The sequence below is a fragment of the Erythranthe guttata genome, chromosome 6 (genome assembly GCF_056151865.1).
Source record: "Erythranthe guttata isolate IM_541 chromosome 6, IM_541, whole genome shotgun sequence".
Lineage (NCBI taxonomy): Eukaryota > Viridiplantae > Streptophyta > Magnoliopsida > Lamiales > Phrymaceae > Erythranthe > Erythranthe guttata.
Window position 1 is genome coordinate 11979576 of NC_142538.1, and position 65425 is coordinate 12045000.

Sequence of the window (65425 nt, forward strand, 5' to 3'; positions counted from 1 at the left end):
CCCGGATCTCTAAGCTTCGGTGGAATTTTATTTGAAATGATAGCACTACTTTGCTCATTGAGGTCTACTATTGTTGCACACTCCGGAAGCCTCATCTTCTTCCATACAAGTTCCTCTATAAACTTAACCCAATTTGGCATATGCTTAAGTGCCTCAACAAAATGAATATTAAAATGCAACTTTTTAAGATCATCCAAAAATAACGGAAATTGCATATCAAACTTAGAATTTTGAAAACATTGAGGGAAGGGTACCTTGGGAGTAGATTCACTTACTGTGATCTTTGTGTTGCTTGGCCCGACCTCGGTCTTTTCTTTGGGCTCCTCTACAATAGGCGGTGGTGCAACGGACTTTTTAGGACCTTCCTCTAATTTCCTCCCATTTCGCAAAGTTACTGCATAGCACTGCTTGATGTTGCTCTTTCGAGAATCTTCCGTATTCGACTGCAGTGCTCCGGACGGCCTCGCGTTTAGCTGGGTTGAAAGTTGACCCATCTATGTTTCCAAATTTCGAATGGAAGCTTGCGTTGATGTCATAAATTGAGCTAAGATGTTTGCGAGATCTCCACCTTGAGGTGGAGCTTGAGGAAGATTTTGGAATCCGAGAGCTGGCCTTTGTCCTTACTGATTTCCTCCCCATCCAAAGTTGGGGTGATCTTTCTATCCCGGATTATAAGTGTTGGAGTACGGGTTCCTCTGTTGTCGTTTGGTGTCATTCACGTAATTTAGAGACTCCGTTTCTTCTAAGCACTGGTCGGGACCTTGGACTGCATGGACTTGTTGAGTCTGCAAAGCTGCTACTTGCTTTGATAGCTTTTCTAACTCGGCAGTAATTGCGGTGACCCCGTCTAACTCCAAAATTCCTCCCATCTTATTGGCTCCCCTATTTGACCGGTCTGATGCCCGCATGTATTTGTTCCTTGCAATCCGCTCCAAAAGTTCGTAAGCTTCGTCATATGTCAAGATCATGTACATACCGCCAACTGCTGAATCGAGCACTGTTCTCGAATTATCTTGCAATCCATCATAAAATATTTGAAGTTGCCGCCACTCTTGAAGACCGTGATTCGGGCATCTCCAAATAAGTTGTTTGAACCGCTCCCACGTCTCGAATAATGCTTCAACGGCTTCTTGTATGAAGTTTTGTATTTCTCTCCGGATTCTCTCAGTTTTGGTTGGGGAGTTGTACGTATTCATGAAGAGCTGCGCTAGCTGAGGCCAAGAAGATATGGAGTGTGGTGCACGAGTTTGTAGCCATTCTCTTGCGGCTCCTTGGAGAGAGTGCTTGAAGAGGCGGAGCTGCAGTGTTTCCGGTCACACTCTGTTCATCTTATGCGAATCAAACGTTTCGAGGAAGTTGACCAAGTGGAGATGCGGATCTACATGAGCTAATCCGCTGAATAACTGTTGAGTATGTCTATGCAAACAAATTATGAATAAAGCATTAACTAATAAGTCTCGTAAATGGCTACCTAAGGTGATATATGTATGTCTACGACACCACATGCAATTGACACACTCATCCAGTGAAAACTACTCGAAGGGTCTTCTACTTACCGTCTAATCATCAAAATAGCTCTGTCGAGTCAATCCCAATAATCACAGATAAGGCACATAAATTGATCAGGTTCATGCACTAACAATCATAACAAGTAGGAGAAATAATCATAAAATCATAATTGCATAATCTCAAGAAAACGGGTTCACAATCCCCACATAGGGTTCTAACAAAATCCTAAATAAAAAACTTAGCTACTCATGTTCTCTACGAAAAACGTAATAAAAATATAAAAAGACAGATTAAGAAAAGATAGATAAAAGAAGAATTGTGATGAAGATTTGTCAATTCTCCTTCTTCGATTCTTCATTCTCTCGTTCTTCTCGCTCCAAGGTTGTTTTCAAAAGTCCTCTAATTCGTGCTTGGTTTGGGCTTAAATAGATGTCCCAACTTGGTAGAAAAGTTTAGGTTTCGTTGTGTGATTAAAAGTCCAAAATTGTCTCATGCGTGTTTTGGCACGGCCGCGCGAAAATCAGTGTAATTCTCACACGGCCGCACGAGAATCGCCGAAACCTTCTGCCCTCATTCTGCAGTTGGCGCGGCCGCGCAAAAAATGGGCTAAATTTGGCACGGCCGCGCCGTCCAATTTTCAACATATTTTTGTTTTCTTCCGTTTTTTGCTCTTTTTGACCTTTTTTGGCTCGTTTCGTCCTTGGAATCCCAAATCGTCAAGTTGTACCTAAAATACAATAAACCACTCATTAAGTATCATTAAATCAATAAATGTATACAAAAACCTCGTAAGAAAATATACATTGAGTGTAAAATATACACTCAACAATAGCCCATGTCGTCGCGCCTCCACCACTGTTGCTGGTGGTTCCTCTCCTGCCACCGCAGGCGACGGCCTTCGATTCGTGCTTCTACAGGAGAAAAAGAGAGATATGGAGAGATGAGAGAAAGGGAGATAAAGAGAAAAAGCGATAGAGAGAGAGGGAGAACGTGAGAGAAGATGGAGAGGGAGAGAGAACGTGAGAGAGGAGATGAAGAGGGAGAGAGAACGTGACAGGAAAAAAATAAAAAGAAGAAAAATAAATGTGAATTGAAGAAGTGTGAATGTATAAGTTATAGGATTTAGGGTATAAGAGCAAGATAGGGATGATAAAAAAATTAGGGATGTGGCTCATATTTTATTTCAAATTAAGGATTTAATTAAAAGATTTGATTTGAACATGTCATTTAGTTTAAATTAAGTTTCGTTTGAGGGACTCCTGACATATAAACCCTTTTTAATATTATGTAAATATATTTTTTCTTCTATTTTAGCCTTAATAATTTAAATTTAAATATCAACAATTTTTTATCACATTATTAAATGATGAAGGTTATTTTAGTTTTTGTAGTGTATTTTTTTCAAAAATCAGGATACATTTATTGACATTCTCTAGATATATCATGCTCTAAAAATGGCAGCATAGAAAATTATAATTAAATAGTTTTAATTTAGAAAGAAAAATATTTGATAAACTTATACGATTTATCTTTTAATTCCCATTTCATTACTTTATTATTAATGTTTTGAATAAAATCGAACAAAACAACTTTTGTATTATTTTGCACCATCCCACAACATAATGTTGCCGCTGTTAGAGCACTAGCGGAGACATGATTTCAAATTCGGAAAAGCTGAATGCATTAAAAAAAATTAAAGGAACCGTAATTAATATAAGGGTAAATTACATCAACACCCCTGAGATATACTTAAATAATTGTAAGGTCCCTATGATATCGATAATTACAATCACCCCCTGAAACGTAGTTAGAAACTCAACGGGATAATGTATTAGATAGATTATTCCGATATGGTTCTAATGGACTATTACTTTTAGCTAGTGGTGGAGATAACATAGAGTTATGGGGAATAATGAGGTGACATGCCTCCCGAAATATTACTTAAATCACCCATAACTCTTTGTCGTCTCCACCACTTCCTGAAATCAATAGTCCGTTAGAACTCTATCGTAATAACGTATCCAATGCATTATCCCATTAGAGTTTATAACTATGTTTCAGGGGGCTGAGTGTAATTATCGATACCATAGAGACCTTACTGTTATTTAAGCATACATCAAGGGTGTGGGTGTAATTTACCCTTAATATAATGCCAATGGCTCTGTATATGTTGGCTCCGTTGTTGATTAGGGGTAAAATTGGAATTTTGCAATTGAACATTTGAACTGCTAGTGTCCCTGAATTCAACATGGTCAATAAATTAACAATTATAGGAAGAAAAGAGGAAAGAGTCGAGCAACAAACCGTCGATTCCAGAGTGGCTCGACCGGTTTTCGTTGACAACTCAGGATAAAGTGACTAGATTTGGTAGCAATCTTGATGTGGTTGCACCTTGTGATCCAGAGGTAGGAATGCTGATTCCATGCCACGGCGGCAATAAGTAATGAATTGAAGAATGAGCTGATTCCAATGCATATGGATTAGGTAATCCCGAATTGATCATCCGAATTCCTATTCCCATATCCAATTCCAGGAATATCATTAGTTGGTTGGGATTGAGCAAGCTAGGGGTAGGAATCTGCTGCATTGCAGCTGGTAGATGCATCATCGCCATTAATGGAGAAACCTGATGATGCTGACATCATCATCTCCTACGCTAAAAATTACAATTTATTGCAATGTAAGGTCTTTATATACTTCATAGCTTTGTTTCTATAATATATCCTTTCTTTCTCTCTCTTCAAATGGATTATACATCACATGAGAGAGAGAGAGAATTCTTAATCAATTCTACTTAGTTGGACGGGTAACATCGGCCAACCAATATATTTAGATTTCAGCAACTAATACTTGACTCATCTATATGTGGGTTGATTGAAATTCAACTCGACTTTAATTAGTTGGTTGATAATAAATTAATAATTGATTATGTAGGATCTTAGGCGCTACCAGTTGTCCTAAAACTAATTGGTGTTAGGAAAGGCGCAAACCCTAGCCTTATAGTGCATTCAACACACACAAGCGCCCACGGCATTCGATTGTGGGCCGCCCATTCCCAGGCCTCCACCACGTGGACAATTGCTGCCAAACCTAGGCTAACGATCTCCCCCTCAGCAATTTCTCCAGCTGGGAATCGAACACGTGAACTCTAATACAACTTGTAGGAACTCAGGCGCTACCAGTTGTCCTAAAACTAATTGGTGTTAGGAAAGGCGCAAACCCTAGCCTTATAGTGCATTCAACACACACAAGCGCCCACGGCATTCGATTGTGGGCCACCCATACCCGGCCCTTCACCACGTGGATAATTGCTGCCAAACCCAGGCTAACAGATTATATATCGTCCATGATATATGAGTCGGAAATGAATAGAATGATGGATAAAACCTACCAATGCTACGTGTGTTAGCCTGGTCAGCAGCATCTTCTACTTCATCTAATTAATTCCGATTCTGCAAGCATGCAACCGAAAATATTAATGTCGTTAACTATAGAATGAAATTTCGTACGTGCACATTAAAAAAATGGAAGCTTATTTTTTTCATTTTAGATCTGTGTAACATACATGCATGTTTCTCTTTATAGGAGATGCTTGCAACGCCAAAATTTTATTTTTCACGGGATAAATAATCACTGAAAAATAAAAGTTCGAAAACAAAACTAACGACGACGACGACCGAAAACGTCATGTGGTTGTTTTATTTGCTTAGTCAAAATCTGTGTGTATAAATATATTGGTAAATGGCAAATAGGCCATGACAAGGGAAGTTAATTAAAAGAGGGATATCCAACTTTTTTATCTTTCAAATAAATCCAGCTCATTCAAACTTATTAGTTAATAAGGAAAACCCTTTTATATATACCAAAATTGCCCCCAATTCATTGAAACCCAATTCAATTCTAATTTCATGATTTACACCCCAATTTAGCTCAATTCTAATTCCGGTGTTGACTTTTTTTTTTGTTTGAAATTTGTTTCCGGTAGGTCAACCGCCGTTGACCGTCGGGTCTCCAACGTTGACTTTTTTTTTTTAATTTTTTTTTCTTAAAAAAGTATTTTAATTAATATTACTGCCTTGGCTACTAAATTACGGTCTCCAACAGTTATTTAACTGTCGGAGACGGTAATTTAACTGTTAATTGACTTTTTTTATCTTCAAAAATATTTTAATTAATATTACTGGATTGGCTGCTAAATTACTATCTCTAGCAGTTATTTAACTGTCGGAGACAGTAATATAACTGTTAATTGACTGTTTTTTTTAATATTTTAATTAATATTACTGTATTCGTTGTTAAATTATTGTCTCCAACAGTTAAATAACTGTCGGAGACAGTAATTTAACAGTTAATTGACTTTTTTTTTCCTTAAAAAAATTATATTAATTAATATTACTGTTTTGGCTGCTAAATTACTGTCTCCAACGGTAATTTAACTGTCTTAGACAGTAATATTAATAATATTACTGTTCGGGAAAATAATATTCATAATATTACTGTCACAAACAATAATATTACTACTGTCTGAGACAATAATTTAGTAGCCAAGACAGGAATATAATTAAAATATTTTTGTCTAAGAAAAAAATATTCGAAAAAAAAGTCAACGTTGGAGACCGGCGATCAACGGTGGTTGACCAGCCGGAAAAAAATTTCAGAAAAAAAAAAGTTTTCAAAAAAAAAAAAGTCAATGCCGGAATCTAGCTAGAAAAAAAAATTTCATAAAAAAATTATTTTCTGAAAAAAAAATATTTTTTCAAAAAAATTATTGGATTTGGGATTAATGTGATATATTTGTTTAAATCTGGGGTCAATGTGTAATATTAAGGAAGTTAGAGCATAATTGATGGAATTAATAAAAATTATATTATGAAAGGTATTTTAGACTAAAGATATGGGGATGGATTTATTTGAAATACTGTTTTTTTTTTGGACTAATATACATTTAAGTCCCTTGTGATGGACTTTTTGCCATTCGCCCTAAATATATATGTTAAACTTATGCAATATTGCACAATGATAAAGCAGTTTTTAGTTATTGGGTTATATATAGCAGTGTTCTAAAAATCGGTCGAGGCGGTCCAAAACCTTTACGATTTTAGTGTAAAGGTTTGAAAAATCGGTTTTTTGCTTGTGAGGCGGTTTTAGGCGGTCTGAGTCGGTTCAAGGCGGTCTGAGGCGGTCAAACCTTTAAGGCGGGTCAAACTCGGTGGCAAAAAATCGGTCAAAAATCGGTTAAAATCAGTTTTTTATTTTTTTATTTTTTTATTTTTTTATTTTATAATTCAATATAAAAGTTGGATTTTAATAAAAGAAAATATGAATTTATGCCTTATTTTGTTTATGTTAATTGTTATTGTTAAAGAACTAATGATGTATGCCACGAATGTTCATGAATAAATGTAAATTCAAAAAAAATGTTTTTTTATTTATATTTTATAAGGATACTTATGTATTATGATCTTACGATTATTAAACTTTTATTGTGTTATTAGGATATATACATGATGGAGATATAACTATGTTTAAATATCTTTTTACCTATGTTTGGAGTATTTATAAATAATATTTAGAAATATATTATATTAAATTTTAAAAACCGATTTATCACCGCCGCACCGATTAATCGTGAGTCGGTGCCTGACCGACTCGGACCCGATTACCGATTTTTACAACCTTGATATATAGTGATTATAAGTTTTTTATGTTTATATGTTCGTCATGCAATATATAAATAGGGATAATTTGACAAAACCCCCTCATTACACAAAGGTCATTCATTACATTAGGTCCAAATTTATTTTTCATTTTTAAGATAAATCTAAAAGAGCTTTTATTAATTAAAAATCCTTAATTATTACTATTATGCCCCTAACTAATTAATACACGTGTTTTTAATATATGTTATTAAAGAAGATACATAATATCTTCTACATAAATATTTTAATGAACACTTTCTCAATTAATTCCACCATTAACGCTTATTGATTGCACATTTTCGTTATGTGGAATCGAAATTGTAACTCACATAAATAATAATCTGTTTGTGTCATTTGGATAAATGGCGGCGGTGCCGATTCACATGGTGGTTTTCGGCTCACATGAGAATTTAAGATGAGTTATATGTGAGGTTTTGTATTGATTTACGTTGGACAGTAATTTGTATGTGTATGTAAACGTTTTGTTGATATATATAAGATTTGTATGTGTCTAGTGCACTGTACACGTTGTGTTGATGCTTAAACAAATGTAAGAGTGGTTTATGCACGCAGAGTGGTTTTTGTATACACAGTGGTTTTCGTGCACAGAGTGGTTTTCACGTACATAGTGGTTTTCGCGCGCAGAGTGGTTTCTACCATTCCCTTATTAAATCCATGAATTTTGAGTTTTGACCTTCCCATTTTATTGAATCCACTATTGTGCAAAGTGAATTTTGCCATTTCCACTGTCATATACGTCATTTTTTTTATCGAAAAAGCTTGTGTGATGTTGAACCATGCAATATATGTATGTTGTTTGCCCTAAAGAGAAGAAGTTTTTGTTCAAAAATAATAGTAGATTTTCTTACGGTAAACGTGAAGCCATTGATGCAATATTTGGAGATCAAGAGAAAAAAGATGAAATGAATTTTCGAGATACTGGAAAAGTTGGGGGCGACATTTGTGGAGAGATGGAGAAATATTGGTAGCATTTTGGGAAGAGAAATATTAGGAGGATTTTTAGGTAACGCGATTTTGGAAGGGATTCTGCATTTAATTCACCGTATTTTTTATTTAAAATAATTATACTAATTAGTGGGGGCATATAAGGTTTTTTAGGCTCAATGAGTTTATGTTAAATATCAATTACAAATTAAGGATGTATAAAGAAGTAAAATCTCTTCCTCAAAAAAAAAATGAAGTAAAATCTCAATGGAGGGTGTTTAACAAATAGCCCATATAAATATTGGGAAAATTACAGTTTTAATCCCTCAAGTTTGCACTGATGTCACATTTGGTCCCTCATGTTCACAAGAAACACATTTGGTCCCTCATATTTCAAAAATAAACAATGTGTTAAATTATTGAAACATAAGGGAGCAAAAAATGTAAAATCAGTGCAAAGTTGAGCGATCAAAACTGTAGTTTTCCCAATATTTATTTATTAACTATTTATGTGTGTAATTATTAGTCAGGGTAATAATAGATTACATATATACAATAATACAAAATCAGAATTATAGAGATTGAAACTAGAAAAAAAAAATTAAAATAAGATTTTCCTGGTGTAAAGGAGTTCACGAGGGTCTGCATGTTTTGTCCATGCATGCATGTTCTTAATTATTACAGGCTTAAGCCTTTTACCTACTATTTAATTATTAGGGTTTGTACACGATATATATTAATTAATTTTGTAGGCGATCAGAAAGAATAGAAAAACATTATACTTCACAATACTGAATACGTTACAGGATGTTTATTTAAATAGGAGTCATACAAAAACTAAACTAGGAAATAAAAATTTGTGCAGTGAATAATTCCTAATAATCCTGATACTGAGATATTGACTTGCCTATTTACACACCTATCAAATCCCTTAAAGGTCTGTATCTATTAAAGAATATTCTCTAATTCAACACTCTCCCTCAAGCTGGCTTGTGGATATCCTCCATAGCTAGCTTGCTTCTTAAAACTTCAAATTGTTTTTTCTGTAATCCTTTAGTGAGGATATCCACAATTTGTTCAGTAGAAGGCACATAAGGAATGCAAATCATGCCACATTCGAGTTTCTCCTGTATAAAACGTCTATCAATTTCAACATGTTTGGTTCTATCATGTAGAACTGGATTGTGCGCAATTGATATGGCTGCCTTGTTGTCACAATAGATTCTCACGGGAGAAGAACTTGTGACCTTCAAATCCTCTAGAAGTTTCTTTATTCACATAACTTCACAAATTCCATGGGCAAGTGCTCTATACTCAGGTTCGGCACTACTCCTTGCTACAACATTTTGTTTCTTGTTGCGCCAAGTAACAATGTTTCCTCCAATAAAAGTACAATAACCTGATGTAGACCGTCTATCTATTATACTTCCTGCCCGGTCCGCATCTGTATAGGCTTCTATTTGAAAATGATCTCGTTTCTTGAACAATAATCCTCTACCAGGAGAGCCTTTTAAATACCTAAGAATTCGATATACTGCCTCAAAGTGTTCATGTCCAGGAGAATGCATAAATTGACTTACCATACTGACTGCAAATGCTATATCGGGGCGTGTGTGAGATAGATAAATCAAAATTCCTACTAATATCTGATATCTTTCTCGATTTACTATGTTCTAGGGTTTGGCCGCTTCCAACTTCATACGGACTTCAATTGGGGTGTCCACAACTTTACACCCAAGTAGCCATGTCTCATTAAGTAGACCAAGTACATATTTTCGTTGATTTACGGAAATTCCTTCTCTTGACCTGGCAAATTCCACCCCGAGGAAATATTTGAGAACTCCAAGGTCTTTAACTTCGAAGTCGCCAGCTAGCCTCTTCTTTAATCTGACCAATTCTTCTAAATCATTACCTATCAAAATGATGTCATCCACATACACGATCAGCACTGCAATCTTTCCGTTCTCATTGTGTTTGAAGAACATAGTATGATCTGCCTGGCCTTGACAATATCCATATCCCTTCACAACTTTTCCAAATCGTTCAAACCATGCTCTAGGGGATTGTTTTAAGCCGTATAACGACTTTTTTAGTTTGCACACTTTGCTGGCTTGGGCATGGTTTCCTTCAAATCCCGGTGGCAAGCTCATAAACACTTCATCTTCTAAGTCTCTGTTCAAAAAGGCATTTTTAATGTCTAATTGGTATAATGGCCAATTAGAGTTGACTGCCAGAGATAATAGTACTCGGATGGAATTAATTTTTGCTACAGGGGAAAATGTTTCATGATAATCAATACCATGTGTTTGCGTAAATCCTTTAGCCACAAGTCTCGTCTTATATCTTTCCACACTACCGTCAGCCTTACACTTAATAGTGAAGACCCATTTACACCCAACAACTTTCTTTCCTCAGGGCAAATCAACCACCTCCCAAGTTCCCTTTTTTTAAGAGCATTCATCTCTTCTTGTACTGCTAATTTCCAATTTGAATCACCCAGTGCTTCCTAAATATTCCTTGGAACAAACAACCGTGAAATCTTTGAGGTAAAGGCCCTATGTCTATGAGAAAGTTTTTTATATGACAAATATTTGGCAATAGGATGTTGAGTACAGGTTCTGGTTCCTTTTCTAATGGCTATTGGGATGTCAAGGTCAGTAGGAATTTCACTTGAAGGCTCTGCATGTTCAGACATAATAGGAGTAATTGTAGGTAAGTTATGATTGTGTGTACCTTGAACATTCAGAGAATCATTGCTCGGGAATTTTGACTGTCTTTGCTGAAAAACAATAGCAGGCTCTCCACTTTTTTTACGATTCTTTCTTCTAGAATAAACTTGAAGTTCAAGATTTGGTTCTTGTGTAGCCACTGGTAGCATTTCTTCCTCTAATAGAGATACAATTTTGTTCGGCATATTAGTGCTAGGAGATTCCAGGTTCTCCAATACTTGTGTATCATTTCCTTGTTTAAGGAAATCAGTATTTGGAGATACCAAAGGAATCGTTTTTGGTAAGGAACTTACATCCCAAAAATTTGATTCACTATTTTGTTTCTCCCCCTGAAGAATTTTTTTCTCAAAATAAGGACGATTTTCCACAAAAGAGACGTCCATTCTAACAAAATATTTTTTTGTTGCTGGATTAAAGCATTTGTACCCTTTTTTATTTGGGGCATAACCAACAAAAACACATTTTTCAGCCAGAGGGTCCAATTTTGACCGAAGTCGGTTAGGTAGATGAACGAAAACAGTGCAACCGAACACTTTTACAGGAAGATTAGAAGAAATCTAGGCTTGAGGAAATAGATTTTTGAACAAATCGAAAGGTTTATTGTATTTAAGAACACGAGTTGGCAACATATTAATCAAATATGATGCTGTCAAAACTGCCTCTCCCCACAAATATTTTGGAACATTCATTGAAAACATGAAAGCACGAGAAACCTCGAGTAAATATTTATTTTTTCTTTCAGCAATGCCATTTTGTTGTGGAGAATCGATGCAAGAGGATTGATGAAAAATTCCCTTTTCTTTCAAAAAAATTCCTAAAACCTCATTGAAGTATTCCGTGCCATTATCAGTGTGAAAAATGCTTATTTTAGTTTCAAATTGGTTTTCAATCATCATATAAAAATCCTTAAATAATTTTTTAACCTCAGATTTATCATGCATCAAATACACCCAACACAAACGAGTATGATCATCAATAAAGGTCACAAACCATCTTTTCCCAGAAATAGTGGTGACCTTAGAGGGACCCCAAACATCACTGTGGATTAAGTAAAATGGTTTCGATGATCGATAAGAATTTGGAGGATAAGAAGCCCGATGACTTTTAGATAGAAAACAACTTTCACAATAAAAAGATGAACAATCCAATCCTTTAAACAAAAGAGGAAATAAGTTCTTAAGGTAAGGGAAACTAGGATGCCCTAGTCTAAGATGCCATAACATTATTTGTTCTCTATTAGAAGTAGAATTGTTACGACTCAAGCCTTGAATATTTTTATTATTGAAGATATCATCATAAAAATAGTAGAGACCATCTATCACCTTAGCACTGCCAATCATCTTCCCCGAGCTCCGTTCCTGAAATTCACAATGTGATTCATCAAAGATAACACGACCATTAAGGTCTTTGCATAGCTTACTGACAGATAAAAGATTGCAAGCAAGTTTAGGAACATGAAGAACGGACTTAAGATTAATAATATTTGAAAGTTTGGTTAAACCTTTTTTCCAGCAATAGGGGAATATGAACCATCGGCTATTCTAATTTTTTCAGAGCCTGAACATGGTATATATGTTTGGAATAAGTGGGGAATACTTGTCATATGGTCAGAGGCCCCTGAATCAATTATCCATTGGGCAGGAATGGGATTTAAATGACAAGATAAGGCTTTTGAGTTGTTACCTGTTTGAGCAAGGGAAACATTAGGAATACCAGGAGAAGAATTGGATTTCAGCAACTTTAGTAGGTGATTCATATGCTCTTTACTAAAGTAAAATGCTTCGACTTCATGAGATGATGCTATACGACCAGATTTGCCTTCTTGTTTGTTTTTCCAATTAACGGGTTTTCCATGAATTTTCCAGCATGTATCACGAGTATGGTGAGGCTTTCCACAATGATCACACCACACACGAGGCTTATCATCAAATTTTTTGTTGATATTTGCTTCAGTAGTAACTAGGGCTGAAGTTTCAACGGTATCGTTTGATAACTTCTTTCCCAACATCACCATCCTACGACTTTCTTCCCTACGAACCTCTGAAAAAACTTCTCCAAGTGAAGGAAGAGGTTGTCTTCCAATAATTCTTCCTCGAACTTCATCGAATTCGACATTCAGCCCGATGAGAAATTTGAAGATGCGGTTATCCTCGACCGTCTTTTTATAATGGTTGCAATCTTCAGATGATTTCCATTCGTAAACACTGAATAAATCAAGATCTTGCCACAAACACTTCAAGGAGTTGAAGTATTTTGTAACACTTTGATCTCCTTGACGAATCTCTCCGAGTTTCAACGTTAACTCAAAGACTTGGGACTGATTACCCAGGTCAGAATACATTTGGTTGACATTTTCCCAGAGTTCTTTTGCAGTGTGGTAACACATATAATTAGAGCTGATGTCCTCCTCCATGGAATTCACCAACCAAGTCATTACCATCGAGTTTTCCGCATCCCATACCGGGTAAGACGGATCTTTGGTCTCTGGTTCTTTCTTTTTTCCAGTTAAATAACCCATTTTTCCCCTACCTCTGATATACATCCGCACGGATTGGGACCAGCGCAGAAAGTTTTCACCATTTAAACGAATGGTGGTGATTTGGATAGAGTGAGTGTTTAGGGTAATTAGTAATTTTGGTTTGAGTAACAGCGGTAGTAGATTCTGATGTATCCTCAGACATGGCGGCTAGGGTTTATAGAAATAGGTTTATAGAAATATCGCCAATAGCTCTGGTACCATGTAGGCGATCAGAAAGAATAGAAAAACATTCTACTTCACAAAACTGAATACGTTACAGGATGTTTATTTAAATAGGAGTCATACGAAAACTAAACTAGGAAATAAAAATATGTGCAGTGACTAATTCCTAATAATCCTGATACTGAGATATTGACTTGCCTATTTACACACTTATCAAATACCTTAAAGGTCTGTATCTATTAAAGAATAGGGTAAATTACACACACCCCCCTGAGGTATGCTTAAATAACTGTAAGGTCCCTGTGGTATCGATAATTACACTCAGCCCCCTGAAACGTAGTCAGAAACTCTAATGGGATAATGAATTGGATACGTTATTCCGATAGGGTTCTAACGGACTATTGGTTTCTGAAAGTGGTGGAGACAACAAAGAGCTATGGGTGATTTAAGAAATGTTCGGGAATGTTCGGGAGCCATGTCACCCCATAGCTCTTTGTTGTCTTCACCACTTTCTGAAACCAATAGTCCGTTAGAACCTTATCGGAATAACGTATCCAATTCATTATCCCATTAGAGTTTCTGACTACGTTTCAGGGGGCTAAGTGTAATTATCGATACCACATGGACCTTACAGTTATTTAAGCATACCTCAGGGGTGTGTGTAATTTACCCTAAAAAATATTCTCTAATTCAACAAATTTCTTCTAATAAAATAATTATCTTCGAATATTCCTACCAGATTGATCTCCAGTAGACCAGTACGTACTATATTTTATTATAAGTACCGAGGTGCACCACCTATATCTTACTAGCTAGTAATAAGAAACTAATTATTATGTTGAGATAGACTTGAGACTTTAACATCTTGTTACCGAAGAACAGTAGGCAATTAATTAATGGGGTAATGGCAAATAGGCCCATGACAAGGGCACTTAATTAAAAGAGGGACATTCAATTTTTTTGTCTTTCAAATAAATCCAATCCATTCAAACTTACTTGCAAATAAGGAAAATCCTTTTATATATACCAAAATAACCCCCAATTCATTGAAACCCAATTTAACTCCAATTTCATGATTTACACCATAATTTAGCCCAATTTCATCAATTAACCAATTTTAACCCTAATTTCAATTTTGACCCCCCACCACCGGAGACCGCCGGTCTCCGGCGTTGACTTTTTTTTTCTTTTTTTTTTTAAATAATTTTGTTTTTTCTTAAATTTTTTTTTTAATTAATATTACTGTCTTGGCTGCTAAATTACTGTCTCCGGCAGTTATTTAACTGTCGGAGACAGTAATTTAACTGTTAATTGACTCTTTTTTTTCTTTTTTTTTTCTTCAAAAATATTTTAATTAATATTACTGTATTCGTTGCTAAATTACTGTCTCCAGCAGTTATTTAACTGTCGGAGACAGTAATTTAACTGTTAATTGACTCTTTTTTTTCTTCAAAAATATTTTAATTAATATTAATGTATTCGTTGCTAAATTACTGTCTCCAGCAGTTATTTAACTGTCGGAGACAGTAATTTAACTGTTAATTGACTTTTTTATTCTTAAAAAAATATTTTTAATTAATATTACTGTATTTGTTGCTAAATTACTGTCTCCGGCAATTATTTAACTGTCGGAGACAGTAATTTAAAAGCTAAGTAACTTTTTTTTTTCTTAAAAAAAATTATTTTAATTAATATTACTGCCTTGGATGTTAAATTACTGTCTCCAACAGTAATTTAACTGTCTTAGACAATAATATCAATAATATTACTGTTCGGAAAAATAATATTCATAATATTACTGCCCAAACAGTAATATTACTGTCTGAGACAGTAATTTAGTAGCCAAGACAGTAATATTAATTAAAATAATTTTTTTCTAAGAAAAACAATTCAAAAAAAAAATAATAAAAAAAAATAAAATAAAAATAAAAAAGTCAACGCCGGAGACCGGCGGTCAACGGTGGTTGACCGGCAGGAAAAAAAAGGTTTCAAAAAAAAAAAAAAAAACAGTCAACGCCGGAATCTGGCCGGAAAAAAAACATTTCAGAAAAAAATTATTTTCTGAAAAAAAAAAGTTTTGGGGGTTAATGTGATATATTTGTTTTAATTCGGGGTCAATGTGTAATATTAAGAAAGTTAGAGTATAATGGGTGGAATTGATAAAAATTATATTATTGAGGGTATTTTAGACTAAAGACATGGGGATGAGCTTAATTGAGAGACTGTTTTTTTTGTGGACTAAAATGCATTTAAGTCCCATGTGATGGGCCTTTTTGCCATTTGCCCATAATTAATTGGGCTCTTACGATATAGGTCTCTCGTGACAAAACTTATTTGAACTAAATGACAAGTCTATCTAAACATTTGCTTCACATCTTTTAGAAAATTCATTCCAAAAATGCCATGCACTCACAAATTCGAAATATTCGTTAAGTAAATTCCAAGCTGCATTTATCATTTTATTTATTATGCATTTAATATTTTCATATTTTCATCTAATATATTTTTTCTTCAGAATATCCATTTGTTTTCATTTTTCTCGTTATTCATTTTAGCATTTTATACACTATTATAAAAATTTCTTTATTTTTTTCCTTCTTTTTTTCTACATAATATTCAGAATTACAAAAAAAAAAATGCTATTTTTTAATTTTTTTAATTTCAATTTACATATTTTTCAATTTTTCTGTAGTAGACTATGGTATACTACGACGTACTGTAGTGGTGTACTATGGTATACTACGGTGTAGTATAGTATACTACAGTGTACTATGTTTTACTACCAAACCCTAGCCACCAAAAACTCCTAGCTGTCGCAAACCCTAGCAGCCGCCGCCAACCCTAGCAACCCACGCTCTCAGCTGCCGCGACTATAATCACATACCAACTTGGGAAAACCTAGATCTGGCATTTGAACAACCCAAATCAAGCAAAATCTTTCAAAACACAAGAAATTAGATCCAATTGATTAGTCAAAAAATATTTTCCATAATATTTATCACAGCCCCGCCCGCACAACCGCCACCACACCTTCCACCCGCCGCCGCCGACTCCCACCCACCGCCACCACCTTCACCGGCGGCCGCTGCCGCCACCGCCTCCACCGACGGCCGCCGCCTCAACTCGCCGATGTGCCTTCACCGGCCGCCGTTGCCTCCATCCGCCGCTGCCGCCTCCACCAAACCCTCTCGATCCACCACAAGAATTTGTAGATCTATTGTTTTCCACCACCATAGTCCACCGACCATAGCCGCCGTCACCAGCCCATCCATTACTAAGGGGCGAGAGAGATGTGGGGAGATAGAGATTGAGAGAGGGAAAAAAACTAAAAGGAGAGAACGAGACGGAGAGAACGAGAGAGGAGCAGAGAGAAAAGAAAATAAGAGAAATAAATCTGATAAGTTGGAGAAACGTGAATATAGATATTATATTAAGGGTACAAGGGCAAACTAGGGATTAAAAAAAATTAAAAGATGTGGTTCATATATTATTTGAAAATAGAGATTTAATTAAAAGATTAAATTTAAGGTTGTCATTTAGTTTAAATTAGGTTTGATTTGAGGGGCTCTTAGCATATTACCCCAACCCCTAATTAATTAATTAATTAGGACGGAGCCAAAATCTGATAGTGGATATATATCAGTATGCTTTATTTCCAACTATTGTTTAATTAATCTGTACAACTATTGAATTTCTTTTCCGGCAGATTAGGGAATGAAATCGTGAAAATTCCAGAAAGATTACGACGATTGAGTGGAGTTGTTAGTAATTTCCTATTTATCACGCTGTGAGTGTGACTTTAATTTGTATATTTATTATGACTCATCTTTCTTGCTTAATTGTAACGCAGTTGTACGTTTGATAATACTACTGTATGTATGTATGTATGATATTTTCGAGTTCTAATTATTATGGAGATTTACATAATCTTTTGAATGATTTCAAAAATATCTTTGGACTGCGGTTTTGTATTACAACCTCATACTTTCGGGTAAACTGCATAAAACCCCCCTGTGTTATGGAAAACCTGCACCAAATCCCCCTGTGTTAATTTTATTGCATAGAACCCCCCTGTGTTTTATTTTATGTTGCATGAAATCCCCCATTCCGATAACAATTAACACCGTTAACTATTTAGGGGATTCTATGCAAGTTTTTCATAACACAAGGGGGTTTGGTGCATGCTATTTATAATACAAGTGGAATTTATGTAAAATTTACTTATGTATTTAAATGTTGAATTATTTTTTTGAAATTTGAGTCAAATCCATTTATTCAATTTTTGAAAGTCGAATTTTCAAAATTATTAATATAATTATTTATATCAAAAGTATATTCGAATTTTCATATTATTTATATTCTTTGACATATTATACAAATGTATAACAATATTGATTTTATAAGTATATAATTTTTATTTTTTAAAAATATATTGATAAAATACTTTTTTATTCAAAATTGGAAATTTTCAATTTTTTTTCATTTAGTTTCAATTTTGATGCAATTGTTTTTTTTTTAAGAAATGGAATCAAAATTTGAAAATCCAAATGAGAAAAACAATGTTCTAAAATTTAAAAATTTGAATTGGAAACGGCATAATTCCAAAAAAAAAAGAAAAGGAAAAAAAAATTGTTAGAAATTTCATCCTTATTATTAGTCAATAATTATTTATATTGCAATTGAATATATGTGTTTGACTTAATTTAAAAAAAAAATCGAATTTTAAATAAATAAAATATTTTTTTGAAGAAAATATGCTCCAAACCCCCTTGTGTTATGAAAAACTTGCATGAAACCCCCTAAATAGTTAACGGTGTTAATTGTTAACGGAATGGGGATTTCATGCAAGGTAAAATAAAACACGGGGAATTCTACGCAATAAAGTTAACACAGGGGGGTTTGGTGCATGTTTTCCATTACACATGGGGGTTTTATGCTGTTTACCCCATATCTTTCTTAAGAGTTGTGGCTGCTCTGTGTTGAGTATTTCTGTCAACAACTCACTTCAATTATTGTTTATTAATTCCTTCTTAACCTGACCACTAATACACGAACTACTCGTACTTTAAGTGGATTCGTGCATTTATCATGTGCATGTATTCTTCGATCGCCTTAACTCTGCATTCAGTTGCTTGTATGATTGGTTGTTATAGTTTCACAAATGAAGATATCAAAGGATCGGAGAAGAAATAAATAATAATTGTATATGTTGCACAGATAAACGATACAAGCTACAATCAAGGACATGCTTGGATATATCGAAAATGACGGTTGTTTGGCTAATGTAGCACCATCATTCTCGCCCCGCTTTTACATAGCCAAATAAATAATACCAAAAAAAAAAAAAAGGAGTAAGAAAACAAGTACTAAACCCCGAATGCGGGTTAACGTACGATACAACACGTAGATACGACCACAAAAATATTAATTGCCCGTCTAGCAGGACATTAAAAATTTGCTGCAAATATTAGTATTGATGCTATTAATTGCATTTGGGAAGGTCAGCTGGAGGAGGCTCTAATGTTTGTAGCTTTCCGACACCATTTTCGACTAGAAAAGCCATTGCCAAACCCCATGTTATGTGTACATCCAGGTGGCAGTGCATCAGCCACACCCCTGTTTATAATTATGTCCAAATTAAACTCATGCATTTAATTAATTTGAGTATGAAATATTATGCATTCATTCGAATTTATATAAATTTGTTATCTTGTACTACTAACCTGGATTGTCGGCGACAAATCTGATAACCGACCATCCTCCAACAGGTACACTAGCCGTATTCCGAAGAGGTGGATCCACTAGATTAAATTTGGCTGTATCTCTCTTTGCGTTGAAGTTTCCGAAACCCTCGGCAATTATGTAAAAGTCGTAACCGTGAAGGTGAATTGGGTGATTCTCAGCCGTGAATATACTCGTCCCCTGCAAAACCAACTGTACTGTTTCCCCGTATTTCAATCTATATACCTTGGTACCCTGAGCAGGTTGCCAGAGCGAGCGGCTTACGTTTCCAGTGTAATCAAATCGTAGCGGCGGATTTGCCGGAAAATCTGTGGTGAAAACACCAGGTACGCCCTGCTGATGTGCTTGCAGCAGCGAAAAATTTGACGGGAGCACAAACGAGACATTGTTCATGCTGGCAGCAAATCGAGTTCCGTTTGGAGCCTGACAGTTTCTCGACCTGGCCCCACGTGGGCATTTGTTAAGTCCTAAACCGACGGTGAAGAAGAGATTGTGATCGATTTTAGTGGGGACGGGCGCTTTTCTTGGGCTTCTAAAGCTGGTGGTGAAAGCAGTGACGGTGGCTGTGTCGTTGAAAGCAGGCATTTTCGGTATAACGGGTTTGGATGAGACACATTTGGATGTACTGCAAGCGGCGGATTTGTATTGAAGGATAGCTGTGGTGGTGGTGTTATCGAAGGGTGCACCTTGTGCGCTTGCATACGCTCGTGCGGCTATGTAGTATCTTGCCGGTGGTTGATTGGCCGTGATTAGTACATCTGTGGTTTGCCCTGGACCAAGCATCAGAACAGAGGTTGTGAATGGTTTCACGTATGAGGCATCGGCTCCCACTACTGTGAGCTTGTGGTTCGCCACTTTGAAGAATAGTTCTTGATTCAGTGCCGAATTCACTACTCTTAGCAGATTCGTCTCTCCAGCTGCTATCGGCACTACTATTGTATCTGCATCCACCATGACATACCGTACGTACGTGTTTAATTAATTAATTGCAAAAGAGAAGCAAAGTAATTAATTAGCAATGAATTAATTATTAATTACCTTTGGCGGAGCAATTGTAGAGATCGCCAGGTTGACCGTTGATGGTGTAAGCATCGGAAATATTAGGGGCGGCTCCTGTTCGAGTAGCTTGTCTCACAACATCGATGGGGTTCGCGTCCCACCATTCACCTGTTCGATCGTCGCCATCAATTATATATAGATTAAACTCAACTAAGCAAATTATAATATATGTAATTAATAAAAAAATAATAATTACCAAGAAGAAGGGGAGTTTCGCGGTTGGGCTTGGGGAAGGGATATTCGTCACCTTGCCTGGGGCGAATGATAAGAGCACCGTAGACGGTGGCTCTGAGCCAAGAACTATGGGCGTGCCACCAAAGAGTGCCTTCTTGTCCGTCGATTGTGAACCGGTAAGTGTAACTACCACCCGGTCTGATTGGGCATTGCGTCACAAATGCCGGTCCGTCTGCCCACGCGGTTCTCATTTGCCTCACTCCATGCCTATTCGTTCGTCGAATTGAATTACTAGCTAGCTTGTAGATAATTAAAGAAAAATGCGTTGCATGCGCATGCATGCATATGTATATAATCAATCATATGTACTTATTGTGCAATTACCAGTGAATAGTAACATTGTAACGAGCTCGATTAACGACTTTGACCACGAGGGTGTCGCCATTGTTGACTTCCAAAGTTGGTCCGGGATACATCCCATTCACGGTAATTGTGTTATGGGTTTTGCACAGCCTCTTCACTGGTGTTGCTTGCACCTGCATGCAGCCAATTCAAAACTAATCTTTAAAGCATCAGAAAAAATAAAATAAAATAAAATAATTAAGGAAACATGCATATAAGCAACAATAGTAGATAGTATGAATATATATATATATATATATATATATATATATATATATATATATATATATATATATATATATAACTTACAACAAAATCATGGTGGTGAACTTTTGCATTAGTTATCGGCATTGAGCTCATAAAAACGAGCAAGAGGGCCGAGAATAAGAAGAAAGAAGTAAACAGTTTGTTGTAATTACTTCTAAAGGACTCCATTTTCAGTAAGAAGTCGAAAATGAATTGATGATTTGATGAGTGATAAAATAAAGAGAGAAATCTCCTTTTTATAATAAAGAGAGAGAGAGAGAGAGAGAGAGAGAGAGAGAGAGAGAGAGAGAGAGAGAGAGAGAGAGAGAGAGAGAGAGAGAGAGAGAGAGAGAGAGAGAGAGAGAGAGAGAGAGAGAGAGAGAGAGAGAGAGAGAGAGAGAGAGAAGGTGGTTAAATTCTGAGGTTGGCGGATTAGGTTTTGATAGTAAGATTAGTGGACAAAAACTTAGTTCAACCTCTACAGAGGGGGGAGAAGTAGTTGCACCCACTGTGCCTCATCAAACTCAATTAATTTTGCTTTCTTCACAAGTCTTTTTCATTATAGCTTAAATAGGTTTTCAAGGGTGACTTCATTATTGTTTTAGTTCGATTACTCTGTATTACTTCACATTTCAATTTGGACTAAATTTCTAATTACATTAGATGACGTGTTAATGCATAAGTAGATGGTAAAAGTCTAAGTTTGTTTGATTAGGTAACATTTTTTTAATATTATAACAATGTCTAGATTTCATTTTGGTCGTATGTAACCGCAAATTAGTTAACGACGACGACTTACTTGAATTAATTATTTTCTAATCAACTAGTTCTAACGAGCAAACAAGACAATTCTGTCTACATTATTACACTAAAGACTCGTTACGTTACATTTATCGGATTAATTTTTAGGGAAAATTAGTAAGCACCTCTAAATTTAGAAAAGTCATGATAGATCTCTTCAATAAATTATTTGAGAAATCCCCTTTTACTTTAAAACAATGCTCCTTATAAATTTACTAGTACTACACCCGTGCGATGCACGAGTTATTCATCGTAAAACAAATATTGAATAATAAAAAAAGTTCTCGAAATATTAAGATTAAGTGTTGATATGTAATATATACAAGGAAATATTAACTTGTATTGTGTAAGTGATGAAATAAGCCGGAATAAATGAAAAAACTAAACATCGAAGGTTTTAATTTCCACACACAAAGAGCAAATATATCGCTGGTCCCAAATTTTAACAACAACAATGACACATGAACGTTCAAATCTTGAATTTGATCCAAACAATCTGTGTTGTTTTATTTGATACCAACCGCCCTAAACAAACGCATGCAACAAATCCAATACAATGCAACTGACCTGCATACGTTGTACAATGGTCATACGAAATATGTAAATTGTTACCAAAACAATACCAATATAACTGTTTAATGGCATAAAATCATTGTAAAAATAACCTTCATCAAATATAGCGAGCGGAGTCTATAGCAAGTTCATAGTACAATTAAAATAAACCTACAAATGAGGAATAATAAAACATATAAATAATAGATAATAAAGGTCGTCATTGAACATTGTAATTTTTTGTACATAGAATTACCTTCATATATGCTAAAAACTTCCTTGTATACAACATTATTTGTAACGTTGGTTGTATCGCCAGATTCCGAGTTAATCAAAATCTTTATGCCACTTCGACTCTTAACTCTCCAGAGTGCGACATAGAGCTATACGTGACTGAAAACAGGTCTTGGCAAGTACAATGCCTACATGAGAAAGAGTTTTCCTTGACTTTATGATTCTCATTGCGAATGATACCATCAGCGGAAACTGACGCCGCTGGAATTTAATAGGCAATGCAGAGTTGGACGGAACCAAATTCATTCTAGGAATGAACACCATATCATCAACATGTTTACCGGAGAGGATATGATCCTGCAGATGAGAACGTGTTTTCCCATATTAATAACCCGAAGCCTTGTTCCATTGCACATCCTATGGTCTGATCAATATTTCTGATGAGTATAAATGGAACACCTCTTTTCAATGTCAACTTATGCGGTGGATTTCCGGAGCATGATATGGTGTTGAGAAACTCCGGGGAGTATATTTCTGCGTTAACATCCGATAATAAATCCTCCTTGCACATATTATCGGAGCTGAAATAGACCTTCTCCTCTCTAGTTATGATCGACAAAAAATGATCGTTCACAAAACCGACACTTTTATTATTGGGTGCAAGAATTGCTCTGCCCTCGAAATACTCGGGAGTGAACAGGTTGGTCATCAGATCGGGATAGACAAACTCGATAAAATCCAAAAAGGGATCTGCAGAATTACGAATCAGTATGTCATCGGGAATTTCAATTGTGGCATCACTGTCATTTTCCTCGCCAACATCGCCATTGCCGATTCTCAATATCCAGTCCCAAAATTCTCTTATTTTATCTGCATTGGCGGAAGAGGAGGACTACTCAAGTCTGATATTCTTGTTCAACTTCATAACCTTACATCGTCTCCACAACAGTGATGAATTGATTGTAGCATGAACAATGTCTTGTCTCGACTCTTTCAACACAACTGAGAGAATTTGCCGAAAGTCCCCTCCAAGAACTACAACCTTCCCTCCAAATGGCATATCTGAATCAAGTATAGATTTCATTGTTTTGTCGAGTGCTTCGAAACAGTACATGTGCATCATCGGTGCCTCTTCCCATATGATTAGCTTTGCTTTAGACAACAATTCTGCCTGTGGACTCTATTGTTTGATGTTGCATGTGGAGCTCTCATGTACAATTATTGGCAGTCCAAATCGCGAATGAGCAGTTCTGCCACCGGGAAGTAGAAGCGAAGCAATGCCAGTACTGGAAGTAACATTTATAACGCTTTTTGAACGGATAGTAGCCGATAAAGTTTGCCATATGAAAGTCTTTCCCGTTCCTTCATTCCCATAAAGAAAAAACAGTCCACCTCTGTCATTTGTAACAACATCCATGATATCATCGAACACGTTTTTCTGCTCGTTAGTAATGGAGGAAAGGTATTTCTTAAGCTCTTCACGCATCACATCAACGTCATAGTCCAACTCGTCGAGAACCAATCTATTTACCAGGGTGTCCTTCATCGACCCAATTGGAATCGGCATTGAGGGAAAGTTACTCAAGCTTTAATGTATCTTTCAACAACCCTTATCTTATTTTTCATTTCTATATTTTCCTTTTCACGTCTCTCTTCTCTTTTCTCTGCTATTTCTTTTTCTCTTTCCCATTTCCCACCCAAATCTCTCCCAGTTCCCTGGTTTCTTCTCTGTCTCGATTCGGAGATGAAGAAAAGTCGTCGGTGTTAGAGTAGGTGACCAACAAGTCAACTTGTGGCTGTGGTATTTCCATTTATTATTGTAGTAAACAAACCTTTTTTGTATTAATGATAAAACACTTTGGCATTCTATATATTTGTCCCTTTGTCACAAGCATAGATATAGCCCTTACAGTTATTACGAGTACTAGTAATTGTTCGTTAGGATCATGAGATATTTACTTTAGTATTATAACTATTAAACGTGTTCCTAGTTGAAGGGTTACGCCACCAATGAGGATATCGGCCTTTCCCATTAAGAGACTAGCACTTAGTGTATGTGCACTACATCTCATCAGTAAACAGTATTGTGATATCGGCATGCATAAGTGGGTGCTCGTAAGTTGACGAGTTCACTGAACTCCTCACCCTAGAAATCTCTAAGTGGTTCTCAATAATCGAGTAGAGATATCCATGGTATAGTTGTACAACATTAGTCCTTATGACCTAGACATCACCGTGACTTCACTAGAGGACCAGCTGTATCGTGACCTGTCCCTGAGTTCCACCGAGGACCACCCCAAGGGCCAGTGTTCGTGCAGTCCGAAATCTAGTGGGAGATCTGTGCATTGTAGTCGGGGATTCGATCGTTAGAATAGTCTTGGATGTCCTGTGTGTTCTCATAGTTTGTAATCTCTAAGTCTCTGGCCAGAGCTGACTAAGTGATGATTAGAGAATTCGATTCTCTAAGTCATGCACGTACCGATTACAACACTTAGAACGATCGCACAGTAATTGAACTAAGGAGGTCTCGATGAACCAATGCCTCTAGTTCAATCGGGACATATGAATCGAAGGGATCGTACTGTACGCTAACTATATCAAAAGGTTCTTGCAGGCACTTAATTTGTATCTAGGGAATCATGATGCGTAGTTGGTAGACGCCAATCTTGATTCGTTGGGTGATTAAGGTGAAACGAGATTCATCTAAATCGTAACTCTAAGGGACGAGTTTTGACCACAAAGGGTTGTGGGCCCACGGCTAGCTTACACCTGAACCATCGAGGGTCACACTGCTCGTGCACATGAGATCTTTGAATAAATGGTCATAGATAAAAATGTTTTATCTTTGCATGATTGGAAGTCAATATGATTGGGTCCAACATTCATAATTTGGAATTACGAATGAGAATAAGAAAAGGAAAAGAATAGGCGAACATCTTAGTGAACTTTCTAAATTGGGAAGTTTCCAAATTAAGAAAGTGCACTGAATTAAGGTTTCCACTTTTAGAAAGTTGAAAATTGAGAATTGGCACTCGTGTCGACGAGGAAATTATAATTATTCTGAAAATGTAATCGTTATAATTTTCCGATCATTGAATTGAGAGAGACGAGCGAGTGAAAGAATTAACGAACTTAAGCTGTTGGGCCCGGTCCAACTTAAGCCCGTTAGGGCTTTTATGCAAGACACTATAAATACTTGATTTATGGGTCTTTCACACATACTTGAACACAACCCTAATTACGAAACCCTAGCCGCCCCTTCTCTCTCTCTCGGCCGATCTCTCCTCACGGCCGCCGCCGCCGTCCACTCGCCGGAAATCGGCCTCTCTTGGCCGATTAATCGTGGTAGTTCTTTTCTTTGTTTATTCTTTCCGTTTATTCTAACTACTGCGTGTCTAGTGCCACGTTTTAGTAGATCAAAGTATACGAGGTGAAATCCGAGAGGAGGAAGATCAAAGAATCGAGGAGCAGCCCTACGCCGTCGCCGCCGCTCCCGGATTGCACGGATTGGTTTCTGTGGCAATCTAGCTTCGTTTCGTGCGCCTACCTCACGCTTCAAGAGGTAAAGTTTCGAATCCATTGTTATTCAATTCGTTTTTATTTAAATTGAATATGCATGTTCGTCTAGTAAGTATGTTGTATGATTTTATGTGTATTATGTGATTACATGAAATTCATTATTTATTGCGAGCGTGATTATTTGATTTAATGCGAGCATGCTAGTTGATTTAATTTCGATTAAATAATCCGCATGTATGTTTGTTTTTAAATTTCGCTGGAAGCGCAAAGGTACGCAATTAATTGTTTAATATATGTCGGGCATGTGATTGTGTGACTTAAACTCGTTTAATTCGCATAAAATTTTTGTTTTCCGCTGCGTACACGTGCTTTATTCCCAACAGTGGTATCAGAGATCGTTGCGCAATTAATTGCATTTTTAATATGCTATTATTTTGATGCATGTTCGATTTATTAAAGTAGCGATTGTTGTATTATGTAATTGGGAGTTTTCGAAAGTTTAAAATATTTTTGAAATATTGTTTAGAATTTTTCCAGCTTTAAAATTGTTTAAAATTAGAAAATCGGATCTGAAATTTATTTTTGAAACGTCGGTTTTATTTAATTCGGATCGAGCCGGTCGAACCGGCCGGCTCGATGGTTGGGCACGATTCAATTGACCGATTCCACGTGGATTCGGGTCAGTCAAACCGGTTGTCGGTCCGACTGACCCGGCCCACTGAATTGGGTCAACTGGACCGGGCAGAACCGGACCGTTTCGGTCCGAACCGGTCAGACCGGTCGGGCTGAACCGGTTCATTGAAAATAATTTTTTTTTTTTAACTTAAAACAAATAGATTTTAATTTTCGGAAAATTATTTTCAGTTAATCCCAATTAGATAATCGAATCAACAATCATCTATTTTAGTAAATAGGTGTTATATTAATTAATTAATCTAAATTGTTAAATTGATTTTAATTAATAGATCACATATATAATATTGATTACACTTCAACTTAATTAATAGTACCTCAACATTATTTGATAGATTTATGCTAGTTGAGGTCCTATAATTATTTTGAAAAACGCGATACTAGTTGATTGGTAGGTTAGACTTGACACACAACGATTTTGAATTCGCGAGATTAACTTAGGTCATTATCAAGTGCGAGGAAAATTAATTTAGGGTCATATAATGGATACGATTGATTGTGATCTACCTTTGGGCAAATATAATCGGGCTAGATTAACTACGGGTTATATTTGTCTATTGGACCTAAAGCCCATTAAAGAAAAATCGGTTTTCTCGTTTGTCTACTAGAGGGAAGTGGAACTCGATAAAATTAGTGGGAGAACAATTAAATAACATAAGTCCAAACATTTAATTGTAAAATTTATTCAATACGAATCTCTAATAATCCTCTTCTCTAAACCTCTCAGATAATCATGTCTAAGAATCCCATAATGTCAATCCTCGACAATAAACTCAATGGCCCTAATTACCTAGATTGGTTGCGTGGTCTTAAACTTGTGCTAACCGTTGAGGGGCGTCTCTATGTCCTTAATGAGAGACTTCATGCCACTATACCCGACACTGCGACCGATGCTGAAAAGGAAACTTATGAAGCATGGAAGAAAGACGACACTCATGCTAGGTGTTATATGATAGCCGCCATGGAGCCAGTGCTTGCGAGGAAATATGAGTCTCGCAAACATGCTTTCGATATCAAGGCTCATCTCGATAGCATATATAGTGAGAATACTAGGGCATCGAGGTACGTTGCTACAAAGGAGTTGATCACGGCGAGACTGCGCGAAGAGACTTCTGTCTACGAGCACTGTCTCAAAATTATCACTCTCCTTGAAAAGCTAGTGAATCTCGATGTCACCCTCCCTGTCGAGCTCTCGTTGGATTTGATCATGTTGTATCTTCCTAGTTCCTATGAATCGTTCATAGTGAACTTCAACATGAACAAACTAGATCCTCCCTTGGATGAGTTAATGAACATGTTGGTCAGTTTCGAGTCCACCATTAAGAAAGAGAAGTCTGTTCTCATTGCTGCTACTTCTGGAAAGAAGAGTTCTTCCCAAAAGAAGAGAAAGGAAAGAGTTTCCTTCCCAAATAGCAAGTTCGAAGTGGGTGAAGGTAGTGGGGGCCCTTAAGGCGAAAATCAGCAAAACGTAAGGAGATAGATCAAAACCCCGCACAACTTTGGCACGCTAGATTAGGTCATGTCTCTTTAAGAAGGATGAACGATTTTGTTAGTGAAGGATTGTTCCCTTTAGAGGACGTGAAATCACTACAAACTTGTGAATCTTGCCTTAAAGGGAAAACGACCAAGTCACCCTACAAAGGAAAAATGGAACGAGCTGAAGGTCTTTTGGATTTGATCCATACAGACGTATATGGTCCACTAAGTGTTAGTGCGAAGGGTGGATAGAACTACTTCGCTACCTTTACCGACGATTATTCTAGGTATGGGTATGTGTACTTGATGAAGTACAAGTCCGAAACATTTGAAAAGTTCAAAGATTTTAGACACGAAGTAGAGAAGCAACTCGGACGAAGTATTAAGAAGCTGCGATCCGATCGTGGTAGAGAATACTTGAGCATAGAGTTGATTAACTATCTAAAAGAGAATGGAATAAAATCTCAAAGGACTCCACCCGGAACTCCTCAACTTATTGGAGTTTCCGAGCGTCAGAATAGAATCTTGTTAGACATGGTTCGATCTATGATGGGGTTCACCAACTTACCGGCATACTTGTGGGGTCACGCACTTCGCACTGCCGCGTATTTGCTGAATAGAGTTAACACCAAAGCAGTTAAATCCACACCATACGAACTTTAGCATTCCCGAAAACCCAACTTCAAACATATTAGGATATGGGGTTGTCCCGCTTATGTGAAGCGATTAGTGGGAGATAAGTTGGATAGTAAATCCGACTTGTGCTATTTTGTGGGGTATCTCGAAGACTCAATGGGATACAAATTCTATTATGTCAAGGAAGCAAATACGTTTGTTTCGAGAAACGCCACCTTTTTGGAAAGGGAGTTTCTATTCGATAGAGAAGGCAGAATGATAGAACTTGAAGTAGTTCAAGAACCGCAAAGTGAAGTTCAAGCGCAAGAACAAGTAATCGAACCAATAAAAAAATCCACTAATATACGTCACGAACCTACGGTACGTAGATCCGAAAGAGTTCGGAAAATGCCGGATAGATTATTCCTCCTCGAAATTGATGAAGATCATGTTGATCTTGGACAAGATCCAAGAACATACAATGAGGTCGTATCGGATGTGGACATGGGACATTGGCTAACTGCCATGAAATCCGAAATGGACTCCATGTACTCCAACAAGGTGTGGACCTTGGTAGATCCACCTAAGGGAATAGTTCCCATAGGCTGCAAGTGGATCTATAAGAAGAAAATTGGAGTGGATGGAAAGGTATCGACCTATAAAGCTAGATTGGTAGCGAAAGGATATACTCGAAGACTCGAAGGCAAGGTGTTGATTATGAGGAAACCTTTTCACCAGTCGCGATGTTGAAGTCCATTAGGATTTTGCTGGCCATAGCTGCGTGGTACGACTACGAGATATGGCAAGTGGATGTGAAGACCGCTTTCCTTAATGGAGACATTGAGGAAGAAATTTACATGGCGCATCCGTAAGGTTTCATATCTTCTGGAAGTGAGCAAAAGGTTTGCAAACTCCAGCGATCCATTTATGGATTGAATCAAGCATCCCGTAGTTGGAACATTAGGTTCAACTCAACTATCAAAGAGTTTGATTTTGAGAAGAACCCGGAGGAACCTTGTGTATACAAGAAGGTTAGTGGGAGGGCAGTGATATTTTTAGTGCTTTACGTTGATGACATTCTACTCATTGGGAATGACGTTGGAATGTTGCAACAAACAAAATCATGGTTGTCCACACGTTTCTCAATGAAGGATTTGGGAGAAGCATCTTATGTATTAGGAATACGCATCTATAGAGATAGAGCAAGAAAGATGCTTGGCTTATCCCAAAGCCTGTACATAGACACCGTTATGAAACGGTTTAGCATGGAAGAATCCAAGAATGGATTCTTGCCAATGTCCCATGGGGTTCGCTCTCGAAATCCATGTGTCCTCAGACACCTAGTGAAATCGAGGAGATGAAAAGGACGCCTTATGCTTCTGCCATAGGAAGCATAATGTATGGCATGTTATGTACGAGACCCGATATTGCGTATGATGTGAGTGTCACAAGCCGATATCAGTCTAACCCCGGTCCAGCTCACTGGAAGTCCGTGAAAGATATCCTCAATTGCTTACGAAGGACTAAGGATATAATTTTGGTCTATGGGGGTGCCGAGTTGAAATTAGAGGGCTTTACCGACTCTAGTTTTCAATCGGATGTGGATGACTCAAAGTTGAACTCGGGATTTAATTCACGCTTAATGGTGGTGCCGTGTGTTGGAGGAGTTCCTAGCAAAGCACGACAGTCGATTCCACTACAGAAGCTGAATACATTGCAGCGTCCGAAGCTGCAAAAGAAGGGACTTGGATAAGGAAGTTCATCCAAGAGTTGGGTGTCATTCCTAATGCTAATGATCCAGTACCGTTGTACTGTGATAACACCGGAGCCGTGGCGCAAGCTAAGGAGCCGAGATCTCATCAGAAGTCCAAGCATATTCTGAGGAAGTATCATGTGATCCGAGAGATCATTGATAGAGGTGAAGTTAAAGTAGAACGAGTCACCTCGTAAGAGAACGTTGCAGACCCCTTCACGAAGCCTTTATCAAGGTCGGTCCACGAGAAACATCGAGAGTCGATGGGATTGCGATTCATGGGTAGTTGGCTTTAGGTCAAGTGGGAGATTGTTAGAGTAGGTGACCAACAAGCCAACTTGTGGCTGTGGTCTTTCCATTTATTATTGTAATAAACAAACCTTTTTTCGTATTAATAATAAAACACCTTGGCATTCTATATATTTGTCCATTTGTCACAAGCATATATATAGTCCTTACAATTATTACAAGTACTAGTAATTGTTCGTTAGGATCATGAGATATTTACTTTAGTATTATAACTGTTAAACGTGTTCCTAGTCGAAGGGTTACGCCACCAATGAGGATATCGGCCTTTCCCATTAAGAGACTAGCACTTAGTGTATGTGTACTGCATCTCATCAGTAAACGGTATTGTGATATCGGCATGCATAAGTGGGTGCTCGTAAGTTGACGAGTTCACTGAACTCCCTCACCCTAGAAATCTCTAAGTGGTTCTCAATAATCGAGTAGAGATATCTATGGTATAGTTGTACATCATTAGTCCTTATGACCTAGACATCACCGTGACTTCACTAGAGGACCAGCTGTATCGTGACCTGTCCCTGAGTTCCACCGAGGACCACCCCAAGGGCCAGTGTTCGTGCAGTCCGAAATCTAGTGGGAGGTCTGTGCATTGTAGTCGGGGATTCGATCGCTAGAATAGTCTTGGATGTCCTGTGTGTTCTCATAGTTTGTAATCTCTAAGTCTCTGGCCAGAGCTGACTAAGTGATGATTAGAGAATTCGATTCTCTAAGTCATGCACGTACCGATTACAACACTTAGAACGATCGCACAGTAATTGAACTACTAAGAAGGTCTCGATGAACCAATGCCTCTAGTTCAATCGGGACATATGAATCGAAGGGATCGTACTGTACGCTAACTATATCAAAAGGTTCTTGTAGGCACTTCATTTGTATCTAGGGAATCATGACACGTAGTTGCTAGACGCCAATCTTGATTCGTTGGGTGATTAAGGTGAAACGAGCTTCATCTGAATCCGCCGTGCTATACTATTACTCATTGCTTTTTCTTTATGTATCAAACATAGCTCATGGTTAACTCTAACCCTTTTTGTCTATATTGGTGGTCCTTTTTTTTTTTTTTTTTTTTTATTTTTTTTTCTTTGGATCAACAGTTTGAATTCATAGAATATTTCTTTAAATTGATGTTTACAATAATTGAAAGAAAAAGCAAACACTCTTTCTTAAAATTCTATTAATTTCTGTTTATGTCGGATTATATCATATGATAATTAAAAGCTCAACTCCTTCATGTTGACATTCACTCCATATATATTTCTGCATTTGGTCCCTTTTGGAGATAATTAATAACCATGCTCCTTTAAGTATTCCCTATCGATCTGAAATTCACTTCATTTTAAGATCTCTCCAACGAAAGGGAAAATTAATTAGCTCCTATGAAACATTTAACCTTCTAGTTATTATGCTATAAACCTGCTTAAAACAGCTGTATTGTATTAGTCTGCAGTGATTGTGGCGTAAACAAGTAGTAGTAGTCATAGTACATTATGCTATCATTTCATCCCTTAAATCATTCCTCTTGCTAATGCATTGCCATCACCTTGCCCGTTTCTTCAAGCAGACAAAAGCCACTTTTTAGCATATTACTGTTTTTATTTCTAGATTTTGTTGCTAGTATTAAAGAAAAATATATTATATTGCAGGAGTTACGTATACGAAGAAGGGGAGCTACCAATAGTACACGACGGTCCATGCAAAGACATATACACTAGTGAAGGAAGATTCATACGCGAGATGGGCTTGGAATTAAGATTGCAACCACCACAAAGAGTTCAAAGTCGAGATGATGGTGGAGTATAAAAAGGGATGAACTTTGTTTGGTTTTTGAATTAAAGTTTGAAACACTACATTATATGCTTTTAAGTTTTTATGTACTTTTTTAATTTATGTTTTGTGCTACCTTGATATTTAATCCTTATAATTGGTTTTAATATTTTTGATATAAGTGTTTTTTTTTTACAGCTGCTGAATACAGGTTGAATTTGTTAATTGAAAAAATAAATAAACCAAAATTTAAATGTATAAAAAAAAAAAACTTGCGACTAAAATACAAAATAGTCGCAAACAGAAACTATAGTAACTAGCGACGAATAAATAAAACAAATCGTCGCAAATAACTCGTAGGTCTTGCGACGAAAAAGGCTATTAGTCGCAAATATTTTCGAAAACGTAGCGACGAAATCGTCACAAAACGTCGCTTAATCTAGCGACGAACATATAATTCGTCGCAAACGGTTGCGACTTATTATTTGTTCTTCGCAACTGGGAAGCGACGAAAGTATAGGATCCGTCGCGAACATTAAAAAAACATTTTTTTTTCAGAAAATACGAATGTTGCGACGATTTATACAATTCGTCGCCAAACTTTGCGTCGTAAATGACTTTTCGTCGCAGACCTTGCGACGGGGCGTTTGGCGACGTTTTCTATAGGATTTGGCGACGAAAAAAATTCGTCGCTAACAGTAAAAAATCGTCGCCAAATAGACATTTTCGTCGCCAATTTTCGTCGCCAGTCGACCATTTTGGCCTAGTGCCACAAAGGGTTGTGGGCCCACGGCTAGCTTACACCTGAACCATCGAGGGTCACACTGCTCGTGCAAATGAGATCTTTGAATAAATGGTCAGGGATAAAAATGTTTTATCTTTGCATGATTGGAAGTCAATGTGATTGGGTCCAACATTCGTAATTTGGAATTACGAATGAGAATAAGAAAAGGAAAAGAATAGGCGAACATATTAGTGAACTTTCTAAATTGGGAAGTTTCCAAATTAAGAAAGTGCACTGAATTAGGGTTTCCACTTTTAGAAAGTTGGAAATTGAGAATTGGCACTCGTATCGACGAGGACATTATAATGATTCCGAAAATGTAATCGTTATAATTTTCCGATCATTGAATTGAGAGAGACGAGCGAGTGAAAGAACTAATGAACTTAAGCTGTTGGGCCCGGTCCAACTTAAGCCCATTAGGGCTTTTATGCAAGACACTATAAATACTTGATTTATGGGTCTTGCACACATACTTGAACACAACCCTAATTACGAAACCCTAGCCGCCCCCTCTCTCTCTCTCGGCCGATCTCTCCTCACGGCCCCCGCCGCCGTCCACTCGACGGAAATCAGCCTCTTTTGGCCGATTAATCGTGGTAGTTCTTTTCTTTGTTTATTTTTTCCGTTTATTCTAACTACTGCGTGTCTAGTGCCACGCTTTAGTAGATCGAAGTATACGAGGTGAAATCCGAGAGGAGGAAGATCGAAGAATCAAGGAGCAGCCCTATGCCGTCGCCGCCGCTCCCGGATTGCACGGATTGGTTTCTGTGGCAATCTAGTTTCGTTTCGTGCGCCTACCTCACGCTTCAAGAGGTAAAATTTCGAATCCATTGTTATTCGATTCGTTTTTATTTAAATTGAATATGCACATGTTCGTCTAGTAAGTATGTTGTATGGTTTTATGTATATTATGTGATTACATGAAATTCATTATTTATTGCGAGCGTGATTATTTGATTTAATGCGAGCATGCTAGTTGATTTAATTCCGATTAAATAATTCGCATGTATGTTTGTTTTTAAATTTCGCTGGAAGCGCCAAGGTACGCAATTAGTTTTTTATTATATGTCGGGCATGTGATTGTGTGACTTAAACTCGTTTAATTCGCATAAAATTTTTGTTTTCCGCTACGTACACGTGCCTGATTCCCAACAGCCGCCACCACTAGAACGACACTCCTTCTCCTTCTCCTGGAGACGTCGCGGAGGGGGCTATTGGGGACGATAACGTCGATGTGGAGCAGGACTAGTATTTTGCGCCGTTCCATTTGAGGATGAGCAAGCGGCAGTTGTGGGTGGTGGTGGCGGCGGTGTGTGAGGGAAGGTGGTCGATGTTGGAGGGGGACGTGGTGAGAGGGGGACGACATTGATGGTGTGGGGATGGTGATGGTGTGGTGTGACGTGGTGTGGTAACGATTGGGGGCAGATCTAGGGTTCTTTTGATATATTGAATATAGGATGGCGCTGGTTGAGGAAATTCGCGGATGTTTGATCTATAATCGAGGGTCAACTGAATTTTTTTATAACCGCAATAGGGTTAAGTTCTATTTATAGTTTCCTTTATATACAAACGTGGTTAGGGTAAGAGGTTTTATTTAGCTAGCCATTTCATCCCTCTCATGTAAATTGAGAAAATAATTTTATCTTATTATTTTAATTATCCATCCTATTAGTTTTCATATAAGTTTGTGATGTGTGTCCATCCCTAGCATTTGTTTATCATAATTTATTGTTGTTTTTAATTAAACTATAAAGTGGAGGGGAAATCTAGGCAGCAACATGGCCTTTAAATGGGTTCAGCATATGTGGTGACAGTTGACTCTCGCTAAAATTGGACACCCATATTATGTTGATGTGTAGAAGCATATTTTGATCCACATATTATTTACGTAGTCTTCATGTCTGAGTAGTCGAGAGAGGCCGATTTTAAGGGGAGCCAACAAAGGCGGTCGCCTTGGGCCCTCGACTTTTTACAAATTTTAGGGGCGCCGAATTTAGAAAAACATACGAACTATACATTTATATTTATTTATTATATATTTATTGAAGGGTCCTTATTCTTAAAACAACTCTTGATCTTGATCCTACAATATTTACTTATTTAAAAGAAAAGTGTAAATAAAAACTAAAAGTTCAATTGAAATTTCATAGTAAATATAGGTTTTGGCCCTACTAGTTTTTTAATATTTATTTATAATATATTTATTGAAGGGTCCTTACCCTTAAAACAACTCTTGATCATATAATATTTATTTATTTAGGAGAAAATCATAAATAAAAACTAAAAGTTCAATTGAAAATTCATAGTAAATATAGGTTTTGGCGGTTTGTTGGATGCTACACCCGGTGAAATATAACGGGTGATTATTAACTGTTGATCTGCACACAATCACACAAACCCCAATGTGTATGTGTGCTTAGTGGAAGTTATTTCACCACATCAACGGTTAATAATTACCCACACACCAGATGTAACATCTCAAAATTGTAATTGTACTGTCATTAACTGTAATTATACTGTCACCGACCGTACATTAACGTAATTGTATTATCGTTGAAAATACATTAACGTAATTGTACTGTCGTTGACAGTACATTAACGTAATTGTACTCTCGTTGACAGTACATTTATGTAATTTGTACTGTCTTTGACAGTACAATTAAAGTCAACGACAATATTATTATTGTTTGGATTTTTATTTTTAATTTTATTTTGTTTGATCTATTGGCAAGTCAACATAATTATATTACCGTCGTTGACAGTAAAATAATTGTAAACACACTAATCTTACTGTGGTTGACGGTAATACTACTGTTGTTACAGTAATATTATTGTGGATGACAGTAATATCAGTGTCAACCACATCAATATTAATTATTTTGGCTTTTTATTTTGTTTACCTTTGTTGAACGGTCAACATATTAATATTACTCTATTTACACAATAATAATGACTTTTGTTGTTTTAATATTCATGTGCTAGAGATTAATATAGCAATATTAATGTGTTAAACTGTAGTATAGTTAATATTATTGTGTTTAACAGTAATATATTCAATATTACTATCAACCACAACAATATTGCTGTTTAAACGGGGCAAAAAGATGTTAAAGAAAAAAAATAAGTCAACGCCGCCGGAGACCGGCGGTCAGTGGCGTCAGAATTTGAAAAAAAAAATAATAAAAAAATCAACGGCGGCGACGGGCGAAGTTGTACTTAAAATTGCGTTTTGGGTCAAAATTGAATAATTTCTGAAATTTAGGGTCAAATAATAATTAAATTAAATTAAATGATGAAATTTAAGCATAGCAAAATGTGATGTGCTATTTTCGTCTTACAAACCTATGGACAATATGTGAACTTGTTTGTAAAGGAGTTTTTTCTTTGAACCCCTTTATGAAAAAGTACCCTTTGATGGGCTTGTTTGTAATGTGCCTATATATATATATGTTGAATTTTGAATGCCTATGGATATCTACTCATCTGTTGAGACAGACTACTTGTTACGACATTAGGTGACGTAACAGAATTGTTGTGTTGTCACAGTAATAAATCTACGAAAAGCAGAATAAAGAACACAACAATTTAATGTGGTTCGGATACAAACGTACCCTACATCCACGAGGACTTGCAAAACTAGTTCAGATTTATGTGTACATTAATAGGACTTAATAAAACACTAAAGACTCCCTCTTTATGTGATACGCCGTTCTTGCACACGACTCGAACTTGTTGATAATCAAAGCAATTCCTCCTCCGCACTCTTGGACTTCCTCCAATGTTGAACTTCCTTCAAACGGCGGATCGACCTCTCCCGAGATCTTTTAAGCACTTCTCCCGAAACGCCGATCTTCTTTATGGCCTGGTAGAAGAAACCTGTTCTGTTGCCACACCTGCCGTGCAGACAGGGCTGCAGCACGGGCTGCACCCTTCAAAGCCTTTATGTTGGGATTTTTCTTATTAAAGCTCCATCGGACTCATATGAGGTTGAGGGCCTTATATAGGCACGAAATCTCCACCCTAAACCTAACTTGGGCCCTAAGAAATCGATTTAACTAGGTAATAGAATCCTAGTCGATTTCTACTTCTATTCTAGATAAATACAAAAGATACCTAACTAGAATACAATACATGGAAATAAATCTAAGTCCTAATAACAATATTACAAAAATAGGACTCTAATTAATTCCAAAATAAACATGGAAAACAAATCTTTGCCAATCTTTAATTTCCACATATGGCGGATTTCTTCAATCTTCACTAACGGAAATTTGGTGCCAACAATATATATATATGCCCTATCAGTTTTTTTAATATTTATTTATAATATATTTATTTAAGGATCCTTATTCTTAAAACAACTCTTGACCGTACAATATTTACTTATTTAAAAGAAAATTGGAAAGAAAAACTAAAAGTTGAATTGAAAAGAGTGGTGCTATTTATACCTCCAAATTATCTCAATTCACCACTAAGTTTATTTAAAATGTCAAAAATACCCTTAAAATTTTTAATCCACCACCCTCCCATGCTTATTTCCTCATATTTCCTAATGTAACTTGTGTTAATGCAACAAACCAATTTCAAATGGTAAAACAAGATTCTAATAATCATCCAATCCGAATCAGTGTCAAAGCGGATTGCGCTGAATGAAATGTAACTCATTTTTCAAATTTTAGTCCACCGAAAACAACAATATCAAAAATCTTGATTTATTTTTCTTTTTAATTATTTCTACACAAGCATTCTTAATTTAATTTATTTCTCCAAGAACGTGAATTCTTGCTCCTTGTGACCTTCCGGTACTTTTCTCTGACGAATGTATCGTTCACTTAAGGTGGAAAGGATGAGATTTTGTGGTGAAGATTCTAGTGAAAATTTGTGGATTTTTTTGGGTGAATATTTTAATTAGTTTGGTAGTGAACAATTTTTAATTTTGTACAAAATATGTGTGAAAGAAGAACAAAATGTTAAAATAGAAAATATATTTAATTTGGTGGTGAAATGAGATATTTTGAGGATTGAAATAGCACGTCTCATTGTAAATTCATAGTAAATATAGGTTTTGGGCCTACTAGCTAGCTAGTTTTTAATATTTTGTCCAATACCCTTATATATATATATATATATATAACAAAAATATTATGGTTAAAACTACATTAAAATTTACTTGTATTTTTTAATTTTTTTTTTGAACACGTCTACATAAAAAAAACATTGCGGGTTATGTCCACAAACTCCCAAATTTTGTAACCTACTACCTGTGTATAATTTGGAATAAAATAATTGTTATTTGGATTGTATCCATAAAGTTCAAACTGAGCCCCGAAATTCAGAGAAAAGTGTGCGACGTTTGCATTGTATTTGGATTGTATTGAAGATGTTGTTTCGACTTCAAGTGTATAATTTTGTGTTTTCGCAGGCATCGAAGCTCCTCCAAGAGATTACGATATTCCCGGAACAACAATCAGTAGGGTTCTTACAACTATCGGCGCATCAGCAAATCTGTTTTTCGCCTTCAACACTACAGGTGGACGATACAAATCTCAGATATCTGACCTAAAAATAAAATTAAAACAATTAGCTTGTGCTAAACTCACAGGCCGTTCATTCATCTTTGGTGACAGGCAACAGTGAAAGAGCCAGTTATCGGAAACATGATGAAAGCTCTGTACTCTCAGTTCACACTCGGAGTTCTGCCATTATACGCACTCACCTTTACTGGATACTGGGCTTACGGATCCGAATCATCGGCCTATTTGCTGAACAACGTAAACGGCCCTATTTGGCTAAAGGCTGTCGCTAATATTTGTGCTTTCTTGCAGACAATTGTTGCCGTGCATGTAAATATCAACTCCAAAGATTTTTTTTATATACTATGTTTTCTCATTTTACGCTCGTTTTTTTTTTAGGGCTGACGACATTTGTTTCGGCTTTGCTGCCGTTTTTGGGGGATTTTATGAGCTTAACGGGGGCGATTAGCACTTTCCCACTGACGTTTATTCTTGCTAATCATATGTACTTAATGGCTAAGAAGATGAAGCTTAGTTCACTGCAGAAGAATTGGCATTGGTTGAATGTCTGGTTTTTCGGGTTTCTTTCTCTTGCTGCTGCTGTTGCTGCTATTAGGCTTATTGCTCTAGATTCCAGCTATTACCATGTTTTTGCCGATTTGTAGTTTTTTTTTTTTTTTTTTTTTTTTTTTATATTTATTCGAGGGTAGTAGTAGTCTTTTAAAATTGTTTTTATTTTTAATTTTTTTTTTCAAATTATAAAGGTATAAATTAAATGAATTGTAACTTTTGGTTTTGTAGAACAAATTCTTCCTTGTTTAATTGCAGGCTCTGTTTTTCCAGAATTTTAGCCATTTCGTTTGTGTTTCGTACTTCTTAAAGAAGGTTCAACATCTTCCATAGTCGACAACGAAAAAAACAAGTTATCAGATGCTTAATAATAATTCAAAGGAAAAAATTATGATTTATTTTTAATCAAATAATACATTAACGTATAGAAAATAAAAAAAAAATAAAAACAGAAAAACCAAAATCACACCAAAACCTCAAACCCTAATAATTGAAATCAAAATCACATGCATAGTGTGTGTATGTGTGTGTGTGTGTGTGTGTGTATCAATCTCATACTTTTGGCAAAAGCACTTGATCAATAAGTTTCTTCAGATTCCGATAAGACGAACCCTCCGCAGAATCCCGAGCAAGATTCTTCCACTCGACAGCCTTGTTCCTCATCTGCCGTCCCTCTTCTCCGATCATCAATTTCGTCACAAGGGTTTCGACACCATTCCTCTTCACATCACTGTCAATCTCCATTCCCACTCCCCATTTAGTACAACAATACCAACAATTCGTCTGTTGCTCCGCAAAAAACGGCCAACAAATCATCGGCACGCCACTGCATATACTTTCGAGAGTCGAATTCCACCCACTGTGAGTTAAGAATCCTCCCACAGAAGAATGGCTAAGTACTTTCTCTTGTGGGCACCAATTTGCCAGCATACCTCTTTCCTTTGTCTCTTCAAGAAATCCACGTGGCAGAACAACCTTTTCACCTGACACAAGATTAGGTCTTATCACCCATAAAAATGGCTGCTTGCTATTGGCCAGCCCCCATGCAAACTCATTTAGCTGATCTGGCGTCATTACTGTTATGCTTCCGAAGTTTACGTACACGACTGAGTTGGGCTCTCTCGTGTCGAGCCATTTGAGACATTCTTGATCCTCTTTCCACAGGTTCGATCCTAGCTCTTCCAAACCCTCGTCTTCGATGACAAGATTTTCGATCAGATTTAAGGGGCCGATGGGGTAAATCGGGGGCAGGATTGAGGAGAGTGCATCGATGGTGTCTCGTTCGAGTTCTTCGAATGTGTTGAGTACAATAGCAGAAGCTCTCTTGGCTCTTTTCGTCTCTGCGAAGATAAATTGTACCATGAAATCGTCTTCGTTTGTGGTTCTTACGAAACTGGGCATATCTCTCATTCTTATGCCTTCCATGCTTGGTATCCCTTCTATCACAGTTTCCAAATATCCATTTGTGAAGCAACTTGTATCTGTTAATCAACAACAATGAAAATGGAAGTATAAAGTATTAGCTTAACAACCCTAATAATTAACGTTACATTGTTTTTGCATGAGAATAATACAGTAGAACTTCGATAAATTAATAACCTCGTTTAAATAATAATTTCTTACGGTTCGGTCTAAATTAAAAACGTACTAAATTATTAATAACTCGATAATTTAATATTTCACTAAATTAATAGAATTTTGTCGATCATGTATTAATTTATAAATGTTTAACTGTAAGTATACCTGCAAGTGGAGCATATTCCTTTTGAAAAACATATTCGTACTGCGTGTAAGCATAGAAGCCGCACGCGCTGGTAGTCCAGAAGAGAACTTCCGGGATGGCGAGTTCTTCGGCAGCGTCGGCGGTGAAGCTCATCACCCCATCGGAAACTATGCATGACACTGGCGGCACTTCGGAAGAAGCGGTGTCGTTGAGCTTAGCAAGGAGGTTTCTGAATGGAGCTAGGCACGTGGTGGTGGTGGACTCACACAGTGAAGGAATGTCCTGGGTGGCGTCGGCGTCGGCGTCGTCTTCTGACGGCGGTGGAAGGCCGTCGGGGATGGTCTCGAACCGGAACGACGGCAGTCCGGTCAGTGAGTCGGGGCCCCTTGATTTGAGGAGGCGGTGGTGGTTGTACTCTGTGTTGACGAAGGTGATGTGGAAGCCATTGTTATGGAGGAGCTTGGCGAGTTTGAGCATGGGGTTTATATGGCCCTGTGCCGGAAATGGTATGCATACGGCGTGGGGTTTCAGTGTTCCGACGGAAGCCGCCATTGATGATGATATATTGATCTGGTTAATATATATATATATGGATTAATATTGGTGATGAATGAATGATGAAGTATCATCGTTCTATTCTTCCATTTATATAGGTGTCAGAAATTATTTAAATATTAGAGAATATGTCACCTAACTTTTCCAAATATTTGGGAAGTCAAAAAACATCCATAACTCTAATTTGACCTCTCATCTACATTTTTCTAATTTGTTACGGTTTAATTTGCCCTATTAATTTAGCAATCGATGTTAATAAGCTTATCACTATTTATGTGGTGTTTGCAAATGATTATTTAAAAGCACAAGTTAGTGATTGTGTGTTAAGTCAGTTTTAAGAGTTTATTTCTAAAAGTTGAGGGTATTTGTAAATGTTCCGAAAAATGAACTTAAATAGAAAAAACACGGTTAAGGGTGCTTTTAAAAAAATAGCTTAAAGCAGATTATTTTAAGAGAAGTAAAAGCAAAAGTTGATTTTGCAAACACCTGAAAACAGAAACAAAAAGCTCATAATCACTTTCAAAAAACTTTTGCAAACACCACCTTAAACTTTTTTTAATATATGGTAGAAACTCGATAAATTAATAATTTTGTTTGGCAGGGGCATTCAGTAAAAACATAGCAAACTGATAGTTCAAAAATTTAATATTTCATTAAATTAATAGAATTTTGTCGATTTCGATTGAATTAATTTATAGATATTCAAATATATAATTATTTCAGTTATGATTGAATAGCTAAGACTTAAGAGTTAAAGAAAAGTCCAGATTTTTCTTTTTATTTCTTAAATTGTTAAAAAAGACAAAAAAATAATGGGTGGGAGATTTCGAATTGGGTCAAAGAGGGCGCTCATATACGGCAGTTTGCCAGTTTGTGTTGTTACGTCATGTTTACGCACTTATTGCCGTAATGAATCCATATTGGGCCTACCTATTTGAACGTGTTGGAATTGAATTGGGCCTCTTATTTTTGACCTACGTATCATGCTTTCCCAATTTTGACCGAACAATTCTTTATATTTTTCTTTTTGATTTTTATGATTATTAGGTTATAACGGATTGAAAGTAGTGTAACCTAAATCGTATGTGTTTGCGTGTGTGTGGTTGCATATGTGTGTGATTATATCTGTCTTGGGCGTGGCTATGAGGCTGTTAGTTAGACGATATTCAACGTGGTTGGACGGATTTGACAGAATGCGGTTAGTTAGACGAGATTGAAAAACAAATAACGTTTAGAAAATTGTAAATATCCGACTACCCTAATCTGAATGTATATTAGTGCCCATAAATGTTTAGCAAATTGTCCCCTAAATTAAACTAGATTGAGATCTCCACATTAGCAATAATTAATTATGAATGATTTGAGGGGCATGACATCTTTATTTTAAAATTTATGTATAACTAGTAACCATGCCCCATGAGGATTATTACAAAAAAGTAAAATGATAAACTTAATATGTTGAATATATCAAAATAAGTAATTGAGAATACATCACACTAAAAAAAATTGTAAGTAGATGAATTAATAATGTAGAGAACTTGGTCAATACAATTAACAATAATTTTCACTGTCGAGCAATCACACTAAAGGATTCATAGATTGCCGTAGTCCAACAGACCATCATTTCCCATGCTCCGTTGTTTCTCAACATCCTCAAGATTGACATTTGGGGAAGCCGTGAAAAGTGTATAAAACCAAAACACAGTGAAAAATATACTTGACATTTCTATCTACCCAATATACTTGTCAATATCATACTTTTGTTATCATCAAATAGCCACACAACTTCACATTTCTATCTTCAAAGAAAATTATCATATTAGACGTCCAGTTCTATGGATATATATATGAGATGTTCATACATATGCGTGAAGTCTTACCATTCAAACTAAGAGCTCAAAGCGTGAAGTCTTACCATTCAATTCTTTGTATCTTTCCTTGAAAGCTTTTTGCATATTGCATATCCCTTTTGGCATTCTGAAAGGTTTGATATTCTGTTAAAAAAATACAGCGTAAAAACCAATATACAGCTATTATGGAAAAGGTTTCAAAGAACTGAAAATGAGAAAAATAAATTTAAATACAATTATTTTGCAAAAGCTTTAATATGACTGAGCTAAAAAAATTGAATACAAATTCTTAGAAAATATGTTAACCGACTTCACCGAAAATACCTGAAAGAATAACAGGTATTTACGCTCAACCTTTTAGTTTTGTTGATCCCCTGCCGAACAACGATTTGTGAAAATTCAAAGAATACTTAGGCAAAAATCAGACAAAGCTAAAGATTAGCTAAAGTAAAGTAAAAAGCTTACCGCATCCTTGGTTATTGACAACAATTACAGCCCGAATTGACCTTACAGGTTAAGAATTCCATTCAAAAACAGAAGCAGAGAAAATTTATTATTTTGTCTCTACTTCTTCTTCCTTTCAATTTCGGGATAGAGGATTAGAAGAATTACATGCATTAATGGAATCGCGATGGCGATGAAGATATTAAATGCGGAAAAAAGAAAATGGCAACAATAACGTGGGGTCCAGAAACTGTCTTCTACAATAATGATCAATTACAATAATGATTAATGAGTATCAACACATATTATATTGCAAGCAAATAATAGATTTTAGATAAGCAACACAAACATTATGAACGAATTTCAAAAAAATGGATCTTAAAAAATGGATTAGTGAAGATGCAACAACATTGAGAACATATGGAAGAATAGTGACATAATATTTATAAATAGATATTATGTTAATTTTCTCAAATAAATATAATGAAAGTCCACATATATTGTCGTAATTCACAATATTGAGGTATGATAATTGAGAATTGTCAACTCAAAAAACTCAGCCCTGTCAATGGTGTCCGTTTTATACTAATCCACAAAATATTGAGGTATGATAATTGAGAATTGTCACTTTCTGGCCGGTACGTTCGTTTATACAAATTGTGGAACGAGAATCATATTAGAATGCATATACAAAATTATGTAATAGAGCCATTTGCGTGGATTGTTTGACTTTATTATTTGGAATAATGTGGGATACATGAATGAATGCGGAAAATATAGGACTAAAATGGTTCTTCATATTTCATCCAGTACATGAATTTGTCTGTTTGTTAAAAAAAATTAAGTGTGATCTGGGCCATTTGGAGACAACTATTCGAATAATTCATCGGAAAAAATCTATAATTCCATAAAATAAATTCGAAACTTAAAATTTCAAAACCTTTATTTATGATATGGAAAAGGATTAATACTGCATTACAACTTGAAACTAATACGGAATACAAAGTTCAAAATAGATGACTCTTTGTTCTATTACAAAGACGCCCAATTGAGTGACTTATCCGGAAATCGACTCAATTTGTTACGTAGTTTAAGCAAAATAATATGACCACTTGATACCTAACCTGCGTATAACATCCAAGAAAGGAAACGAATAAGTCCAAACGGTATATAGTTTTTAAGAAATGCAATAGGAAATTTAATCGACATAATATAAAAGAAATATATAAAGGCTCAATTTTTTTTTTTTTTTTTTTTTTTTGCGGGATCTCCAACCTTGTATCTCCTAAATATTCCTCGTAACCCTTATCCCTCCATTCCGACTCGAGTGGCCGCTCGAGTGGAAACATGCATTAGGCACAACCGGAATGTGCCGGTTTGGCCTCAAGACGTTTACCTCCAAATCGTCAAAAGTCCAAACAATCAAGTGCGTTTCGTTCGGTAGACTAGACACCGACAACCCGATGTTGCCCAACTGTCTTGCCGAAATATCCCGGGCCCAAACTCCTCCAAGAGCGTCCTCAAGGGTGGGGACATGCACAAGATTCAAGATTAACCAAAATTTCTTGTTAAAAATCAATTTCAATCAATATGATAGAATCCCATAATTATATCAGCAAAAAGGGGCTGCAATAAGTTAAATCATGGAAGAAATCAAAAGGACATAAGCGCTGAGTAATTAAGAAATTCAAAAGCTTAATAAAATCAAGAAATTGAACCAGCCCAAGAAATAATTTTGAAGATGTTGTACGCAGCAAGAAATTGGTCTAACTATAGTTTCTCACCTTGTGTTTGTGGAGCTTGTGAGATTTGGGTTTGACTTAGAAATTTGTTCTTCCTCTTTAGTTCTTGAGCTCCATCTTCGTTTTCTCTGTAAGCTTAGTATGTGAAGTAGGGTGAAGAAAAAACACAACTCTGTAGATTTCTTATATAGAGGATAAGGAAAACATGTGACGTGTCTAGCAAAGAATTTTGTTTTTGCATGAATTGATGCGGCGTCAATTTCTTAATTTCTACCGAGTAAATTTCTGCCAAGTCAAATTCATTGAATCTGCCCTGTTTTGTTATTTACTTTTTAATACCTAAGGTTTTCTCTAAATATTAATTTAGTCCCCAACATTTGGTTAAGGTATAATTAAAATAAGGGTTTTTTGCAAGAACCTCCCCTGTATAATCTCTAATTGTCGAAAAAATCCTCGTGTAAAAAAAATTAGCAAACACCCCCCTATGAAAGTTAGTCAAAGGCGTTAAGCCCCCTGACACGGAATCGTGCGCTGCACGCGCGAACTGTGCAACTGGGGTTGCGTTTTTTTGACCTAAAACTACATAAATACCCTTTCTCATAAATTTCAAGAATTACAAAATCACCCCCAAATTTTTAAAAGCACCAAAATGAAGTTTTTAAAATTTTCAATTTAGTCCAATGGCATTTTCGAATAAGCCCTCTTCTCCATCAGACCTAAGCTCCCCTTACCACCTCGGCTCCGCCGCCCCGCCTCGCCACACTACGCCACTGTCTACGACCGTCCACACTCCGTCATGTCTCCGCCGATCTCACAAAATCCTCGACCGCTGTCTACGACCGTTCATCTTTCTTTTTCTCTGTTCCTCTTTCTTTTTTTCCTCTTAGAATTGATGAAATGAAAATAGAGGGTAAATAATTGAATTTTTCTATGATTAATGGTTGGCATGGGGCAATATGGTGGAGATAGCAGTGTATATATCGGTGGTGATTGAAGAGATCAAATCAATGGCGAAGACTCTCGTTTTTTCAAGAAACACCGTATAAGTCGCAGATTGGTGTTGTGGTTTGCAACTTGGGGATTTCATCGGGGCTGAGGACTATGTTCTTGAAGTGAAATGAGCTGGTGGGCGTCTCCAATTTGCAGCGGCAATGGCGGAGGTTGTGGTGAGAGATGAAGAAGATGATGACGTGTTTTTTTATGTATTTTTCGTATTTCTAATGAAGGGTAATTTAGTCATTTGATCTAAGTCAACGGGATTATTTTGAATAGGGAGCGGTGGGCTAAATAAAAACCATCATAGGGGGGTCAATGCTAATTATTTTAACATAGGGACTTTTCTGGTAGTTAGATATTTCACAGGGGGGTCTGTGCAATTAACTCTTAAAATAAATTGCTCTTAAGTGAGTAATGTTTGAGAAATATGCGCTACATTCTCCCCTCCTTCAAAGAATCTGGTCCCCAGATTTGTACCTGGTATTTTGAAGAGGTGAGGGTATGAATTTCTCATTTCTTCCTCTCGTTCCCATGTAGCTTCTTCTAGTGTTTGATTCCTCTAAAGTACTTTAACTTGAGGTATTTGACGGTTTCTGAGTACTTTTGTTTGTTGGTCAATAATGGACACCGGTTGTTCGTCATAAGAAAAGTCATATTTTTAACGGAAGGAGTTTATGATCTATGACATGAGATGGGTCGGGATGATAGTTTCGTAATTGTGAAACGTGAAATACATCATGTATTCCCGTGAAACTTGAGGGGAGAGCTAGTCTATATGCTACATGACCGACTCGCTCGATAATTTCAAATGGACCGGTAAATGTTAGGGTAAGTTTTCCACCCTTCCCAATTATCTTTATCATCAAATTTTTCCGGCGTTTATTGGCGTAACTTTTCTGACGATCCTGAGCTGTCTTCATGTTTTGTTTAACAAGTCGAACCTTTTCTATTGCATCTTGTATCATTTCCGGCCGCAAACTGAATTGGTCCTTAACCGATACATCTTTAATTTCGTTCATATCCCAATGCAGTGGAGATCGACATTTTCTTCCGTAAAGGGCTTCATAGGGCGCCATTTTAATAGTGGATTGATAACTGTTGTTGCAGAAATTCCATGAGTGGTAAGTGTTTTACCCAATTTCCTTTGAAATCTAGTACACAAGTGCGTAGCATATCTTCCAAAATTCTGATTACTCTTTCTAATTGACCATCCGTTTGTGGGTGGGTGAGCCTAAATGCTCTTGCAAGCTTTTCCATAATCTAGAAGTAAGTTTTGGATCTCGATCCGAGACAATACTTTGCGAATACCATGTAATCTTACAATCTCTTTAATGTAAATTTCTGCAAGTTTTTCTACATTATACCGAGTTTTTACGGGTAGGAAAAGCGCGGATTTCGTAAGCCTGTCTACTACTACCCATATACTATTATATTCTCCTTGTGCTATTGGTAGTCCGACTACAAAATCCATTGTAATTTGATCCAACTTCCAATCAGGAATTGTAAGTGGTTGTGACAATCCTGCGGGTCGTTGATGTTCTGCTTTTACTAGTTGACATGTGAGGCACATCCGAATGAAATTCTCTATATCATGCTTCATCCCGTGCCACCAGAATTTTCTTTTTTAGATCCCAATACATCTTTGTTCTGCCCGGATGAACTGTATATTTGGTGTCATGAGCTTCAGCCAACACTTTTTCTCTTAAATTTTCTGGAACCCATATTCTTTTATTGAACCATACTAAACCATTTTGGTCGATCCATAAGTCAATTTTTTTCTGTTTTTGTTGCTTGCTTTTGTTCTTGCGTCCACTTACTCTCCTTTTGTGCAATTTGAATTTCATTATAGAGTTCGGGGTAAATGCTTATCCCGGCTACTAACGACTTGAGTGATATAGTTATGGTGACTTTGGATTTAGGAGTTAATTGTTCTAGTTTTATTTTACTTGTGACTGCTGCAATATTTCCTTTTTTGCTCAATGCATCTGCTATTACATTAGCTTTCCCAGGATGATAGGAGATCGTACAATCATAATCTTCCAAAAAAATTCCATCCATCTTCTTTGTCTCAAATTTAACTCTTTCTAACTAAATATATATTTAAGACTCTTATGATCCGTGAATATTTCAAAGATAGCTCCATATAAATAATGCCGCCATTTCGATAGAGCAAATATTATGGCGGCTAGTTCTAAATCGTGAGTAGGATAATTTTGCTCATGGGTTTAAGTTTTCTCGAAGCGTATGCGACCACCTTGTCGTTTTGCATTAGCACGCAACCTAGTCCTTCTTTGGAAGCATCGGTAAACAGTATAAATCCCTCAATTCCTTTTGGTAGTGCCAATACTGGAGCCGATGTCAATTTTTTGTTTAATTCACCAAAGCTTTCATCACACGATTTAATCCAAACAAATGGTTTTTCTTTTTGGGTTAGTTTGGTGAGCGGGTTTGCTATTTTAGAAAAATCTAGAATAAAATTTCTATAGTACCCTGCTAATCCTAGAAAACTTCGAATCTCTGTCACGTTCTCTACCTTATCCGGGTCCACCTCTATACCGGCTCCAGATATTATGTGTCCTAGGAAGGTCACTATTCGCATACAGTTGGTAATCTTTGAGGGTTTGTAATACCATCCGTAAATGTGTTTCATGTTCTTCATCGGTTTTTGAGTATACCAATATATCATCAATGAAAATTACGACAACTTTATCTAGATAGGGACGAAATACTCGATGCATTAAATCCATGAATGTTGCTGGGCATTAGTTAACCCAAAGGGCATGAATACAAATTCTTAGTGTCTGTATCGTGTGTTAAAAGCAGTTTTAGCAATATCCGTAGTCCTCACCCTTAATTGATAGTATCCTTGTCGAAAGTCCAATTTTGAGTATACAGGAGAGCCTTGTAAGTTGTCGAATAATTCATCAATATGTGGCAAAGGATATTTATTTTTAACAGTTACTTTATTTAGTTCTCGGTAATCTATACACATCCTCATAGTCCAATCTTTCTTTTTCACAAATAATAGCGGAGCTCCCCATGGTGATGTACTTGTCCTTATGAATTCTTTACGTAATAATTCTTGTAATTGCTCTTTTAACTCCATTAGTTCAGCAGGCGCCATTCGATATGGAGTCTTAGAAAATGGTTCTGCTCCGGATTGAATTTCAATTATGAATTCAATCTCTCGATCAGGTGGTAAAGAGTCTAGTTATTCAGGAAAAACTTCTGGAAATTCTTTTACTATGTTTACTTCTTCTAGTTTGATTTTTTCTTGAGGTTTATTAATGAAATAAGCCAAAAATCCTCGGGCTCCTTTTTGTGAAATCTTTTTGGCTCTTACTGCTGGAATAATTGGTTGATCATTACGAGATTCTAGATCTTTCGTCTTTGCTTCTGTTGACTTTCTAAGTTTGATTGTTTTAAAAAAACAATCCACTAATGCTTGATATTGGTATAACCAATCCATTCCTAAAATGAAATCATATTCTTGAATTGGTAATTCAATAAGATTAGCGAAATATTATCTTCCTTCTAAATTTATTGGGTAATTACGATAAATTATACGAGTTATGAAATATTCTCCTAAGGGTGTGTGAACCTCGTATTGAGTGTATAACTCCTCCGGTAAAACTTTTAATCGGGAGGCCAAGTTTGAAGATATAAATGAATGGGTAGCACCTGGGTCGTATAAAACCTTACATAAAAAGCTTAAAACTAAGGTGTTACCTTCTACTACATCAGTGGGTTCCACCGGGTTGCCTCCCGTAAGGGCATATGCTCTAGCTCTAATATGGGGTTTCTTTTTTCCGGTCAACTGTTGTCCTCCTGATTTTCCTGTGATTGCCGATGAAGTGTTACGGTTGTTTGGGCAGTCTTTGAGTGAATGTTGCAGGCTACCACAAGCTAGACACTTGCCTAATTTTCTCCAACATTCCGTCTCGGGATGAGATGGTTTTCCACAAAAGTTGCAACCGCTACCTCTATCACGCGGGGAGGGATACAAGTCTCCCCTTTTGTCAAAAGTGGGCTTTTAAGTTTTCATTGTTAATGTTTTGGATTGTTTTCTGAAAAAGATTACTTGATTTCCTCTGCGTTCATGAGTTCCAAATATTTTTCCTTTGTAGGTATCTTCAAATTTCCGCAGTTCTAAAAGTTCAGCTTCCACTTGTAAAGCCTTTCCTAACCCGCGGTTGTAGTTAGGAAGATCACATGATATGAGAGTTCGTCTGAGTTCGGGCTTGAGGCCTTCTAAGATTTTTCGTGTTCTCCTCTCATCATCTACCAGAATGTGAGGGGCATATTGGATAAGTCTACTAAATTCAGCCTCGTATTCCGAGACGTGCATAGAACCCTGAATTAAATCCATGAATTTACGTTATCAAGTATTTCTAACTACTTGAGGAATAAATTTTGTTAAAAGTTCCGATTCAAAGTTTTTCCAGGTCCATTCCGAACCGTTTTGGTTCCATTCAAGTTCCACTATTTTCCACCAATGATAAGTCGCATCTTCTAGTAAAAACGTTGCATATTTGATCTTTTGTTGGTCGGGATAGATCAACACTTGAAAGATCTTTTCGATTTCCCTAATCCATGATTATGCCATTCGGCCATTAGGTTCACCTCTGAATCTAGGGGGGTTGAAGCGAAGAAATCTAGTTAGTGCTTTATCTTCTAAGAGGTGCTCTTCTGTATTTCCTGGATTCTTTACTGGTGGTGATTGTTGACAAAATTGCATGAATTGCTGCCACATAGTAAAAATATGTTCCGGTCCAGCGTTAGTTAGCGGATATACATTCGGTGATTCATTTATCGGGGGTGGACGATCATAGTTCCTTAATGGAACTCCGGAGAGATCATTGGTGTCAAACTCTTTAGTCAGAAGTTGAGGTGGTCGACCCCGTTTTCGAGTGACACCCCATTAAAGTGTATTTTCTTGACTGTCCATAAGTCTGCAATGACACTTTGAATTTAATCACTTTTGTTGCTACTATTTAGATTATGAGGTAAAATATAACACGGAATATTATCTGCTGCTATAGAGGACGGAAATAGCTTCATTATTCATTCATCGGGAAAACATAGTTATTACATCTACCAAAGGGGTTGATGGAGTATATAAGAAAATTATACATTACATATTAGACGTATATATGAGTTTTTCTACTGTACCAGAGTAAATGGCCCCTATTTTTTTTTTTAATCTGTGTATTTTTATATATGATAAAGAGAAATAGATTGAATCTTCTAAAAAATTTAACAGGGAGACATTAACTGGCATCAAAAGTTATTTGATCCATATCACTTCACTACACAGTTGCATATTCCTATTGGATATTAAATTCTACAATTCTAAAATTATTATACAAGAATTACTTAACTAATATCGCCGTTCATTCATTACCAAAAATCGGTTCAGAGGAGTACAAAAGTCATATTCTTACACTTCAAGGAAATTTACCATCTTCAGAAAGGTAGATAGTTGCTACTAAGGACCCGTTTGCGTCCTATACAAAATATAGCTACTAGCTACTAGGTTATATTTGAATCTATATGTATATATGCATCTATAGCAATGGACCTATTTATCGCCCCGCTATTTCTTATGGTCGTTCAATGCTACCTCCTCGTTCCAGATCCTCCTCGTTCAAATCCTTATCTTGCTACCATGGCTTTGTTCCGTAATAACATTCATTTATAGGACAATACATTTTTTCATCATGTGAGTTACTCATCCTAATCTTTATTGTGGTTGGTGATAACACTCGAGCACGTGGCTTCGTAGTAATTCTACGAGTCAAGTCAATGGGGTGCTGATATGAACTCCCTATTTCTGCAGGAGGTTGATTGTTCATACCTGGAATTTCTCCAAGTTCGTTTTCAAAGTGCTGACCATAAACCACATTAGCGGCTCCTAGGTCGTTAGGATTTTATTGTTCTAGAAATGCAGGGGCCAACTTCAAAATTTCCAAACGAGAATTCACTAGCTCCAGCATTTTGGAGCATTTTACCTCCAAGTAACAAGCAAAGTCATAAAATTGACTCATAATGAGTCCGTTCAAGTTTAGGTTCATTTGGTGGAGAATACACATGCGCATTTCGTTTACAAAGTTCATCATTTGTTTCACCTTATTCTGGTGAATTGCTAAATTGTTTTGTAATTCCGCTTGGGCCCATGACTTATATTCTTGTTGTTCATGCAACATATTAACGACAATATGTTTCAAGTTAGTTATCTCTTGTTCTTTGTGTTGGGAATCGGACACGTGTACGCAGCGGAAAACAAAAATTTTATGTGAATTAAACTAATTTAAAACACATAAACACATGCCCGATAATTGAAAACAATTAATTGCGTACCTTTGCGCTTCCAGCGAAATTAAAAACAATATACATGCTTAATTATTTAACCGAATTTAAATCAATTAGCATGCTCGCGTTTAAATCAAATAATCATGCTCGCAATAAATAAACGATTTCATGTAGTCACATAAAATCATACAAGTTTCATACTAGAACGAACATATATATTCAATTTAAACGTAATCGAATCTAACGACAATGGATTCGAAAATTTACCTCTTGAAGCATGAGGTAGGCGCACTATGCAAAGCTAGATTGCCACGGAAACCAATCCGTGCAATCCGGGGCAGCAACGGCGAAACGGCAGCAGCTACTAGACGAGCTACGGCGGGCGTGCGGCTCACGCGCTGTCTTCGGGCGGCGCGTGGGATTGCGTGCGGCGTCGGCTCGTGTGCTGCTCCTTGATTCTTCGATCTTCGATCTTCCTCCTCTCGGATTTCACCTCGTATACTTCGATCTACTAAACACGTGGTACTAGACACGTAATAGTTAGAAAAACGGAAGAATAGAAAGAAGGAAAGAACTACCAAAAGGATCAGCCAACGGATGGCCGATTCCGGCGAGATGGCGGCGGCGACGGCGGTGGCCGCGGGAGAAGATGGCCGAGCGAGAGAGGGAGCGGATAGGGTTAGTTCGTGTGTTGTATGTGTGCAAGACCTATAAATCAAGTATTTATAGTGTCTTGCATAAAACCCTAATGGGCTTAAGTTGGACCGGGCCCAACAGCTTAAGTTCGTTAGTTCTTTTACTTGCTCGTCTCTCTCAACTCGATGATCGGAAAACTGTAACAATTACATTTTCGGAATCATTATAATGTCCTCGTCATTATGAGTGCCAACTCTCGATTTCCAACTTTCCAAAAGTGAAAACCCTAATTCAGTGCACTTTATAAATTTGGAAACTTCCCGATTTAGAAAGTCCACTAATATGTTTGCCTATTCTTTTCCTTTTCTTATTCTCATTCATAGTTCCAAATTTCGAATGTTGGACCCAATCATATTGACTTCCAATCATGCAAAGATAAACAATTTATCTCTGACCGTTTATTCAAAGATCTCATGTGCACGAGCAGTGTGACCCTCGATGGTTTAGGTGTAAGCTAGCCGTGGGCCCACAACCCTTTGTGCTCAAAACTCGTCCCTTAGAGTTACGATTAAGATGAATTTCGTTTCACCTTAATCACCCAACAAATCAAGATTGGCGTCTAGCAACTACGCGTCATGATTCCCTAGATAGAAATGAAGTGCCTGCAAGAACCTTCAGATATAGTTAACGTACAGTACGATCCCTTCGATTCATATGTCCCGATTGAACTAGACGCATTGGTTCATCGAGACCTCTTTATCTGTTCAATGACGGTGCGATCGTTCTAAGTGTTGTAATCGTTACGTGCATGACTTAGAGAATGGAATTCTCTAATCATCACTTAGTCAGCTCTGGCAAGAGACTTAGATTGAATACAAACTATCAGAACACACAGGACATCCAAGACAATTCTAGTGATCGAATCCCCGACTACAATGCACATACCACCCACTAGATTTCGGACTGCACGAACACTGGCCCTTGGGATGGTCCTCGGTGGAACTTAGGGACATGTCACGATACAGCTGGTCCTCTAGTGAAGTCACGGTGATGTCTAGGTCATAAGGACTAATGGTGTACAACTATACCATAGATATCTCTACTCGATTATTGGGAACCACTTAGAGATTTCTAGGGTGAGGGAGTTCAGTGAACTCGTCAACTTACGAGCACCCACTTATGCATGCCGATATCACAATACCGTTTACTGATGAGATGCAGTACACATACACTAAGTGCTAGTCTCTTAATGGGAAAGGCCGATATCCTCATTGGTGGCGTAACCCTTCGAATAGGAACACGTTTAACAGTTATATATAATACTTAAGTAAATATCTCACGATCCTAACGATCAATTACTAGTACATGTAATAACTGTAAGGACTATATCTATGCTTGTGACAAAAGGACAAAGATATAGAATGCCAAGTTGTTTTATCATTGATACGAATAAATGTTCGTTTATTACCATAATAAATACGAAAGACCACAGCCACATGTTGGCTTGTTGGTCACCTACTCTAACACTTTGTCTGCTAACTCTTTTTCAAGAGCCCAAAATCTTCTAGGTCCCCCTCATGGCCCTTCAATCACCAATAAACTGTTAATCTCAAAATCTATATCACGTATAATATGGTACTAGAGTTCATCAGAATGCTAACCAACTAGTCCATATTAATCATAGCACTTGAAAACTAAAAAATCAAATCCCCCTTTTTTTCCTAGGATATTTTCCAACATAGCTCGGGTACCTAACCCAAGCTCTGTAGCGCCCCGATTTGGACACAGCTACTCGAATAATTCATCGGAAAAAAATCTATTCCATAAAATAAATTTGAAACTTTAAATTTCAAAACCTTTATTTATGATATGAAAAATGATTAATATTGCATTACAACTTGAAACTAATACGAAATACAAAGTTCAAAATAGATGACTCTTTGTTCTATTACAAAGACGCCCAATTGAGTGACTTATCCGGAAATCGACTCAATTTGTTATGTAGTTTAAGCAATATGACCACTTGATACCTAACATGCGTATAACATCCAAGAAAGGAAAGGAATAAGTCCAAACGACTTAGTGAGAAAGTATATAGTTTTTAAAAAATGCAATAGGAAATTTAATCCACATAATATGAAAGAAATATATAAAGGCTCAAATTGTTTTATTTTTTTTTGCGGGATCTCCAACCTTGTATCTCCCAAATATTCCTGCTACCCCTTATCCCTCCATTCCGACTCGAGATGTCGCTCGAGTGGAAACATTCATTAAACAAAAAACAATCAAGTGGGTTTCGTTCGGTAGACTAGACACCGACAATCCGATGTTGTCCAACCGTCTTGCCAAAAGATCCCGGGCCCAAACTCCCCCAAGAGCATCCTCAAGAGTGGGGACATGCACAAGGTTCAAGATTAAACAAAATTTCTTGCTAAAAATCGATTTCAATCAATATGATAGAATCCCATAAGTATATCAGCAAAAATGGGTTGCAATAAGTTAAATCATGGGAAGAAATCAAAAGGACATATGTGCTGAGTAATTAAGAAATTCAAAAGCCTAATAAAATCAAGAAATTGAACCAGCCCAAGAATTTTTTTTGAAGATGTTGTACGCAACAAGAAATTGGTCTAACTATAGTTTCTCACCATGTGTTTGTGGAGCTTGTGAGATTTGGGTTTGACTTAGAAATTTGTTCTTCCTCTTTAGTTCTTGAGCACCATCTTCGTTTTCTCTGTAAGCTTAGTGTGTGAAGTAGGGTGAAGAAAAAACACAACTCTATAGATTTCTTTTATAGAGGAGAAGGAAAACATGGGACTTGTCTAGCAAAGAATTTTGTTTCTTCATGAATTGATGCGGTGTCAATTTCTGAATTTCTACCAAGTAAATTTATGCCAGGTCAAATTCATTAAATCTGCTATTTTGTTATTTAGTTTTTAATACCCAACGTTTTCTCAAAATATTAATTTAATCCCCAACATTTGCTTAAGTATAATTAAAATAAATTGATCTTAAGTGAGTAATGTTTGAAAAATATACGAGGCACTACAGCTGATTTGCCCCAAACACAAGTTATACAACAAATGGGTCAGAGATGGGGCCCAAAATCCCATCCACCCCACTTTTTCTCTCTCTTGGTGGAACACAAACCATGAAATGCATAGAAGATCAAAGGGAAGGGGGAGGCCTCTCTGTGCGATGGCTCTCACCATCACAAAAAACAAAACAGAGAAGGGGAGAAAAACACACACTCACACAAAATTAGCATATAAGGAGAATATAGAGGAAAAAAAGCACACACACACACGCACATTATAAATACACACATTATCTCTCTCAGCTTTCTCTACACCATACACACATACACATACAGAGAAATACATACAAATACACACAAATACGATGAAGTGGTCAAAACGACCACATCAAATGGCGCTGTCTGTGGGAATATTTGAGTTATAGACGTGAGTAGATCTGACTCGACCGAAAGAAATCTGATCTAGGGGAAGTTTTTCAAAATTTTAGTGTCTTCTTATTTTTAGGGCGCATGAATATTATGATTTTGTTGATATCCTATATATACTTGCAATTTTTTATGTCTAGCATTTTAATGGTATAATGAACTCGCAATACGCAAATAAATGGATTTATTTGACGAGAATAAATCTCAATTCAGTTTGAGGTTGAACCTTTATTGCTTGTAAACATGTGGATTAGGAATTGAATTCCCTTGAGCTACATATTAATTATCTTGGGTGGGTAGCTATATTTCGTAGATTATTGGAGACATCGCATAAGACGAGCCATATGCTATTTGATGGCCATATGATATTTGCTTATTGCGATCGTTTTGTTTGGAATATATATTATTTGCACCTTGAAACTTTGAGATGTTGCGTTACACTGTTGGGCTTAACGAATTTACTTATTGATATGTGTTTTTATGAGGTACTTGTTCGAGGCTTGACATTTCTCTCTTGAAAATTGAGTAAATACTTAAGTAAATATCTCACGATCCTAACGATCAATTACTAGTACATGTAATAACTGTAAGGACTATATCTATATGCTTGTGACAAAGGGACAAAGATATAGAATGCCAAGTTGTTTTATCATTAATACGAATAAAGGTTCTTTTATTACCATAATAAATACGAAAGACCACAGCCACATGTTGGCTTGTTGGTCACATATTCTAACAATCTCCCACTTGACCTAAAGCCATCTACCCATGAATCGTAATCCCATCGACTCTCGATGTTTCTCGTGGACCGATCTCGGTAAAGGCTTCGTGAAGGGGTCTGCAACGTTCTCTTCCGAGGTGACTCGTTCTACTTTAACTTCACCTCTATCAATGATCTCTCGGATCACATGATACTTCCTCAGAATATGCTTCGACTTCTGATGAGATCGCGGCTCCTTAGCTTGCGCCACGGCTCCGGTGTTATCACAGTACAACGGTACTGGATCACTAGCACTAGGAATGACACCCAACTCTTGGATGAACTTCCTTATCCAAGTCCCTTCCTTTGCAGCTTCAGACGCTGCAATGTATTCCGCTTCGGTAGTGGAATCAGCCGTCGTGCTTTGCTTGGAACTCTTCCAACACACGGCACCACCATTAAGCGTGAACATAAATCCCGAATTCGACTTTGAGTCGTCCACATCCGATTGAAAACTAGAGTCTGTGAAGCCCTCTAATTTCAACTCGGCACCCCCATAAACCAAAAATATATCCTTAGTCCTTCGTAAGTACTTGAGGATATCTTTCACGGCCTTCCAGTGAGCCGGACCGGGGTTAGACTGATATTTTCTTGTGACACTCACAGCATACGCAATATCGGGTCTCGTACATAGCATGCCATACATTATGCTTCCTATGGCAGAAGCATAAGGTGTCCTTTTCATCTCCTCGATTTCACTAGGTGTTTGCGGACACATAGATTTCGAGAGACGAACCCCATGGGACATTGGCAAGAATCCTTTCTTCGATTCTTCCATGCTAAACCGTTTCATAATGGTGTCTATGTACATGCTTTGGGATAAGCCAAGCATCTTTCTTGCTCTATCTCTATAGATGCGTATTCCTAATACATAAGATGATTCTCCCAAATCCTTCATTGAGAAACGTGTGGACAACCATGCTTTCGTTTGTTGCAACATTTCTACGTCATTCCCAATGAGCAGAATGCATCAACGTAAAGCACTAAAAATATTACTGCCCTCCCACTAACCTTCTTGTATATACAAGGTTCCTCCGGATTCTTCTCAAAATCAAAATCTTTGATAGTTGAGTCGAACCTAATGTTCCAACTACGGGATGCTTGTTTTAATCCATAAATGGATCGCTGGAGCTTGCAAACCTTTTGCTCACTTCCAGAAGATATGAAGCCTTCCGGCTGCGCCATGTAAATTTCTTCTTCAATATCTCCATTAAAGAAGGCGGTCTTCACATCCATTTGCCATATCTCGTAGTCGCACCACACAGCTATGGCCAGTAAAATCCTAATGGACTTCAGCATCGCGACTGGCGAAAAGGTTTCTTCATAGTCAACTCCTTGCCTTTGAGTATATCCTTTCGCTACCAATCTAGCTTTATAGGTCGATACCTTTCCATCCACTCCAATTTTCTTCTTATAGATCCACTTGCAGCCTATAGAAACAATTCCCTTAGGTGGGTCTACCAAGGTCCACACCTTGTTGGAGTACATGGAGTCCATTTCGGATTTCATGGCAGTTAGCCAATGTCCCATGTCCGCATCCGATACGGCCTCATTGTATGTTCTTGGATCTTGTCCAAGATCAACATGATCTTCATCATTTTCGAGGAGAGATAACCTATCCGGCATTTTCCGAACTCTTTTGGATCTACGCACCGTAGGTTCATGAGGTATATTAGTGGATTGTTGTATTGGTTCGATTACTTGTTCTTGCGCTTGAACTTCACTTTGAGGTTCTTGAACTACTTCAAGTTTTATCATGCTGCCTTTTCTATCGGATAGAAACAACCTTTCCAAAAAGGTGGCATTTCTCGAAACAAACGTCTTTGCTTCCTTGACATAATAGAATTCGTATCCCATTGAGTCTTCACGATACCCCACAAAATAGCACAAGTCGGATTTACTATCCAACTTGTCTCCCACTAATCGCTTCACATAAGCGGGACAACCCCATATCCTAATATGTTTGTAGTTGGGTTTCCGGGAATGCCAAAGTTCATAAGGTGTGGATTTAACTGCTTTGGTGTTAACTCTATTCAGCAAATACGCGGCAGTGCGAAGTGCATGACCCCACAAGTATGCCAGTAAGTTCGTGAACCCCAGCATAGATCGAACCATATCTAATAAGGTCCTATTCCGACGTTCGGAAACTCAATTGAGTTGAGGAGTTCCACGTGGAGTCCATTGAGATTGTATTTCATTCTCTTTTAGATAGTTAATGAACTCTACGCTCAAGTATTCTCTACCACGATCGGATCGCAGCTTCTTAATACTTCGTCCGAGTTGCTTCTCTACTTCGTGTCTAAAATCTTTGAACTTTTCAAATGTTTCGGACTTGTACTTCATCAAGTACACATACCCATACCTAGAATAATCGTCGGTAAAGGTAGCGAAGTAGTTATATCCACCCTTCGCACTAACACTTAGTGGACCACATACGTCTGTATGGATCAAATCCAAAAGACCTTCAGCTCGTTCCATTTTCCCTTTGTAGGGTGACTTGGTGGTTTTCCGTTTAAGGCAAGATTCACAAGTTTGTAGTGATTTCACGTCCTCTAAAGGGAACAATCCTTCACTAACAAAATCGTTCATCCTTCTTAAAGAGACATGACCTAATCTAGCGTGCCAAAGTTGTGCGGGGTTTTGATCTATCTCCTTACGTTTTGCTGATTTTCGCCTTAAGGGCCCCCCTACCTTCACCCACTTCGAACTTGCTGTTTGGGAAGGGAACTCTTTCCTTTCTCTTCTTTTGGGAAGAACTCTTCTTTCCAGAAGTAGCAGCAACGAGAACAGACTTCTCTTTCTTAATGGTGGACTCGAAACTGACCAACATGTCCATTAACTCATCCAATGGAGGATCTAGTTTGTTCATGTTGAAGTTCACTATGAAGGATTCATAGGAACTAGGAAGAGACAACAGGATCAAATCCAACGAGAGCTCGGCAGGGAGGGTGACATCGAGATTCACTAGCTTTTCAAGGAGATTGATCATTTTGAGACAATGCTCGTGGATCGAAGTCCCCTCGCGCAGTCTCGCCGTGATCAACTCCTTTGTAGCAGCGTACCTCGATGCCCTAATATTCTCACTATACATGCTATCGAGATGAGCCTTTATATCGAAAGCATGCATGTGAGACTCATATTTCCTCGCAAGCGCGGGCTCCATGGCGGCTATCATATAACACCTAGCATGAGTGTCATCTTTCTTCCATGCTTCATAAGTTTCCTTTTCAGCATCAGTCGCTGTGGCAGGTATAGTGGCGGGAAGTCTCTCGTTCAGAACATAGAGACGCCCCTCAACGGGTAGCACAAGCTTAAGACTACGCAACCAATCTAGGTAATTAGGGCCATTGAGTTTATTGTCGAGGATTGACATCATGGGATTCTTAGACATGATTATCTGAGAGGTATAGAGAAGAGAATTATTAGAGATTCGCGTTAAATGATCGTTACAATTAAATGTTTGGCGTTATGTTATTTAATTGTTCTCCCACTAATTTTATCGAGTTCCACTTCCCTCTAGTAGACAAACGAGAAAACTGATTTTTCTTAATGGGCTTTAGGTCCAATAGACAAATATAACCCGTAGTTAATCTAGCCCGATTATATTTGCCCAAAGGTAGATCACAATCAATCATATCCACAATATGACCCTAAATTAATTTTCCTCACACTTCATAATGACCTAAGTTAATCTCGCGAATATCAAAATCGTCGTGTGTCAAGTCTAACCTACCAATCAAAGATGCTCATAGAACTTGATTATGCCAAACTAATGCAGTCCCTAGTTAATCTAGCCGACCACGTTAATCTAGCATAACCCTTTTCTATGGCTACCTTCATCGTTATGTCAATTGAATTACAGCTTACTTTACCATAGCACTCCCCGCTAACACGGCTTACTGCGCTACAGTAAAGGGCTACACATAATTTCAACCGTTGGCAGGAGGAAAGAAAAATTCAACAAAATGGTTTTTTCTTTATAGCTTGAAATAATTCTTAATTAGATTAAGAATGAGGGATTTTAATTAAAAAGTTTTATCTCATCAGAAGGTTCGAATTGGTCTATGTGATTCCTACATATATGTTCTCTAAAGGTATATGGAAACGCATATTGTCCTAAGAGGAACATACGACCTAACTACATAATTAATTACAATAATTAATTATCGACTTTTTCAAAATAATTATAGAACCTCAACTAACATAAATCAATCAAATAATGTTGAGGTACTATCAATTAAGTTGAACTATAATCAATATTATATATGTGTTCTATTAATTGAAATCAATTTAACAATTTAAATTAATTAATTAATCTAACACCTATTTACTAAAATAGTTGATTGTTGATTCGATTATCTAATTGGGATTAATTGAAAATATTTTTTCGAAAATTAAAATCAATTTGTTTTAAATTTAATTTTAGAAATCTGAAATAAATTTTTATTTTATTTTATTTTCAGTGAACCGGTTCGGCCGACCGGTCTGACCAGGTCGGGCCGAAGCGGTCCGGTTCTGCCCGGTCCAGTTGACCCAAATTAGTGGGCCGGGTCAGTCGGACCGAGAACCGGTCTGACCGACCCGAATCCACGTGGATTCGGTCAATTGGATCGCACACAACCATCGAACCGGCCGGATCGACCGGTTCGATCCGAATAATTAAAAACCGATGTTTTAAAAATAATTTCAGATCCGATTTTCCAATTTTAAACAATTTTAAAGCTGGAAAAATTCTAAAAAATATTTCAAAAATATTTTAAACATACGAAAACTCTCAATTACATAATACAACAATCGCTACTTTAATAAATCGAACATGCATAAAATCATAGCATATTATAACGAACGCAATTAAGTGCGCAACGAGCTCTAATACCACTGTTGGGAATCGGACACGTGTACGCAGCGAAAAACAAAAATTTTATGCGAATGAAACAAATTTAAAACACATAAACACATGCCCGATAAGTGAAAACAATTAATTGCGTACCTTTGCGCTTCCAGCGAAATTAAAAACAATATACATGCTTAATTATTTAACCGAATTTAAATCAATTAGCATGCTCGCGTTTAAATCAAATAATCATTCTCGCAATAAATAAATGATTTCATGTAGTCACATAAAATCATACAAGTTTCATACTAGAACGAACATATATATTCAATTTAAACGTAATCGAATCTAACGACAATGGATTCGAAAATTTACCTCTTGAAGCGTGAGGTAGGCGCACTATGCAAAGCTAGATTGCCACGGAAACCAATCCGTGCAATCCGGGGCAGCAACAGCGAAACGGCAGCAGCTACTAGACGAGCTACGGCGGCGCGTGCGGCTCACGCGCTGTCTTCGGGCGGCGCGTGGGATTGCGTGCGGCGTCGGCTCGTGTGCTGCTCCTTGATTCTTCGATCTTCGATCTTCCTCCTCTCAGATTTCACCTCGTATACTTCGATCTACTAAACACGTGGAACTAGACACGTAATAGTTAGAAAAACGGAAGAATAGAAAGAAGGAAAGAACTACCAAAAGGATCGGCCAACGGATGGCCGATTCCGGCGAGATGGCGACGGCGATGGCGGTGGTGGCCGCGGGAGAAGATGGCCGAGCGAGAGAGGGAGCGGCTAGGGTTAGTTCGTGTGTTGTATGTGTGCAAGACCTATAAATCAAGTATTTATAGTGTCTTTCATAAAACCCTAACGGGCTTAAGTTGGACCGGGCCCAACAGCTTAAGTTCGTTAGTTCTTTTACTTGCTCGTCTCTCTCAACTCGATGATCGGAAAACTGTAACAATTACATTTTCGGAATCATTATAATGTCCTCGTCATTACGAGTGCCAACTCTCGATTTCCAACTTTCCAAAAGTGGAAACCCTAATTCAGTGCACTTTCTAAATTTGGAAACTTCCCGATTTAGAAAGTCCACTAATATGTTTGCCTATTCTTTTCCTTTTCTTATTTTCATTCATAGTTCCAAATTACGAATGTTGGACCCAATCATATTGACTTCCAATCATGCAAAGATAAACAATTTATCTCTGACCGTTTATTCAAAGATCTCATGTGCACGAGCAGTGTGACCCTCGATGGTTCAGGTGTAAGCTAGCCGTTGGCCCACAACCTTTTGTGGTCAAAACTCGTCCCTTAGAGTTACGATTAAGATGAATTTCGTTTCACCTTAATCACCCAACGAATCAAGATTGGCGTCTAGCAACTACGCGTCATGATTCCCTAGATACAAATGAAGTGCCTGCAAGAACCTTCAGATATAGTTAACGTACAGTACGATCCCTTCGATTCATATGTCCCGATTAAACTAGAGGCATTGGTTCATCGAGACCTCTTTATTTGTTCAATGACGGTGCGATCGTTCTAAGTGTTGTAATCGTTACGTGCATGACTTAGAAAATCGAATTCTCTAATCATCACTTAGTCAGCTCTGGCCAGAGACTTAGATTGATTACAAACTATCAGAACACACAGGACATCCAAGACTATTCTAGCGATCGAATCCCCGACTACAATGCACATACCTCCCACTAGATTTCGGACTGCACGAACACTAGCCCTTGGGATGGTCCTCGGTGGAACTCAGGAACAGGTCACGGTGATGTCTAGGTCATAATGACTTATGGTGTACAACTATACCATAGATATCTCTACTCGATTATTGGGAACCACTTAGAGATTTCTAGGGTGAGGGAGTTCAGTGAACTCGTCAACTTACGAGCACCCACTTATGCATGCCGATATCACAATACCGTTTACTGATGAGATGCAGTACACATACACTAAGTGCTAGTCTCTTAATGGGAAAGGCCGATATCCTCATTGGTGGCGTAACCCTTCGAATATGAACACGTTTAACAGTTATATATAATACTTAAGTAAATATCTCACGATCCTAACGATCAATTACTAGTACATGTAATAACTGTAAGGACTATATCTATGCTTGTGACAAAGGGACAAAGATATAGAATGCCAAGTTGTTTTATCATTAATACGAATAAAGGTTCGTTTATTACCATAATAAATACGAAAGACCACAGCCACATGTTGGCTTGTTGGTCACCTACTCTAACACTTTGTCTGCTAACTCTTTTTCAAGAGCCCAAAATCTTCTAGGTCCCCCTCATGGCACTGCAATCACTGTTTTTTTCC

At 37.1% G+C, this 65425-nt stretch overlaps 5 protein-coding genes and 1 pseudogene across 5 annotated transcripts; 1 reads left to right on the top strand and 5 right to left on the bottom strand.

Moving 5' to 3' along the window:
- Positions 1 to 12205: 12205 nt before the first annotated feature.
- Positions 12206 to 16855, bottom strand: LOC148770165 (uncharacterized). Its single transcript, XM_088819021.1, has 3 exons — positions 16829 to 16855; positions 12566 to 13568; positions 12206 to 12240 (listed from the first exon to the last, which is right to left on the bottom strand). Exons 1-3 carry the CDS (start codon positions 16853 to 16855, stop codon positions 12206 to 12208), a joined length of 1065 nt encoding a protein of 354 aa, XP_088675147.1.
- Positions 16856 to 18773: 1918 nt separating this feature from the next.
- Positions 18774 to 21433, bottom strand: LOC105951160 (laccase-12). The gene is made up of 6 exons (XM_012974550.2): positions 21270 to 21433; positions 20943 to 21094; positions 20581 to 20825; positions 20364 to 20492; positions 19307 to 20266; positions 18774 to 19199 (listed from the first exon to the last, which is right to left on the bottom strand). The coding sequence occupies exons 1-6, from the start codon at positions 21393 to 21395 to the stop codon at positions 19066 to 19068; spliced, it is 1746 nt and encodes a 581-aa protein (XP_012830004.2). The 5' UTR covers positions 21396 to 21433; the 3' UTR covers positions 18774 to 19065.
- Positions 21434 to 22719: 1286 nt separating this feature from the next.
- On the bottom strand, positions 22720 to 23877 carry LOC105951193 (uncharacterized). The gene is made up of 5 exons (XM_012974583.2): positions 23727 to 23877; positions 23186 to 23663; positions 23034 to 23100; positions 22816 to 22942; positions 22720 to 22730 (listed from the first exon to the last, which is right to left on the bottom strand). The coding sequence occupies exons 1-5, from the start codon at positions 23875 to 23877 to the stop codon at positions 22720 to 22722; spliced, it is 834 nt and encodes a 277-aa protein (XP_012830037.2).
- A 96-nt stretch (positions 23878 to 23973) lies between these two features.
- Positions 23974 to 24360, bottom strand: LOC105951194 (uncharacterized). Its single transcript, XM_012974584.2, has one exon. It carries the CDS (start codon positions 24358 to 24360, stop codon positions 23974 to 23976), a length of 387 nt encoding a protein of 128 aa, XP_012830038.2.
- Positions 24361 to 39332: 14972 nt separating this feature from the next.
- On the top strand, positions 39333 to 39908 carry LOC105951195 (proline transporter 2 pseudogene; annotated as a pseudogene).
- Positions 39909 to 40274: 366 nt separating this feature from the next.
- LOC105951217 (7-deoxyloganetin glucosyltransferase-like) lies at positions 40275 to 42063 on the bottom strand. Its single transcript, XM_088819860.1, has 2 exons — positions 41530 to 42063; positions 40275 to 41267 (listed from the first exon to the last, which is right to left on the bottom strand). Exons 1-2 carry the CDS (start codon positions 42059 to 42061, stop codon positions 40339 to 40341), a joined length of 1461 nt encoding a protein of 486 aa, XP_088675986.1. The 5' UTR covers positions 42062 to 42063; the 3' UTR covers positions 40275 to 40338.
- Between the last annotated feature and the right edge of the window lie 23362 nt (positions 42064 to 65425).

Coding starts and splice junctions, on each gene's coding strand:
- LOC148770165 (XM_088819021.1), bottom strand. CDS start 16,855: ATGGATGGGCTGGTGACGGCGGCTATG. Junction 13,569..16,828: donor GGCTGGTGACGGCGGCTATG/GTCGGTGGACTA, acceptor TATAAACCCTAG/CCGCCATGTCTGAGGATACA. Junction 12,241..12,565: donor TGTTTCCCTTGCTCAAACAG/GTAACAACTCAA, acceptor TGTGAATTTCAG/GAACGGAGCTCGGGGAAGAT.
- LOC105951160 (XM_012974550.2), bottom strand. CDS start 21,395: ATGGAGTCCTTTAGAAGTAATTACAACAAACTGTTTACTTCTTTCTTC. Junction 21,095..21,269: donor TTCACCACCATGATTTTGTT/GTAAGTTATATA, acceptor GGCTGCATGCAG/GTGCAAGCAACACCAGTGAA. Junction 20,493..20,580: donor CGAAACTCCCCTTCTTCTTG/GTAATTATTATT, acceptor ACGATCGAACAG/GTGAATGGTGGGACGCGAAC.
- LOC105951193 (XM_012974583.2), bottom strand. CDS start 23,877: ATGAAATCTATACTTGATTCAGATATGCCATTTGGAGGGAAGGTTGTA. Junction 23,664..23,726: donor ATCACTGTTGTGGAGACGAT/GTAAGGTTATGA, acceptor CCGCCAATGCAG/ATAAAATAAGAGAATTTTGG. Junction 23,101..23,185: donor GCAATGGAACAAGGCTTCGG/GTTATTAATATG, acceptor GTTCATTCCTAG/AATGAATTTGGTTCCGTCCA.
- LOC105951194 (XM_012974584.2), bottom strand. CDS start 24,360: ATGCCGATTCCAATTGGGTCGATGAAGGACACCCTGGTAAATAGATTG.
- LOC105951217 (XM_088819860.1), bottom strand. CDS start 42,061: ATGGCGGCTTCCGTCGGAACACTGAAACCCCACGCCGTATGCATACCA. Junction 41,268..41,529: donor GGAATATGCTCCACTTGCAG/GTATACTTACAG, acceptor GTTGATTAACAG/ATACAAGTTGCTTCACAAAT.